This window comes from Aplidium turbinatum, chromosome 1 (genome assembly GCF_918807975.1).
Source record: "Aplidium turbinatum chromosome 1, kaAplTurb1.1, whole genome shotgun sequence".
In the NCBI taxonomy this organism is placed as follows: domain Eukaryota; kingdom Metazoa; phylum Chordata; class Ascidiacea; order Aplousobranchia; family Polyclinidae; genus Aplidium; species Aplidium turbinatum.
This window is the reverse complement of record NC_137472.1, coordinates 47,798,032-47,870,120: the sequence shown is the minus strand read 5'-3', so window position 1 is coordinate 47,870,120 and position 72,089 is coordinate 47,798,032. Positions and strand designations below refer to the sequence as shown.

Below are 72,089 nucleotides of genomic sequence, written 5' to 3'. Positions count from 1 at the left end.
GACGAATGGTATAATCTGCATACGACTGTACAATAGACCCACAACTGTCTCCAGCTTTCCATAGCACTCGATGCAACAAGAACCCCCCCATCAAGAACGTAGTGATCGGTTTTCGGGGCAGATTTTTTTCACAGACTTATCGGCTTCTCGGAAAAAATGTCTAGCTTCAAACAAGGCAGGTTGGCATGACTGAGCTCGTGCTTCATCACTTCCTGCGTGGAGAGATCATCTGTTTGATTAAGGATCTTGGAAACAAAGCTATGGCCGTTATGTTTGCCAACGATGACAGTAGTAACCTGGAAACACAGCGCTGCAATACATTGGTCAAGAAAATTACAACATCCAAGTCCTTTGTTCACCCTGAACATTTGCCACCTACACCATCCTCTACCAAATTCCACTGCCTCAGAGTTTACTACCAGATTATGGTCTGGATGGGTAGGCTACTGACGATGGTATGGATGCTCTAGACTGGGGATGGAAAGTAGACAATAATCAGATGGTTCCAATCATGACGGACATGAAAGCTGCCCCGGACAACCTACTGAAAATGATACACTGCAATTGCGAATCGTGTCCACCTCACTGCAGTTGCCGGAGGTATGGGCTACCATGTCATGCTGATTGTGGACCATGCCAAACTGGTTCATGTGTCAACCCATACAGCAATCACATAATTAAAGACGATGACATGGAGAGTGACAGCGATGAGATTTAGTAATACTTGATCCATGTGCTTTCTTTACGCTGATTATGTCAAGAGTCTACTGATGTACATAACCACATCGTATGAACTCTTTATGCCTGCTTAGTTTACCCAAATATACTGTATATAGAAATTCACCGGGTTTTTAATAACCAATACATTGCCATTGTTCATTTTTAATTGTTTTGGCAGCCATCTTGGATTGCCATATTGAATTTATAGGCTATCAGATAATTCAACAATTCTGAGAATGATCGCATTGACTTCACAGGGTATAAAAACTTAGATATAGACACCAAAACTACATGTTTTGGTCATATGATGACCGAGTTATGGTCAATTTACTGTTATTTTAACGGTTTGGCGGCCATCTTGGATTGCCATATATTGAATTTATAGGCTCTCAGATAATTCAACAATTCTGAGAATGGTCTCATTGACTTCACAGGGTATAAAAACCTACATATTGATACCAAAACTACGTGCTAGTCCGGGTCCAATGTCCGGGTCCAATGTCACTTCTTACTCGCCTATAATCAGCGCTTCCCGTTTTGAATTTACTTTGGAGGTTTCGCACTAAGCCAGGGGTGTGCAACCTTTTTTACAGGAGGGCCAGATATAAATAACTGGGTGAAACCGCGGGCCGCATGTTTATTTAACATATGATTTCTAGTAGTTGCAGGCACAAAAAAGTAGTTTTTTGTTATTCAATATTCATAATATGGTATTATGAGGGGATCTCCTTGCAGAAATAATAAGTTAAGACAGGGGTGTGCAACGTGCGGCCCGCGGGCCAAATGCGGCCCGCAAAGAAAAATTGTGCGGCCCGCGAAGATGTGCTAGTTTTGAATTGTGTGCGGCCCGCGAAACGTGTTTATAATTCAGTTTAGTCTGGTACATGTGAACAACTCATTGTGGAGTGGATTATTGTAATTTCGCACCTTCTGTTAACCATTTTATAAATTTCCCACCGGCCACCGCTAATCCGTTGTATTTAATTATTTGGAACGTCAGAAGATCAGAGGCGGAGCCCTGCTCTCGTCTCTGGCTTTATCGATTTTTTATTTGATCTCTTGCTTTAGACCTTTTGTAGAGCCGGCTTGCGTCAAATTTAGCAGTTGCCTAATGTAGGCCTAGCCTATACAAGCAGTTGGATCAGAACAACTTCAGCCTAGCGGCCCATTCCTTGCCAAATTTGTTGAACCAGTCAAAATAGCAAATTTGTTAAAATTAAAAGAAGTAGAGGTATTGGAAGAAAAAAAAAATTTGAAAAAGTGGCAATTGAAAAGGGCAAAAAAAAACAATTGAATGAACTCAATACAAGACTGCAGCAAAAAAACAGTATGGTATGCGAATGAGATGTATGGTCATATAAAAGGCTTTATGAACAAATTACGACTTTGGAAAGCCACATACAAACAGGAAATCTTTTCCACTTTCCAACTTTGAGAGACCATGGAATGCATCCTCAGAAGAAAACTGAATCTGAAGACCAACTTGAAAAATTGTTGTATGAATTTTTAGCTCATTTCAAGGACTTCAAATCTCATGAACATTTGTTTGATATTTTTTTTTCGCCATTCAACACAGACATTGACAAAGCACCAGGTGATAACTTGAACTGATTGATCTTCAAGAGAAAACGAATTTGAAAGCAAAATATTTAGAAATGAATCTTGGCGATTTGTACCGAAAACATCTCAACCAAGATGACTTTCCTCATTTGAAAAAATTGATGGCTTCAAAAATGGCTCTTTTTGGCTCAACGTATTTGTGCGAACAATTTTTTTCTAAAATGGGCGTCATAAAATCTCCCTATCGATCGGTTCTGACAGACGAACACTTGGAAAATGGTCTTCGAATTGCTAGCACTTCCATTGAAGTAAATTTGGAAAAATCCTTGGGGAAAAGAAGCCAGCTGCAAACTTCTCACTGAACTCGTTTAAAGACTGTGTGACAATAGATTTAAATAGCAGTTTTTTTCAGCAATTTATACGTCTTAACTTAGGGGTGTGCAACCTTTTTTACAGGAGGGCCAGATGTAAATAACTGGGTGAAACCGCGGGCCGCATGTTTATTTAACATATGATTTCTAGTAGTTGCAGGCACAAAAAAGTAGTTTTTTGTTATTCAATATTCATAATATGGTATTATGAGGGGATCTCCTTGCAGAAATAATAAGTTAAGACGTATAAATTTCTGAAAACAACTGCTATTTAAATCTATTGTCACACAGTCTTTAAACAAGTTCAGTGAGAAATCGATAAAGCCAGAGACGAGAGCAGGGCTCCGCCTCTGATCTCCTGACGCTCCAAATAATTAAATACAACGGATTAGCGGTGGCCGGTGGGAAATTTATAAAATGGTTAACAGAAGGTGCGAAATTACAATAATCCACTCCACAATGAGTTGTTCACATGTACCAGACTAAACTGAATTATAAACACGTTTCGCGGGCCGCACACAATTCAAAACTAGCACATCTTCGCGGGCCGCACAATTTTTCTTTGCGGGCCGCATTTGGCCCGCGGGCCGCACGTTGCACACCCCTGTCTTAACTTATTATTTCTGCAAGGAGATTCCCTCATAATACCATATTATGAATATTGAATAACAAAAAACTACTTTTTTGTGCCTGCAACTACTAGAAATCATATGTTAAATAAACATGCGGCCCGCGGTTTCACCCAGTTATTTATATCTGGCCTTCCTGTAAAAAAGGTTGCACACCCCTGGCTTAGTGCGAAACCTCCAAAGTAAATTCAAAACGGGAAGCGCTGATTATAGGCGAGTAAGAAGTGACATTGGACCCGGACATTTTTTATCACAACCATTTTTTGGTTGCAAGAGGCTTGTCTGGTATTCAGACCAACGATTCCAAAATTCGGCAATAATCGGACCTGAGGAACTGCCCTAAAACCGCATTTTAAATTTGCATAACGCGTCATCTAGCGGTTGTAAATATTTGCTCTGAATAAAATGCAACTTATGACGCATTATACACACGTAATTAACAGTCACAAGAAGATAAGTGTATTAAAACTATTTAAAAAGGTTGTGATCATAGGTGTCGGCAGAGAAGGGGCACTTAACCCCCTTTCCTCGGATTATGATTTTACATGTAATTTGCTCGCAACAATGCAATTTTCCAAAATCGGATTCGCCTTCCAGGCAAACACTTTTCATTAGGTTTTCAACCAACTCTATTTTATTTTTTTGATTCTCCAAATATTTTTCCGCCGTAGGCGCAACAACCACTTACATCAGACGTTAACAGTAGTTTTTTCACAATTCTCGCAACTCACCGCTCAAATGTTACTTTAAATTTATAACTTTTCTTACCTATGTTGCAGCTTACAAGATGAATTTGGCTTGAAAAATTGTGTCTTTGCAACCCCCGCCTCTCCTCCACCCCACCTCATTTATTACAGTTTAATGATTTTCACGCAATTATAATCGCCTACGTTAAATTGTAATTCAATGTAGGCTATATGACACTTCAAGAACATTAGCAACTGAAACAAATGGTGATACAAGGTTGGCAGATGTAGAATCAACGTATAATACAACGATGAACATCAGCGATTTGAGCGATTAATGTTTATGTGAAGATAATTTAATGTCGTTTATTCAGTACTACTTCTTTGCTTCAACAGAAAAAAGACAGTGTATATTTAATATATTATATGTTCACTCTCATTTACAAATCATTCATTGCAAAAATATTTTACTTGCAAAAACTACCACATCAGCTACAATTTGAGGTCCCGTTCTAGAGATACAACTATTTTTATTAAAGTAAATATACTTATACACTTACAGCTCTTGGGTATATAACACTCTAAAAGTGACGAATTTTTACACTGAGCTTCATAAGCACAGTGAATACTGCATTTAAAGCCTTTCTTGAACCAACCACAAGATGTGCATAAACGTTTAGCGCTCCTGCAATTGCACCTACTGTAATTTCTTTCAGAAAGGTTTTGGGTGCACATTCATTATCTGTCATTATTGGGACCAGACCAGAAGCTGTTTCCTTGTATCCATAAAAAGTAGGATTCAGCACAGTTTTTAAATGACGCCATGTTGACACTTGATGGTGCACACGAAGGCTGTGAAAGTAGCATGCTCTACTTGTTGGAGGCATTCTTACAACTGATATTTATTTTGGGGATACAGCGTAATTGTAGCGTAATAAATTCAAAGTATTTGTGGAAAACCCTTGCTTGTACAAAATTTGGGCAAGTTCTTCTCCAATTCTGGAAATGTCTTCTTTTCAAGCTTCCTTGTTTTCGAAGGCGGCACATTTACGTTGCACTTTGTCCAAACCTTTTAAGATTTTAAAAACTTTTACTTTTCCCATTCCATGAAAACAGGATGTTGTATCGCATCCAAAGAACGCGTGGCAAAATAGCAACGATCGGCACATATTTTCTCCGAGAGCAAGCTGAGCTCGACGAATGGAAATTTCCGCGTTAAACGTTTTCATATAAATGCTGTTTCTGCATGGTGCGTAATAAAGCAAAAGGATGAGTATATCAGTATCGTCAGCCATCACAGTTACTTGACCATAGGTTTCATGCTCTTCCAGCACCTTACGGACGATAACAACATCAGCGTCTTCTTCTTCTTCGGCCTTGTCCACAGTAATGCCATTACTACTAAGATTATCCGAAAGTAAGTGATAAAAACGCCGAATTATTTGCCGGGATGGGTGTGTCTAAGCGAATTGCTACGTCGGGACAAGATGTGTTCAGCTTTCTGCGCTTTTGCTCTGCTCCTTTGGTTGTTTCAATATCATAATTGTCAAAAACAACTCTAATATTGGTATTTTCCCCACGTAGAAGATATTGAATGAAGATTTCAAGCAAATGTTTCATATTCCCAACTTTTGGCCAGGAAAGTAGGTGAATGAGAGCACAGCTACCAAATACAAGCGAAATACAAGATAATCGAGCATTAGTGCACAAAATATCCTCACTTTGCGAGATTATGTATTTGAACAATCCAGATTTCTGAGATTTCCGCATACTTCCGTCATCTGTGGAAAGTGATGGTGGAACATTGGCAAGTTCATACGAAATTATGTCCAGTTCCAGCGGCCCCTGAAAATAAGATATAGCCTAGACCAGTGTTTCTCAAACTATTTTGCTCGCGACCCCTTTTATTCTCCTAAAATTTTTCGCGACCCCTTACGATTGAAATAACGATCAGTGCGAAATTTACATTTGTGATAGCCTACTTATTGAAAAGCTTAGATCAAACGAAAACCAAAAACAATTTACCGGCACTCAGTTCAGTTTGTTTTTATTTATTTCTGACCATCACAACGAAGCCTATGGGCAAGCTACGGGAAACCAAACAAAAAAGCAAACACATTTATTCAGTGTGATGGGTGTGACTGATTTCTGCCACAAAGCAAGTCCTATCGTGGCTCAGTATTTATTAATGCAGGTCTCAAAGCGGTTTTGATGTTGCTAAGGCTGGAACGGTAGGCAAAGTGAGAACATTTCAGATAAACCATTTTGAAATTTTGATTTCCAGATGTTCAATTTTTTGATGAACGCATCACTTTTTGATTTCAATTCAAAATATTGATGTTTTTTCCTATAAGGGACAAATTAAATTCGTTCAGTTTTTCAAGCAAATCTAACATTTGGCATTTATAATTTCAAAAGCTAGATGGGAAAATGGTGGACCAAGACTGAACTTTATTTTGTTGGAAAAATCACAATTTCAGTTTTTAACATTAATTGGCAAGCCATTTTAAACCGTTGACTTTTGAAAGCCACCTTACTTCACAATGCAGTACCGGTAAAAGAGTTTTTAACCCCGATTCCATTCACCTCATACTTTTTTTAAAAATATAAGCAGCCTATTGAGTGCGCGACTCTAAATAAAGTTAATAACTGTCACAGCATCTCGCACAGAAGTGTACGCAGTACCTTGTGCAAATTGGTATACTTTCTGCAACCCCTGAAGTTCGTTACGCGACCCTTTCGTGGGTCGCGACCCCCAGTTTGGAAAGCCCTGACCTAGACAGTAGGCTAATTTGTGAAAGATTTCGTTGGATGACATATGTATCTCTTCATCTCCACATTTTAAGGCTTTTCACATAACGGCAAAGGTAGGCCTACTTGCTTGGTCAGATCTTTTTAGCGAAATCTCTTTCAGCTTCTTTCCACATATTTTGCGAATACTGTAATACATAGCCGTACGAGACCAAACCATTTTGGGGGGCAGAACGTAAATTTGCCCAAATCTGCACGCTTTTATAGAAATTGCCCTAATATAATGTATGCGGTGCATGATAACAGTGAAAAATCTAACATAACAAGATCACCAGCTATTGCTAGAATTTCTTATCAAAGTAATCAAGATAGAACAACTGAATTCATCTTTGAATATAGGCTACCTTGCTTCATTGCTTGTGCATTGCTCGATGCTTCTGCACTTTGGCATGGAATGTATAGGTAGGAGTAACATTTAGGAGTATTATATATTTCAGCAGTAGCATTTTAAATGTTGGTGTAATTACTGTAACATGACACAGTTGCATATACAAACTAAATATTTATTTTTTATTTTGGGGCACAACTGCATCATTTAAATTTGGGTAATTTTATAAAAGTAACCAAACAAAGCTAAGCAACACCACAATATTAACATTACATTTAACAGGTAGGTACAGTATAACATTTTTTTGTTAAATGTTGTGGTGTTGCTTAGCTATGTCCGTTTATGGTTGAAAAAGTACTGTAACCTCTCCACCCGAACTGTTTTACAAAAGTATTCACCAGATTTATATAAATTCATATTTTATAGTTGCCCAAATCAAGATGATGCATTTATGGATATTATGAAAAAAATTAAAGACTTTGTAAATTTTGATGCCGAGGCAACTGCATCATGCCAATTTGGGCAGTTTTATAAATAGACTATGATCAGATAATTTCATATTTTTTTGTTGCCCAAATCTAAACGATACAGTTATGTAAATGGGAAAAATTAATGACTTTGTTCATTTTGGGGAAACTGCCTCACGCTAATTTGGGCAGTTGCATGAACAGACTAATCAGTTTTATCAGATAATGTCATGTTTTCAACTGCCCAAATCAACACGATGCATTTGTGAAAATTAATAAAATTAGCTATATAACAAATTTTGTGTTTTGATTTGGGCAGTTTCACAAAAGTATTAGAGACATATTTTGGTGGCTGCCCAAATTGGCATGATGCCGTTGGTTAAATGCATTTCGTACTACAGTTTGATCGCCATACAATACATCAATACGGGTGGGCCAAATAAAAATTTTGCGGCACATTTCTGGTGCAAATAAGAGGCTGCACCGTAAGTTACTTAGTTTGATGGGTAAAATACATTGATTTGTAGTTTTTCTTAATTCATGCAATTTTGAAGCTTTTCATATAGCAATTTTTGCCCTAATAATTGCAAGATTTTGCCCAAATTCACGACGTTTTGAAACAACAGGGGGGCAGCTGCCCCCCCTGCCCCCTGGCTCGTACGGCTATGCTGTAATATCGTTAGGCGTTATCCAAATTTACACGAGTATCAGCGATAAAGCCTGTTGAAATGTTGTAAAATCTTCTCTCTTTGTATGAAATCTCTCTCTGGTTGTGACTAGGGATGGGCAATATAGAATAGGGTGGTCCTTATTTTTTGACTTTTGAAATTTTTAGGTCTCACCTTCCCAAAAGGTTCCATTTTGGATAAAAACACCCTGTGTGAAATATTTTTAAAAAATATTAATGTTTAGAGGTTCCTTAAGGCCCTAAAAATTTCCCCATACACTATGTATAGGGGGTGTGATGCGGTATGAAATAAACTTTTTGAAACCCCTCTAAACAACTTTGTGCAGACATGAAAACACCTGAAAGCACTCTTAATCACAGTATTTTAACAGCAATCACAAGACACAATTGTTCCACTCTAAGACACAAATTTGTATTGCTTAATTCTCAAAAGACATAATTGTTCCACTCTACGACATAAATGTGTAATTGTGTATTGCACAATTCTCACAAAACACAGATGTATTATTAGAAGACACAATAGCAGGCGTCGAAATGCATGGCGGACATGTCCGCCGTCACAGCATGTGATGTTCGCGGAAAGTACCATCTAGATCGGTCATATTCAACGAGCAGTAGGGGTACATAGCTCAAGAGAATTATGAAGATTCTTCCACTGATGAAGAAGCTGCAGCGGGTGTTAAACATATTAAGGATGACCTTATTCAGTTCATTCATGTAGTATTGGCCAAGGAAAAGCAACCTCGAGATGATTATCGTAAACTAATGGAAATCTTATTGCTTTTTCTCGGAGATACTACACTGGGGCAAGCTAATTTTAAAGCACCTGGTGCAAGCCATCATGCACGGTAGATGATGAAAGTGATATACACCTTTGAGGTGTGATTATTTCGAAGTCAGTTTCACCTGACGGGCCCTGAGCAAACGGTCTCCATGACCTATGTGTATTTTTTACACGTATCTATGGCGTGGATAACAGCTCCTTTGGCTATAAAAGCTCCCAACAATGGTTTGTCCTTATATAAAGAATTGGAAGCTTATAAAACTGTTAACAAAGGTATCTCCGAAGCAACAACTGAAAAGATGGGTGGTGATCTGTGGTATCTTTCGGAAGAGCTTGTTGCCCTTTCTCTGTTTGATGATGATGTTGCAGCAAACATCAAAGAAGAAATAGTGGAAGTGATGAGAATTGGAGAAGAAAATTTGGAAGCACCCAATAAAAGAGTCACCATGACACCAAACAGCTTAAAAACTAAGACACTATCTTCATTTGCCAGTACAAACATAAAGTTGTTGTTCAAAAAATTAAGCCTTCCAGATTCTTTTCTCCATCTTCCTGCGTCAGAGTGGGAAGAAAACAGTGCTTATCAGACTGCTCGAGAACTATGTAAATCTCTAGCTGGGACCGATGATCATGCAGAAAGAGCTATAGCACTTATCCAAAACTTTTCTGGGCGACTCACTAAAGATGAGAAACAGTTGCAGTACCTTCTTCAAGTAGTTTCACAACATCAAAAATGCATTTCTGAACCACTTAAAAAGGCTTTGATGTGACATTTTACCATTTTTGACGCGTTGACCATTATAACCATTAACCAATGACTACTAATTTGCATTTAGCAAGTTTGTTTTAACAGGACCGCAATATCGCATGAATCCCAATTTTTCTAAATTACACATCCAATATATATCTATTCAGCGTATATTGTTATTTTTATTGCAACTAAAGGCTCACTTAAAGCTATTGCTTTACACTGTTTGTAGCGCAATATTTCGAAGCAATTGAATTTGCTTCATCACTTTTAAACATGTGAACATTAGCATTTTTTTTATGAATAATATTTATCATCAAGATCACAAAAAAGAACTTTTGTCTTAGGTATACCAAACTGGGTTATTATTTAATGCCATGCTGATGAAAACAAGCCATAACACTTGTGCATTTTAAATCCGCATGGCAAAACCAAGCTTACAGAGGTATGACATACATGCATAAAAACGTGAAATTTTCAGAGGCCTCGAGGAACCTCTAAACGTTAATATTTTTCAAAAAAATTTTCACACAGGGTTTTTTGTGGTAAATGGAACCTTTTTAGGGGGTGAGACTTGAAAAATTATAAAAAAAAAATTTTATCCCCAAATAAGGACCGCCCTAATATAGAATTTCGAATAGTTGCAATCCGAATATCTAATTATTCGAATTGAAATGACATTTGGAATCGAATTTTCCAAACCGAAATGAAAATATCTGCTTTTCCGACTACCAAAATTTTTTATTGATTTTTCGCCGACTAGTTACGTTCGGTTCAGCTATAGCTATTCGCTCTAGCGAAAACAGCTAGTCAGCTCTCTTTACCAGTGCGGTTTGTAGACGTCGGAAAACCGTTGTGCAGTGGAGTGTGGATTTGCATCGTAGGTTACTAAACATGGAACACAATTCAACTCTGGGTGAGGCTACCGCTACACCTAGTGTCATAAGTTCCGCAACAATGCAGCAATCTAATGAAATGGATGATCTATTGAGCTTCGGTGTTGAAGCGACAAATACTTCAGCATCAAGTAACAATGACAACGAACAGCTTTTAGCTGCCGAAGGAAGCCAATCGTCCCTTAAGGCAAAAGTGCCAAGCATTGATGCAATTGAATAATGGAACAAAAATAAAGAAAAGTTCCCTCTGTTGTTTGATCTTGCGAGGAAGTATTTAGTCACTCATGCATCCTCAGAAAGATCCTTTTCGAGTGCTGGATTAACAGCATCAAAACTGCGATTGCAACCCACTGGCGAGCAATTAAAAGCTTTAAACATTCTTCACTGGAACAAAGACTTGCTCTCCATGGCAGTTACTGCTTTTTTTCGTTTCGTTGCCACTTTTCCATTATGTGTCTTTAATAAAACCAGAGTAAAAACAAAGCTTTTTGACATCTTCTGAAATTGAAATAACTTATTCTAGAATAGGTATTCGAAATTCTAAAAATTATTCTAGAATAGCTTATTCTTCTATTTTGCCCATCCCTAGTTGTGACTTTGCAAAAATGACAAAAACTTATTTAAAGGTAAACAGTTAAGCTTAATATTTCCATCTCGAAGATCTCGATGTTGGTGGGAACATGTGCCAGAAAATTTCATTGTGAGAAATCGGAGTGCTTCGGTGTACTGCGACAGGATGTGCGCAGTCAAAAGCCATTTTGTGGTTATATATTATTTAGGTTATATTTAAGTATAAGAATGGTTTGTTTATAAGTTGAATTAAGATGAAGGCTGTCTAACTGCCTGATGAAAGTTCTATTTATCAATTTAGCTATCTGACTCCGTGAACTAATTTCCACACAATTGTTATTCGAATTATAATTTTAAGTTATCAGAAGGTGTTCATATAATATTGTAGGTCTCTAACACAATTTGAATTTAAACAGTACAGAATAATGAAATTACAGGATAGTGAAACATTATCACGAGTTATTACATTTTAATTAAACAATCAATTTAATGTTTTTCTGAGAGCTGAACTGGTCTAACTGGGCTGGCTTGATGTGAGCTAGTCCGATTTGATAGAGCTCGTCCGATTTGATAGAGCTGGTCCGATTTGATAGAGCTCTCGTCAAAGGACGAACAAACCATTTTATTGTGTGCGCCCTTTTTTCTATTTTCTTTGGGAGCAGTTGCATGGAAAATTACAGAAACTTTAGTAAAAGGCAGGAAAACTTATATGTTGAAATAATGGATCGCTACAGAGGCCCCCCCAAATTTGGGCTAAATTGGAACCAAGGGTACCAAGTTTAGTTCAAATTTAAGGAGTTAAAAACGTTAACACAATTGTAACAGACAGTATGAAATAAGTATGTTTAGTGTTTATGATAATAATGTGGTGTTGTGTTTGTGATATCGTGTCGCGAAGTGATTCTGCGTGATTCCACCGCCTTCCGCAAAGGAATGTCTGAGTTTGTGCCGTATAAGAAGAGTCCACCGCATAAAAGAATTGGTTGTTTTGTTTGTGAGCGCCGTTGCAAACCGTAGCAGGCATTCATTGTTTGTCTGACTTTTTCTGTTGAAAAGCAGACCATGCCGATTGACTTGATACAAATGAAAGCCTTGTCTTGCTTTTTGCTTGCTAGAGATCATCGCAGCTGGAAATCATTGACGTCGTCATAGCATTTAATTGTTGGCATTTGGCTTTTTGTATTCTTTGAGAGGCGCTAGAGAGTCGAGTGCAGGTGGCTCTGGAGCAATTTTTTTTTGTTTCAGGCGGCAGTACGCATAATCACGTCCTTCTGTAGTTCAAGAATATGATGCAAGATTTCTGAAAATAGCAAAGCAAATTGATTACAAGTTCAACTTTGAAATATTTAGCGACTTGGTTTATAAGTCGAGCTGTACAAAATGTAAAGATACGATTTGAAAGGCAAACAAAACTAATTAAAACAAAAGAACATAGGCATCGACAGGTCTAAATACCATTCACAAAATCGTAAATGTTCATAAGTCTGAACAGTCGTTCAGCAACTGCAAACAAAACACAGAAATAAAAAAAGATACAGTAGGCTACATGATTCAAAACCATGCGGTTGTTTCATGCAGTAAGAAAAGTAATGTTTCGTGGACATATGCATGCTTGCCCAACATAGGTTAAATAGGTTAGTAACATGCCATGCCAACCGTTAGATGCGCGCATTTGCATGCCACTCGCAGTCATATTCAACCATACACAATAAACAAAAACGCTTAGCAGACAACCTATAAAGAAAGGTTGAAATAGACAACCACTGGATCTGCATTGGAAAAGATGCAGACAGTGGAGAAAAAGACAACGATTTCGTATTAATGCAATATTTGCATATTTCCTGCGATGAAGCTATATAACCTACAGTGTATAGGCAAGAGCTTTTGAAAAGCAGGTTGGCCAGCTTGTAGCCTACAAGAGACTTGAAAAAGAATTTCCAATTGGCTGAGATGCATCTCTTTCCGAAGTAGGCGTACTTGAGATGGCTATAGGGAGGATGAGGTAAGTTGAGCCACTTTTTACTTAAACGCTTCTGCTGAGAAAACCGCTTGGTTTACAATAAAAGTGAAAGTAGCAGCGTAATGGTTGATGATTTGGACTCAATTTAAAAAAAAAAAATTTTCATAACTCATAAGAATATTGAAAAAAAACATCATTCAAACACTATGTCATTTTGGCTCAACTTACCTACTGTACAAGGTAAGTTGAGCCGGGGTGTGAGGTAAGTTGAGCTACTCGTTTAAGTTTAATAACAAAAGCTGTAGCGATGGTATATATAAAATGCTATGCAATACATGTGTTCACGAAATTATTGCGCAGCTATTTGTCCCCGAATTGTAACATAGACTGTGACGCAATGGTGACATCATCATTTCGATGCACTGTCACGCTTGAGCGACAAGCTCTCATTATTTTTTCTCTATTTACTAACTCGTGCTTTCGCTAGTTGGCGAAAAGGTTGTTCGGCCTTTTACGATGTGCGAATCTATCGGACGGACGTCCCGTATTAGAGTCTGCAGTGACTATTCCACATCACAATTGAACCCGTCTCTTGTTGACAATATGTAATCTTCACTCAACATAATTATGTGAAACTTGAGTCAAACGTTAGGAAGAAGACAGGTTGTGTAGCAGTTAATACACAGCTGCTACCAGGAAGACAGAACAACATGTGAAAAGATACATTTATTTTGTTGTGACTGTTCGACTGTGAAATTGAGAACTTCCCAGCCGACAAATCCGCCACTTTTTCGTTGATTAAACGTCAACAGACGTTGAATCAATGTAGAACTAGCAGATTGTGTTAACTGAGCTGCTGAACAGAAAATAAAACGATGAATTAATACAGCACAATCCTGATTATGTGAATTTGCTAAATCAATGTCCATTGTCTGTCAGGTCTTAGTTATTCAATATGCCACTGATCAAGAGAGCATGGAAACCGGAATTTCTGCTGACGGCGGAAAGTTCCTCCATTTTTTGTCGGGTGAGGAAGCTTCTTCACGACATCTTCTTTAAGAAAAGCACACTCATCGTCTTCTTTAAAGACAAAGGACAACTTTTCCTCGGACTTTCAAGGCACTTTTCTTAAAAACTTGGCCTCAATTTCTCCATCTTCATTGAAGCATTCGATTTGACCAATGTAATGCACAGGTCGAGTTTTCCCTACAAACTGGACAAGAACAAAATCTCCTTCGTTGTAAATTTCCTCGCCATCATTTTCAGCAGTGTTTTTGGTATTATGATTTGTAGGCTCATCGTCAGCCACGCTCAGAGACTCTTCTGAATCTTGAATTGAAAATGCAGTTTCTTCTTCTGTGTTTATGAAATTCAAATTTTTTTTCTAGGCTTCTTAGCAAGTCTCCCTTTCTCTTTGTTAGCTTGCGCTTTGGCAATTTTTTCTTGCCGTTCATTAAACTTCTGTTCTATGAGACGTTTTTCCGGGGTGTCAGTTAAAATGGTTGTTCTTCCTCGCTTTCGACTCCGCTTTTCCTTTCGAGGAGGTGCTTTGGGAAATGGAATTAAGACAACAGGAGGTGTATAATTAGTTGCGTTGGAAGAGCAACTTGGCGCCTGTGTTTGTAAAGCATGAGGCGAGTCACAGTTATGTGCAGCTGCAGCAAGAGAGTGGCGGTTCGAAGGGGCAGGTGAATTAATGTTGCTCGATTCAGGAGCACTCAAATCTGTGGCAGGCCTGGTAGCAGGAAAAGCATTAACTTCCACATGTGAAGCAGCCAATGAAGATGCATGTGCTTCCTTCAAATTAGCAAGCATGGCGCGATTTGTCAGCTCACTGGAATCAAATTCGTCTTCAACAAATATGTCTATGTTTAAAGGGCATATTCCTGTGCTCCTAAATCCTGACAAAATGTTGCTTGGGGACGTTGCAGACAAATATGCCGAGTTGACCAAAGCTGGCAGGCTATGGTGCTTTAACCTCTGCGCTGGATGGTTTCGCATCCAGCAATCTATTGCCCTGCTGAAATAGGACTTGAATGGTCCGTAGACTGTCTTGTCCAATGGCTGCAGACGATGGGAAGTATGGGGAGGAATCGTTAACATCACAATTCCATGATCCCGAGCAATGGTGACAGCTTGGAACGAAACATGGGACTCATGATTGTCCAAAATTAAAAGAACCTTTTTTTCCCTTGAACACCTAACATTCTCAACAAAATGCTGCAAATATATGGCAAACAAGTCCTCATTAATCCAACCAGATGGAGACGATAATCCTTTGGATCCCGTGGGAGCTCCAGCGAGGAAGTAATCATGATAGTTTTTTCTGGGAAAAATAAAAACCGGTGGAACAGTATTTCCAGATGCACAAATAGTGCACACAACAGTCACAAGTTCACCGCGTTCAGCTGATGTGACAGAGCCTACTTGCTTCTGCCCCGTTTCGTACAACACATTTCGTGGCACTTGGACCGTCGTCACGCCTGTTTCGTCGACATTGTAAATATCTGATGGACAAAATTGATACCTGAAAATATAAGCAATGCCTTAGTTCAAATGTCATGTTTTTATTGAGTTTGTTAGTCATGAGCAAAAGACAAAATCAATGGATTGACCTACCTGTCTAGAACGCTGGTCAAATTTGTGAAAAACTCCGAAACGGTGTGCTTATTAAAAGCGGTTGCACGTGCCAATGAAGTTGCTTCTGGCCTTCTGTTGGAGAGGTGATGTCGTTTGTTGAAAGCCACCATCCATTCTCTTCCTAGATCAAAAATAAAGCAAATTATTAGAGTAATGTAGACTATAAGGATGAAATTTGAGGTTTTTGATTAAGAAAATGGGAAATCACACTGTAGGCCTAGGTGTGTAGACCAGGTAGACCTATTAAATTCTTCAACATAACAGCACACAAAACTCACCGGCCTCTTTATTTTCTGTCCAGCTACGAGGCATCTCCACATTATTTGCCACAGCGAAGTCATATGCCAGCTTTCGAAACTTCGCCGAGGATAAACCATGAAATCGTTTGGCTAAATTCTTCGCATGCTTGGCTAAATCTTCTTCATGGCTTTTCGAGAATACGCGTTGTGCATCGGAAACATTGCTATAACCATAACATGAACCAGCATTCTCCTTCCTTCTGGCAATGTAATGCTGAAGCGTCATTCTATTGATTCCAAATTCTTCTGCACTTGCACGTATAGACATTCCGTTATCTTGAACAGTATGCTTTGCAGCATTTTCCATAATTTTTGGATCAGTTTGACCACGCTCTGTTGTACGCTTGCGATTGCGAGGCATGTTGCTAGTAGGCTAGGCTACAGGTTATAAATAAATTCAAACTTCAATAGACTAATGGACAAATTATTTTTCCAAAGAGTTAGACTATTAAAGAGTAAAATACACTTTGTTAGCTATTTAATGACTACATATATCATCACTTAACACTGGAAGCTGAAGTGAGGTAAGTTGAGCCACCGGCTCAACTTACCCCAAGGTCGCCATTAAAAGTTAAACTAAAATTTCTCCAGACCTACATAAGCTAGCAACCTCACTTTAATAGTTTCTGAATAAGCTAACATTAGCGATTACTGTTATACATATCAACACTGGTGTATGCCACAGACATTTTGTACAACTCAAAAAAACTTTTTTATCAAAAAGTTCAAAAAACTACCCAAAATCACTCAAAACTGTTTTTCTGTCTTTCTACAAGACAAAGACCTATAATCTTTACAGAACAGCTCTAAATAAGGTAAACGGTCAGGTAGGTGGCAGTAGAAAGTTGATGAGCTTTATATTTTTCGAGTTACGGGGGGTGGCTCAACTTACCCACTGGCACAACTTACCTCACCTTCCCCTACTGGAAGACGCTGTACTGTCCTGCAAAGAACTACATAGGATGATTAAACAGTCACATGTATTTAAAACAAACAAAAATAACCTAAATTGCTGCGAGTCTGCAGACTTCAAAATAAACAATGCTGGAGTGGACAATCCTTAAGACCATTCGTCTCAGCACAACAGCTTGGCGCTGTTAAAAATACACAAACACTACAGTAAAAAGTTACGTAATTACAATATTAAAATACAACGTAAACGCAAGGTTTTGCAGCTTTTAATCACATGAGCTGCCCGTCGACTGTTCGGCGGATGACGTCACTGATTGATTGTGTTGTTGTTTAGCAACATTTCCGGGTTCGAAGGTCCATCACTGTTGTTCACAGCGTGTGACATCATTTGTGGGGATAATAGCACTGTTGACAAAAAAAAAACGTTATATAGCAACATAACTAAAACATCGAAAACTGTTCACCCAACGTGAACACTAAGATTTGCCACGTCAACCCTATGGGTTGTCTTGAAGATTTTCAGCGATATGCTACAAAACGGTTATCCAACGTTGATCAGCCATATTGCGATACAAAATTACAAATGGAAGAAATTATATAGTGTCAGTTGAGTCGATGCGAGTGATGTCATCAATGGATGGTTTTGCTGAGTAAAAGTTAAGTGTGATGGATAGTGCTGTTTTGTCGATCTCAGCACCAGCACACGTGACAGCGATTTTGCCTTCTCAAGAGACAAAAGAAAATATATGTCCAAATGCCAAGCAAGCTTACACAAAAAGTTCCATTACAGAGTAAAAAAAAACTGTGCATCTACAGTAGTGCAATGCAAACAAAAAGCAGAAACAACGTTTCTTAAATCATGTTAGCTCCTAGTAATATTAAAAAAAATTGCGGCACACGAAAACTACAACCTCTTTGGGTGGCTTCGCATAATTTCCCCTGTCTTTGCGCCACAGAGTTATACTAACTGATGCTTCAGCTGAAAACATAAGGGTGGCAAAGTTGTGAAGCAAAGTCTTCACAATGATTTCTCCTATTTGGAGATCTCCTTGTCGGAGTAAAAAAACGCACAAACTCACGGATGGTTGCTTGGAAGCGACACCATAACGCTTTGCAGAGCTGTGCCTGCACGTGTACGTCTGTATAAAAAGTGAGATTGGGGCTCGAACCTCGTAATCTCGCATGCTAGTTGCATGCTTAGGTTAAGGCAAAAATAAAAAAAGTTATATATATTAAAATGAGCTAAGTATTTAAGTTACATTTGAGACTGCGATTATTCTACAAAAAATTACATGATTATATTTCCCTGCAAAGGCAACTTGTTGGCAATCAGCTTATCTAAGCAACGTTTAAAAAACATTAACTTTGGCAAATGGCGCTTCGGCATAAAATTAAATTGTCGACATCGGCTGCTGAAATGAGTAGTCTGCCGTTGAACAATTCGCTTTATTGAGCGAACAACAACAAAAATCAGTTACGTTTAACAAGCAATAAATTGCCGGCATGTTGCTTTAAAAAGTAGGCTACAATACGCTACAGAAAAATTGTTAGAAAATCGACGCGTGAAATCATAAAAGGTGACATGTTTTTACAAAATAATTGTGAGCTTGTGTTTTTTGTTTTTTTTTTATTGACGCAGAAATAAAAGTTTTGTAGCATAATGTACTTACCAGAGTCTCCATATTTTGGTTATCTTGTTAAACTTACTTTTATTTTTAAAAACCTACTTACGTGCAGGGTAACCAATGTTGTTATATATTATTTAGGTTATATTTAAGTATAAGAATGGTTTGTTTATAAGTCGAATTAAGATGAAGGCTGTCTAACTGCCTGATGAAAGTTCTATTTATCAATTTAGCTATCTGACTCCATGAACTAATTTCCACACAATTGTTATTCGAATTATAATTTTAAGTTATCAGAAGGTGTTCATATAATATTGTAGGTCTCTAACACAATTTGAATTTAAACAGTACAGAATAATGAAATTACAGGATAGTGAAACATTATCACGAGTTATTACATTTTAATTAAACAATCAATTTAATGTTTTTCTGAGAGCTGAACTGGTCTAACTGGGCTGGTTTGATGTGAGCTAGTCCGATTTGATGTAAGCTCGTCCGATTTGATAGAGCTCGTCCGATTTGATAGAGCTGGTCCGATTTGATAGAGCTCTCGTCAAAGGACGAACAAACCATTTTATTGTGTGCGCCCTTTTTTCTATTTTCTTTGGGAGCAGTTGCATGGAAAATTACAGAAACTTTAGTAAAAGGCAGGAAAACTTATATGTTGAAATAATGGATCGCTACAATTTCACCTTTGCAGATTCCCTGTGAGTTATGTTAATTACTCCACCAGATGCTTTCCCTGATATCATCAACGTTTGCTCAATCGTCATATCACTCCATGTTCCGCTCCAGTATAAACTTTTGTTTCTCCTGATAGTGAATAGACCGTTCCCCATTGTAGATTGAAGACAATGGCACATGTTTTCATTATCTTGAAGATACAAAATACAGGATTTCCAATAATGGTTGTGTCCAGCAGCTGTAAAATAGGGAAGCATGTCATTGGCAGCCTTTAAATGCAGGGCTCAATCTCCGCTGCGTTCAGATCTCACATACATTCGAATAATAGACACAAATTTCATAAAGATCATCCACAGTTTTCCGGTTATCGACTTTTTCTTCTCCTGTTTTAGTTTGGTTATTTGAGATTGCAAATTAATTAAAACTTGATTGTCAGTAATTTTATCTAATCCAATCTCGTCTGATGAGACATCTTTGTGCAATTTCTCCAACTGCTTCCATCGTAAATCACTCGCAAAAGCATCTCCCTGTTTAATAAGCACAATGGTGCATAAATAACGGAATCTTAGGATACCATTCGAAAGAGCTTCTACGTGGTTTTGTACATAACAACTAGAACATTTTTTCTGGGCATTTTCTGAAATCTTTCATTGTGAAAGTTCAAGGTATAAATCATTACCAAATTTTATGTGCCCGTGATTTTCATGTTTGTCAGATACGTTGTAACAGACGAAATTACATTTTCCGAAATCAGTCTTAGTTAATAAGCATTTTGCAGAATTTTACAACCACTGCACTATCATTGCAGCCTAGTTTCTGTTACATGAGGCACTCAGCAAACAAAATATGTTATTTTACGTCGATTCAACGTCGCCAGACGTTGAATCAACGTAAAATGGCAAATTCTGCTGAAGGGTAATTCTAGATACTATGTTAATGGGAATATCAACGAAAACCAGTCAATTAAATGGTCGAATAGTTCTACTATTGAGATGATAAATGAAAATTCTTGAAGGACTTTAACGAATGGCTCAACAATTCCAACAAGTAATCAAAGTAACAGTGAACAGCAATAGATTCCAACGTTTGTAACTCTTATAATCGACTTTAAGTACTCACAGCTTCTTATACAACATATAATCTCGATCACAATTTATAACAGCACCAAATCTCATCTACACGTATTCAATAACTTCAACTTCAACCCAACTCTCAGTCGACAATAATCTCAGTATAATCTCTACCTCTATATTACCACCTGCAACTACAATAATTTACCAAATTACGCCACTATTTATGGGAGGTTTGTTTAGTCTACTTACTTCGAGAAGGTACGATAATGTTACATCATAAGAACTCATTGTTCTGGTCAAAACATCTTTGTGACGTCACAACAACCCACACCTGACAAGTCAAACAAAAGAATATTCCAGACTTGCACGTACACAGAAGCTTCCAGAATTACGTCACATATAAGGATTCGCAATCAAAGGTCAATATAGGACAGTAACCGATAATAACCTATCGTATAAGAATTTTACAATGAAAACAGTACGCTCAGTCAAGACATAATGTGGCATGTCGTGAGACTTCGCATATTGATCGTGACACTGTGTTATAAACTTGTTTTCTTTTTTAGTACAACATTTCATGGCATTGAAGTAAAGGAAAATGAGCTTTTGAGGAAGCGTTCATATACTTTCATGTATTATGTACAGTGTGATCATAGTCAAGCATCAATAAAAATGTTTAAAACATTATCAACAACCTAAAGCTACCGGTAATATGAAAATGGGAAAAGTAGTAAGTCTGTGACCCAATTTAAATGGCTGAGCAGCTAATTTAAGCTAATATACGACAGTGACCAGCAGTGGCGTAGCAACGCAATATGGCGCCCTTGGATTTTTGCACGAAACGCCGCCCCTACCCCCTCCCTGACACCGTCGTAAAAGCTGATTAAAATTCCACACAACAGAAGAATTAAAGCAGTTAGGCTATGTTTAATTTTATTGAAAGTTTAAAATAAAACCACTTCTCACTCAGACAGCTGAATGATTCTTTGTCTCCTATATTTACTCTAACCCCTGGCTTGAATGGCCCTTCTTTATTCTGAAACTTTTCGGGCCCTAGTTTGATTATCTCAACTCTCATGTTATGAGTTAATGTTTCTGACCAAGTAACCGTATCGTTATGAGAATAATAGATAGCATCTGTTTTATCTTTATCTGACAGTGTTTCATTCACAGGTTTCAAAATTTTGAGCACGATTTATCATCATCAAAAACGGCAAAAATGTCATCGACATAACGTAAATACAGTTTCGGATAAAAATCACCATCAAATTCAAATATTTTGGTTTCAATGTGTGCTTAGAAAAGGTTTGCCAGTGTTGGGCTTAATGGGGAACCCATGGTGACGCCATCTAGCTGTTGAAACAAACTATTGTTGTACTGTACAGGAACATGCCTTCTGTGGCTAAATGTAATAATTTTATGAAGTATTTTTTCGCAATGGGCGGTCGATTAGGTTGGTTTTCACTAAAAATATGGTCAGCAAATATAGTAATAGTTTCTTTCAGAGGCACGTTAGTAAACGTAGACACAACATCAAAACTCACCATGCGACTATTGGGTGGACACTTAAAATCTTTCAACCTTTCCATAAATTGATTAGTTGAACTAAGCATGTAGTTATTAAATATGCATGGTTTTATAATTTTGTCTAAAAATTTAGCCAGTTTGTATTCCAAAGTGCCAATCATGGAAACGACTGGTCTTGCGGGATTGCCTGGCCTGTGCACTTTTATTAATCCATATAATTTGTCAGGACAGCTTCCGGTTGGAATAAGACATTTTACCACATCTTAATTAAATTCTTTTAAATACTTTCGAATGTAGTATTGAATTTACCTTTTTTTAGAAATAATTGGGTGCACTTTTTTATTGTCGTCAATTTTGATAAATTTGTATTGTCATCAAAAATTTTGTCCAGTTTTTCAAAATAATTTTCAGTGTTCAGTATTGCTGTGCCCTCACCATAACTACTGTATTGCGTATCTATGTTAACCAATATTATTCTTATGCTGTTGCTTATTGCCTCCAATATACTTCTTGTTTGTTTATACGATAAAAAGCGGTGGTCAAGCTTTGTTTCTTTTACCAACCACAAGCAACTGTAAGAATGCATTTCAATTATCGTGTTTTTTGCCATTGATCGATGCTTTTTCAAATTTTCAATCAAGTAAATTATGGTTAGTTTAGTGGAATAATAAAGCGAATAATGAAGGAAGTAGGCTGCAGTAGTAGAAAATTTATGATACAAGCACTAAGTTGTTTCAAGTTTACTTTGTTGTCTTGTGTTGAATTTTACTTGATATAGGTAAAAACAATGTGAAAATTAATTGATATGCATGGGAAATAATAGAGTAACAAGGATGTCAACAAAATAGTGTTTTTTCAGACTTTCGTAACATGCAAAACAGGCAAGCTAGTGTTGTTAACTTCATCACTTACATGTTTGACAATTTTTGCCACTGTAACTATTCGGACAAGTACATGTGTAGTCATCGACACAATCTCCAATCGCCGTACAAATTCCACCATGTTGACATTGATTGGGTGAACACGGTTTTGCAAGACCTGGAAATGACAATTTGATAGAACAAACTGTTGAACAAATTGTTCAACAGTTTGTAATAACCCACGCCTTCACATCTCAAAATGAACAAGGTACAAAACAGAAAAAAAACTTTTCTGGACCTAACTGCAACTTTGTTGCAATGTTCTTGTAATTTCACCTTCAAATACATTTCTGTACATCGTCGAGGCACGAAAAATAAAACCAAAGGTATGTTTTTATAACAACTGTACAAACAACGCATGTCAATCACACACTTACAATAGATTAAATCAGATAACCACATGTTACCAAACTATTAGCATTGTGCAAAAACAGTACAACAAACCTATTTATCTGACGATTGGCAATTTCTAATATGGTCTTTAATTGCACTGTTTTTATTAAAATTAGCCAAATTCACGCGACATTTGGTGACAAGAGTGGGAGAGCATTTGAATTTGGCTAATTTTAATAAAAAACAGTGCAGTTAAAGACCATATTAGAAACTGCCAATCGTGCTCAAACAATAAACCGTCATTGCAGTCTTTCAAAATTGTTCGTAAGTGTTTGTCCGAATTCGACACCAAGATTCATGAGGCATTGATCATCAAATCTTTAAACCCAGGGCTCAACAGGCAATTATTTGCTTGCGGAGCTTCTTACCTTTTAACAGTTTTTTGATTGAATTATCACGGCTTGTTTTGTGCCACTATCTCTTGTGCTTCTGTCTTTCTTGCGTAATATGCCTGAGTCCTTGTCTGAACAATCAATTAATTTTACCTCTGAAATACTTGACCCGTTGTGCTGTGTAATTCTCAGTTATCATTTTGTGTGAGCGAGGCAGTTTCTCAAATGTTTAGATTTGACCATATTTTCGCTGTGATACTATATGATTCTTTAGTATTTCTTTTAATAATGTATTTTTTCTTATAGGCTTGAAAAGGGCTATATGACTAGCCGAAAACGTTCGCTTTTTTGTTTTTTGTTTTTATAATGTTAAATGTAGTGTTGTTGCTGAGTTATGTCTGTTATGGTTTAAAAGAGTTATCCCTCTACCCAAATTGTATTATAACAAAAGCATGAGGATAAATACAAAGCAAAAGAGAAGGCCTGAAGAGAACGAAAATAAAGTACATATTTTCAAAGCAAATAAATCAAAATACATAACAAAAACTATCACGAGACTTACTCAAGACAACGAAATTTCGTCGCTCTAAGAATCTAATTTTTGGCTATTAACTCACTCACGCAATGAGTTAAAACTCAGTGTCATTGAGAGTTATTAAATACACAGTGTTATTAGAAGACACCTCATCTGCTGTAATATTATATAGGGTACAATTCGTCAAGCAGCTGAACGATCAAATCACTACGAAACCGAGACGGGTGCCAATATACGACTAAGCTAACACAATTACTGTTCTTTACAGTTACTTGCTTGCCTTGTTTAAAATTGTGTTCTTGAATGTTGTCATGCGTAAACTTTTCTATAGAAAAGGAATTGTTTCATTCTAAAGAATATTGCTATACGCAATACGAATAAAAATGCCAAACGTTTTTTTTTTTTTGCCTAATTATCACATGTTATTTTCATGTAACCTATCCCTTGCAACATAAAATACAGTTAATAAAACTTCAGATTGCAGAAAAGACATTTTCGGAATTGGCAGCAGATTGTTTGTGCTGTCCGATAATACAACGGATGCAAATACAGCTCGAAAAACCTGCTTATTATCGGGAGGAAAACTACTTGAAGTTCGAGATCAAAGGCTAAAGAATGAACTTATTGAAATGATGAAACAAAAGTACACATCAAGTAAATCAGCTTATAATGATTTTATAATGAATTTTCTACAAAGTAACGTTTTTTGAGCATTTTTTCTAATCTAAAAGTCACTGGAGTGCTGCTTCTGCATGCGATGATGTTAATTGGGCTACACATAACCGTACAAGAACAAAGTAAAACTCTTGTAAACAACATTTGAATTTATTTGTGGTTAGCTTGTTGTTCAACTGTTTTATTCGTATCAACAATGCACGGGTACAAAAGATTGACTCGGCGAGAAGAGCACAATAAACGTAGCTAAGTCGAAGACTTGAAGAAGCCGGCATGCCACATCCCCCGGCAGCGGCGTGATTTGGGAGTGGCGATGCACCCAGGTGAAGGGTCCGTCGCGAGGCGAGGCTGGGGAGTCGAGGTACCTGTGGAGGGAAAGGGTGGATCGAAAACTCTACATGATCTGTCCGAAAATTTAGAGTGTCAGAGTGGGCCAGGGAGACAGCGACAGGCTCTTAATGCGTGATGCAGAAAGTCGGCCTGTAACGGGCCTGGGGCTCCTTTCATTGTGGTGGCTCGCTCAGAATTAACAAATTAATTTCGATTCGTAAATCTAACCTTGGGTTTTTGTATTTGTCGAACTCATCTGATGTTTTTTTCATAATATTTAAGTTAAAAGCAAAAGAAAAGTTTAGTATTGAATGTATCGCGAGGTGTAATACAGCACATTTGCTATCTTGTTTCTTTTTTCAGATTTAGCCACTGTTGAGATTTTCATTAATCCTACTGAACCAGCCCTTACCAAATATAGATCATCGGCTGGTAACAATGATCGTGAACTTGTAACAGAATGGAACCGACCAAGTTTTGGAACTTTATCTCGATTTATGATCCAAGCGAGGTGCTCTTTATGTCATTTTTTGATAAACAACAGCAATTTTAATTGTATGCAATAATGTTGATTTGATGTTTAACTGACTATTTTTGTCTGAAAAAGCACAAAGTAAACTCTTTGACTTTATATATATATATTTTTAACTGCATTTGGACGACTCACAGAAACCGGCTTCCGGAGTTTAACTATGTTTTTATTTGAGATAAAAATGTCACAATGCGACTAACGTTAGGCTACCAATGAAATGAAGCTTGGAGCAATATTTGAGTACTGTTGCACGAAATCCCTGACGTCGAACTATCTCTTTACAAACCATCATAAGCAAACTGATAGCTGTATTGAATCTCAACCTGCGCTCAGACGTCAACAAAAACTAGCAATGTAAACTCCCACATGGCGGAGGTAATAAAACGATTAAACTTAGTATTGGAATGCCGCAAAGCTGTCAAGAAGCTGCATTTAATAGCGGCCAATTATAAAGTCATGGAAAACGCGTAAAGCAAAATGCAAAACACAGGTACAAACTTAAAGGACAGTTTCTTACAACAATTAAAATCTTAAAAGTATGTTTCCAATATTACAATTTAGATCAGAATCGACGCTTCCTCGTGGTGAGACACTTCCACAAAACCACTCCTGACTAAAGTTGTGTTTTAATTTCATATTGTCGTTTTATAGATTTGGATCTAAATATTTTCATCTTTCATTGAGACAGCTTGATAAACATTCTTTTTAATTAGCTACATAAAACAGAAGCAGTTCAGTTCGCTTTATTTTGTTTTGTTGGCAAATATACAAAAATAGTGTATACAAAAAACACAATAAACGAATTGTTACCTCCGCTGCTCACCCACCTAATTTTAGTGGATAGTCTGGTAGATCAAACTTCAACCTGTTCCTATCATTCCTGACCTGACAGCCACAATGTCTAAGATACCACACTCAGAGAGAGACTGTTCACCAGGCATTTTATAATAAAAGTAATTTGCGTTCTTCTGGTGACTATTTACTAGGTTACCTCCTGATGTTAAAGATGATAACTAGCTTTTGTATTTCCGACGTTTCGTCAGTCAGCACGACTGACTTTATCAAGGTGGCTAAAACAGGTTAACACAACCTGTTCAGCAACGATGGCACAACACAAAAACGTACTGATAAAATGAATAAAGTAAGCAGCAAGAATCAGAATTTCTGATTCTTGCTGCTTACTTTATTCATTTTATCAGTACGTTTTTGTGTTGTGCCATCGTTGCTGAACAGGTTGTGTTAACCTGTTTTAGCCACCTTGATAAAGTCAGTCGTGCTGACTGACGAAACGTCGGAAATACAAAAGCTAGTTATCATCTTTAACATCAGGAGGTAACCTAGTAAATAGTCACCAGAAGAACGCAAATTACTTTTATTATACCACACTCAGTTAATTCACCAAAGATGGGTAATATCTACGTACAATAGAATTGTGGCTCAAACCTACGATGCAAAACACTAAAAGAAATGTTAATAACCAACGAAAGATAGTTGATTGCAGAGATGAGATTGATATTAGGATCAACAAGTAGGCCTATTTTAATTTAACCAACCACTGTCTCGTAATTAAGAGGCAGCCAAATACGTCTTCTCTCTAAGGATGTCAATCCAAAAAGGCAGTTTTGAAGCAACCCCGAGATGACGTCACGGAATTAAATGATTGATATAATCCAGGGGTTTCCAACCTGGAGGGCATGAGCCTTTTTCAAGTGGGCCATGGAAAAATTTGAAAAATAATAATTTTTTTAATTTATCATCTCTAAGTCCACTCCAACACTATATAATATAAAAAATAAATTAAAATTTAATAAAAATACTAGTAGCCTACATTTTGCCTATTTATCTGACCGTGTTTACGGAGTTAAATCATTTCAATTTATCATTACAAGGAAGAGATAGCACAATCATAGACTTCAAGAACATTAATAAAGGATTCATCAGAAAACTTGGCAATTGGCAGAAAAAAATAGAATTGGGAATAGAATTTTGCAATGTTTCCAAAATTATCAGAAGTATTGCATGACAGGGATGTGGATATGTCCGCTGACCTGAAACAATTAATTAGTGCCCACTTGGGAGATTTGATGATAGAACCAGCAAGTATTTCCCTGACATACCAGATTAAGCTGCTACACTTGTAAAAGATCCTTTGCATTGTCCTGTAACTAATGTTCCAGACCAGTGGTTCTCAAACTGGGGTCCGCGGTCCTTTTGGGGTCCGCGAGACAATTTTCTGGGACCGCGAAGCACCTTCCAAAAAAGTTAGCACAATCCCGATGAAAAAAATTTTGTGGAAAGTAAAAATTTTCAGGCAACTTATTTTCCAAACCAAAGTTAAAAGATTAAATTATTTTAGTAAGCTGACTTGGCATCCATTCACACAGGCAGCAGTGGCCGAGTGGTTAGAGCGTTGGGCTCGCAGACGAGAGCCTGTATGTTCGACTCCAACCACCCGCACTTGCTGTTGTTTCTCTAGGCAAGAAACTTTACGATAATTGCCTCTACCCAGTGATCGATTTCGAGTAATGGGTAGTACCAAATTTAAGTCATAAGTAGACTAGACAACCGGAAACAGACATTGCAGTCGGTTGCAGCGTGGGTCAGGTGTACGTCGGAAAGCGTACACCAATGTAGCTTTCCGACTTCAAGTTTATAGACTTCAAGTCCGCTTTCCCGCAATGCAGGATAAAGATATGAAAACCAAAACAAACAAAAGCCTGGCCTTTTGTTTCATTGTGATAGCGTTTGTTTCGTTTCTATCGCCTTTGTGACACCAAGGAGTGCATAGTGGTATTCCTACAATACTCGTGTTTACCAGATCAAGAACAGAATTACAAAATATACTTGACTAAAAAAGAGTTAGGCGAAGTTGATTAAGGCTGGTTACTTTTACTGATTTAAGTTTTGAATTGAATGCCTTTCCAAACTTTTAGCTTTTTTAGCCTTAGTCAAATTAGCTAAAAATTAATAACTTTTTAACTTTACCAATTGAATTTCTAACTTAAATTTGAGTACAAAGAGTGAAAATGGCTCAGTCTCGAAAAAAAATAAGATTCAATGATTCGTATGTTCAATTTGGTTTCACTGTGATATATTCTGGAGGAGAAGAAAAGCCGCAGTGCGTGCCTATGCTGTAAAGTTTTAGCAAGTTCTGCTCTAAAACCTATAGCAAACTGAAAATACATTTGGTAACACATCATCCAGATTATCAAAACAAGGACACAGATTTTTAAAGATTTGATAGCACTAGTGATCAATGTAAGGAAAATACTGCAGGGTTGAGGGCCTCCTACAAAGTTGCAAGAAAAATAGTTATCGCTAAGAAGCCTCACACCACCGGAGAACAACTGATCTTGCCTTGTTGACAAGTTATTGTATCAAACGTTTTGGGAGAATCTGAAGCTCATAAGCTGAAGCAAGTGTCTCTGTCAAACGACACTGTGAGTAGGAAAATATCTGAGCTATCGGAAAACATTTTGTCGCAGTCACTCGCAGGTGATGTCAAAGATACAGAAGTCAATGTCACATGGATACCTATAGCTCAAAACATGTTTGATGTAATGCATAACAATGATAATATAAAGATCATATTGAACCAAACAGAACCTAACATAGAACTGATAACACCCAAGCAAGTGCACCCATTTCACTGACGTGTGCATTTTTAATTGCATGTAACAAATAAATTATTATTTACCGTTTTTGCTTTAATTTGCCTTAAGTTTTTGGTGGACCGTGAGTCGTTGAAGAAATCGCAAGGGGACCGTTCAACAAATTTTTTGAAAAAGTTTGAGAACCACTGTTCCAGACACAAATGATGGTGCCCAAAGCGAACTCTTGAAGCTGCAAGAAGAGACGGCAACCTGAATGAGCTTTGAGAAAGATAGTTTGACCACATATTGGGCAAAACTAAGCAAATCGTACCCTAAGATTAATGAAATTGTCATGTCATTGCTGTTGCCTTTCCCATCAACATATCGTTGTGAATGTGGGTTTTCAACAATGTTACTTCTAAAGATAAAGCAGTGCAGTGTCTTGGATATTCAATATCACATGCGGCTTGCTCTTTCCACCACCAAACCAGGTATTAAGACATTGTCAGAGCAAAAACAAGCTCAACCATCACATTAAGTGCATATAACTAATTAATGTACTATCATGTTTATTGTGTGTTGTATTTATATCATTTTATCATTCTAACTACCGGTTACTGTATAAACAGGGTTGCCATACCGTCTTTATTTCTAAGATTTGTCCTTATTTTGAAGAACTCTATCTTAAAAAATATTACTGTCCTTATTGCTAGGAAATGTCCTTCTTTTTGATTTGAGTCCTTATTTTGTCTTATTTTCAACAATTAGTGAATAAACTTTGTGGAATGACAGCCAAATCCCTACTATAGTAAAAGTAAACCCAGACCTGAGTTGTCGTGAGATGCACAAAGTATTTTTTTACGAACAATGAGTTGCTGGAACACACTGTTTCTGGCAAACAATATGGCATATGATATATAATAGCTCGTAAAAATGCTGAGATTTGTTCAAAAACGTTAGTTTTACTTTGTATGAAAATTTAATTTTTCTGTTGTCCTTATTTTGGGGTCCATGTCGATGGCAACTCTGTGTATAAACAAGTTTTTTAATTAAAATGACGTTTCCTAATTCTTACAAAAGGAAAAAAATAGGGGACCATTGATTGTTCAAAAATTTCAAAGGGGCCACGGTGTAAAAAAGGTTGGTAACCCCTGATATAATCGATAAAAAAAATTAACGGTTACAAATAACGATTAGAATTGAAGGGGGTGCGTAACACAAAGAGTGGCAGCGAAAGACCAAAAGGTCACCAAAGTCAGCTGCCACCCAAATATCTAAAACAAACCACCGAAACTGAGAAACATTAATAATAATACCGGTAGATAACACAGGAGTAGTATAAAAAGCATGAATGGACTTATAAATGTAATAACCCTTGGTACTAACCGGTAATCACCTACCACAAACACATTTGATTTTATACCACAAGCACGTTTGATTTTTTACCACAAAAGAATATAAAAAATTGTTTAGTTGTTAAACCAATGCATTTTAAATGCATATTTTCCGTTGAAACTTTATATGAAACTTATAAACATTTTCATAACGCAAAGAAGTGTTGATGCAATGTAATTACAAGTGAAAACAAATTTTACAAAAAAATGTTATGATTTAATAAAACTTTAGTAAGAATACTGGCGAGTTTCAATATTAAAATATGATAAACTTCTTTTCTGAATTAAACAGTAAAGAGGTTTTGTAAAGAAATGGGCGTTTTTCTCTGCTATCAGCACAAGGCTGTGCGCTCACTTGTATAGCAAGCACTTGCGATTCGCTAACCATAACGGTGTACCTTCCACGCTAGCCATTCAGACCAGCCAATCAACTATATGTTTCTTGGCAGCCGATTGTAGCAAGAATTAACAGCGATAGACACCGTGTTTCGCCCATGAGGCTGGGCTCGTCAGTATCGCACCGTATTCTTGCCACACAAGCGGCGGTCTAATACCCTCGTCGCAAGAATACGGTGCGATACTGACGAGTCCAGCCTCATGGGTGAAACACGGTGTCTATCGCTGTTAATTCTTGCTACAATCGGCTGCCAAGAAAGAGTAAAGAAGTTTATTTGATGCTCAATTTTCAAAGAACTGAGTTGATCATGTAAAGTTGTTGAAGTTTATACTGTTGACCAGAGTTCGTTTGTAGTGTCTATTGGTTTTTAAACAACGCAACAGTACATGATTTGCAAAGAATAGTAATGAAAAGAATCCCCAACAAACAAACTTGACACCAACTTTATTTTCAGCCCGACCAAGACTTTCACTTCAATGTTGCAGTTTTGTTGGTATTCGGGACGAGATTACATACAGAGCAGATGCACTGATTCGCCTGCATGGCAACTAAATTTCAACGTTTACAATGGCACAGATGGCGCAGCTGCAGTGAAGATACTTTTTATAAAAGCATTTGCAATTAGTTCCGGCGTATGGTCAGCTCGACTTGTTCTTAATCCTGATGAGTTTCCTGTAAAGCTGAAAAAATACGCAGCATTCGATAACTATGCAACCATGGTGGTTCCAGGTAAATGAAAACTTGTCGCATTTGTCAAGAATTAGTTTTGTCATAAAAAAAATTCTCATAAAATTTTACGTAGAATCGACGTTTAATAATATTCTTGTTAATATATTTTGCTCAACATTAAGATTACCAAGGTGTCCTATGGGACACTTGTCATTGTTATTTTTGCTGAAATTCTTTCAGTGTTTTTAATTGCGACTTCACACTTCTTGAGTTTCCGTAAAATTTATTTTAGATGCTTTATCATAAAAAAAATTTAAATACTTTTTCATTTTTTAATTATTAACCCGTTTTGACCATGTACTGCTATTTTTACGAATGTGTCCTCTATTGGATACATATGGTTTCAGCTGTCTAGCAAGGATGATTGTGAATTGTGCCATTCTCGAAGGAATAGTGTCAGGCAATTGTCTTGTCCAAAATTTGCGCTTTTCTATTTATAAATTGTTGTGTCGATCAGATGAAACCTATCAAGGTACGTGAAGCTACAAGCAGTGGAATTGAGTGCAACATAATAAAACTTTGAGAAATGTAAATAAATAAAAGTTTAACCGTATCTGTTACTGGCGTAGACCTTATGGTCTCGCCCTCTGCTAATTCAGCAATTTCACATAGAAGCAGTGACGCTAGAAACCTGAGATTTCTTGACTTTTACTTTTTTTTCTTGCCCCAACTTTTAATCCCGATTATGTTGGTATCGGATAATTGTAAAGTTCACAATAAACCTTTTGTCACAGCCAGTTATGAAATGCAAGAAATTTCCTGATATTCAATAGCTGGATTGACAGTTTACTATTAGCGTGCGGTTTCATTTTGTTTTTGTCATTCATAATGATTGAGTTTATTTCCTTAGCTTGCGGAAAACGCTTTCAGCCATGCAAGACAATGAAGAGGTTACGTTGATTTAACATCTACTAATTAATGTCAAATTTACTTAAGATGAGATTTTTGACTAAAGAATTTCGCTATCGCCTATCCAAGACGAAAATAATTGCTGCAGGGTTATGTACAATTATTCGACATTACTTGACGTGGAATCGACGTAAATATGGACACCAACCCATTAGTTACTTTCACATATGGCATTTCACGACAGTTCAGATGTTCACGCTGACGAGAGACCGCGCTTCGAATGAGTCATTCTTTGCTGGCAGACAATCAATCAATCATTTTATTTTAGGAAGGTAGGTAATTTGGAAGGTAATTAGGAAGGTAATTTGTTGTTCGCGCAAATTGCTTTGTAGTGCAAAAGTGCATGGAATACTGTTCGCACAGAAACGGAAAAACAAAATTGATGAAATTCTGTATTCAATGCAAGAAGACTTTCAAAATAAAATGTGAACTGAGAAATTTGACCAAGAAATGGCGAAAATTGGTCAAAAACCGAGTCTTTATCACCTTTTCAATCACGAATATATTTTGCGAAATAAATTGATTGAAGTGATAGATAAGGCTTTTGACCAACGGCATACTTTTTCCCGGTGTTATTTGATATAAGCCGATGGAGTAATTAGCAATAAGAGAGACGTAGACCTGATGGTCTCGGCCAGTAACTCTTGCCGCCAAAAGGAAGCAGTGACAGATACGGTTAAAAGTATAATTGCTTTATAGAACAACAGTTTTCAACCAGGAAGCCGCTGACCCCAAGGGATTGACGAAGAATGTTTCCGAATTTGTAGCATAATTAAAAGATTACAACTTTTAGAAACTGGTTAAGTATTATTTGTCTATTACAATGATTTTCAGTCTGTGCGTCGCGACGCCCTGGTCCATCGTTTGAAATCTCAAGAAGCGTCGCACAAAATTTCAAAATTCATTTAAAGTACCTAAATTGTTTATAACGCTATCTTCAACTTAATTATTTTGAAACAGCAGATTGTTGATTCATGCTTAATTTAGAAATTATGCAAACGTTAGTCTGCAACCTATTAGCACTCGTAGTTTCGCAGTGATTGTGATTACAATGAAATATTGATTACAAACGAAAAAGGGAGAAATTATCTGTAAAGGTCCAAAAATTCATTAATTTTCAATACAATTTAACCGTATCTTTTGTGCGACGTTAACCCTATCTCAGTACGAGCCGTTTTCATACGAGGAAAGTACGTCACGGGCTATCTTAGCTCCGTGCTGATCAATCGCTAATAACGGGAGCTATGAATATCACAGAGCCAAAAGATTTTACAAGATAATTGTCATGTGTATTGTGCGTATAGAAATTAAATTTTTACTCAACAAATTGATTGAAATAAAGTGTTTGAGATGAAAGAACGTCAGAAGTCGGTTTTTATTTCCATTTCTTGAAAATACAGTAGCTTCAAAAGTGAAATTCTTTAATTATAACAAAGAGTAATGCTAAATTAAATAAAACATTACTTTTGCTCATAAATATAAGGCATTTTTGAGCGTTTTTGCATTTCAAAGTAATTGCACTAACATTTATATTGCACTAACATTAACATATATATAACTAGCATTGCACGAAAATGTCTAGCCACCTGAGACAAAATGCTTACTGTGAAGGGCAGGAAGGTAGAAAAATGACCAGTGTAGGTGTAGAAAATTAGCAAAGAATAAAAACTGAAAGTCAAGAAATTTCACAATTTTAGCATATTTCATTCTGTGAAGTATTTCACTACTAGAGTGGGCGTCCTCATAAACCCGTGTCGCTACAGATAGGGTTAAAGAAAAACATTAAATCAGCAAATTCTTCTAAGTGTTTCCAATATGAGACGCGATTTTAAAAATTTAGATAACTTTTTTGGGTCCCCGACCGTTTCGAGGACAATAAAGGGGTTGCAGGTGATGTAATATCATTGATTTGAATTTATTTCCAGGTAACATTACGTACTTCTGTAAAAATACTTTAATTTCTCTATTTGTAATGTTTGCTTTACTTATACAAATAGAAAGACCCAAACTTATTTTGCAACTGATTGAATGTCTACGCAGTCAGGTGCATATTGTGGTGATGGCGCATGCAAATGAAACAAAACTCAGAATTTATCATATCACCCATTGCAAATGATGCTACTGTCTTTATTTTTTTGTATTATCAAAATCCAACATGTGAAAAGTGCTCTAAAGAAAATTTAAACATTAATTTATGTTAAGTAGATTCAGTGCAGATGTAAACGTTTAAATGAATCCACATTTACTTAAAAAGGACATTTGTGCAAGGTTTGTAAAATGTTGAGTAACGTAATAATCTGATTGTGATGAAAAGCAAAAATCAGAACAAAAGTGGAGTTGTTCTATAGGACACCGCGGTCAAAATCGAATAAAAACCTGGTAATCCTAGCATTGGTGTTAGTTGTTACTTCGAAGCCATCCTGAAATAGTCTATCGCACAATGCCATAATTAAGTCTGTGACAGAGAACAACAATTAAGAGATGTTATATAAATGTATCACCCAATCGATTACAAGAGAGACAAAACAAAGTAATCATACGTGCACTGTCATCCAATATCCTAGACAGCAGAATCAGTCATTTTTGCATAGATTCAACGTCTGCAGACGCTGAATCAATATACAAAAGTCAGATTGTGGTATCCAGGATATCTGTTATCGTCATTCGATCTTTGTTTCTACATAGTGAAAGACATTGAAGCTTTCAAATATAGACTGGATTTCACATTTTCAGATATATCTGTGTACACTGGAGCTAGATCAGAAGCAAGTGAAGAATCGTGGCATTGGAACAACGGTACAATGTTGAGTGACAACAACTATCCAAAATCGGATAGTTCAGTTTGTCAACAAATGGCATGGCCATTAACGTACGACTACGGGATCAACTTATCACCAAAAGCATGTACATCTGATAAAGCATTCTATGCATGCCAGTTTGAATGTAAGTTCATGGTGCAATGCAATAGATACAAAAATAAACTGCAAATACTCAAAAAATAAATTCAGCAGCTTAAAAAATTGCAATCGGTTTGAATAACAAGAAACAAGAAAATAAAAGCAACAAGCAGTTTCTTCTGGCAAACACCAGTTTCGTTATCTCACGCAAGCAAAATATCTTGCTCATAACGAAGATGGTAAATTATCATTTTTTGCAACAAAATAACTTGGTGTTGTTATTTATATTACTTTATTATATTGAAAATGAACAAAAATTATTTTTTGAAGTTGCTATCAATTTGGAGGCTGATGATTGTGATGGGACGTCTCTTCGATTTTCATGGAAATCCAACAATTTGAACCGAATTACAGAAACTTTTCCAAACCTAGTTGTGCAAGTAAAATATTTTTCTGTTATGTTTGCTGATAATCGTTATTATAATGAGTGATTTGTTGATGTAATAAATAGGTCTAATTTGAACGTAGGCTAAAACCATATGATGGTCTACATACATGCCAAAGAATTTTACGAATTGAAGACCTGAGTTGAAGACCTAAGACACTTAGAAGCCAAACGGTTGGAATGCCTAGTTAACCTAATCAAACAATATAGAGCCCAAAATGTAGATACTAAACTCATGTTCAGCAAACGTTTCGAAAACCTCACTGTCCTTATTTTCAGATGAAGATGAAGACAGTTTAGTTTTCTAAACGTTTAGTTTAGTTTAAGTTTGGTTTCTATATTTTGAGCTTTTTAGTTTGTAATTACTTAATGTAAGTCTCATTTTGCGAAAATAAATCTTTCAGCAAAAATGTGTTGTAAGCTATAAAGGTCAATACATGTCCCCGCACAAAAATTTGATAAACTTAATTTCGTTTTAACATACCCAGGTGATTGCACGGAAATAAAAGATTTGAATAAATCAACTATGAAAGTCCACTCGAATGTCCAATCACAGTGCAGGGAATATTGCTGATTAAAACTGCTGATCTACAAGAAGAGTTACCAAATTGACTACTTTAAAGTCAAATTTTCATAATTATTTTTTGTAAGTTATTTGGCCACAAATATTTGATTTCGCTTTTTGGCCATTTTTTGACTTTTTTCAAATTTTATTTTTTGTTTCCAATTTAGTTCAGTTCCTGTAGTATTATTAAAAAGTTGCTGATTGCCACAACATAACAAGATTACTGTATTTCTGGTTTTGAGTGGTGTTTTTTTTTTGGCATTTGTTTGGTTTAGGGCTTGGTTTTTATTTTCCAATTTTGTTTGGCGCTTTGGTAGCCTATTAGTTTTTCTGATGACTTGGCGTTGTTTTCAATTTAAAATATGGCAACTTTGGCTACAAGATTTGCTGCTTTGAAAGCTAGACAGTGTTAGTTTCATTAATGTTTACTTTAGTGAATAATTCCTGTAAACACGCCGTGAAATTCGTTTCATTGCACTGTTTCAAGTTACGTTGACTGAAGTCGTGAAAGGACATCTTGTCTCCACTTACAGTATGTATAATTTCTCACTGCAGCAGCCTAGATAAAAAAAGATATAAGCTATACTTTTTTTCCACATATTCTAAATATATTTCTCGTAGTTGCTGTTGGAAATAAAAATATTTGTAGCAATTTAAACAGAAAGTTTAACAAAGAGACAAGCAAAACAAAGTAACCTTAGCAGGTTTAACATAATGTATTACACACAAAACAAAATATCTAACATAATAACTCAAACGTTTTCGACACGTACGTGTCATTTGAGTCATTATATTAAATATTTTGTTTTGTGTGTAATACATTATGTTAAACCCGCTAAAGTTACCCTGTTTTACTTGCCTGTGTGGTCCAAAAATGCAAACTCGCTAGCAAAGCTTTATCAAGTTTAACAAATTAAACAAACACTGGACTGCGTTAGTTCTTTTGCTTAAACCGCTGGACTTGGTAGTTTTTTAGAACTTTTCACCAACTTAGTTTTTAAATTTTATATACTGGTATCGTAAAAATTTTCAGCTTAAAATCCATAAATATCTTTGGATTAGCAAAAGAACAGCTAAACGGTGGAATTGGGCCAATATTGTTTGAAACATGGCTTACAACCTGGGTTGTTTTTTTTTCGGTCATTTTACTTTCATAGACCGATTTTTTAGCAAAATTCCCCAAAAAAAATATAGTCAATTCGGTCAAAATGTCCGAAAAAATATAGTCAATTCGTTATTTTTGAACTTGTGTTAGTGTGCAATAAAAAATGTCTGCGGCCGGGTGTTGCAAGGTTGAGTTTCGCTGATGAACGTTGAATAAACGTTTGTCTGTTCTAACTTTTTCAGATAAAACACGACAACGTTTCTCAGCGAAACTGTTGTAGCTAGTCAGGTAGTGCAAATCTTGGTTTGTATCAGCTACTTGAAAGGAAATATTTTCATCAGAAAAAAAATGACCTAAATAAATAAAAAATGACCTAATTTTTTCAAGTCATTTCGGACAAATGACCGAAAAGTCTCAGCGAAAAAAAAAACAGCTTACAACAGCTTTGAAAAAACATCAACTTGCACTTTTTCAAAAATTGTATTTTTGACTTACCGAAAGTGGCCTACTGTAATTCTTCAACTCTGGTCTTCAATTAGGAAATATTAATTACCTTCAAGAAAGCAATTTTGCGCAGTATTTTCCAATTTTTCAATCTTAGTTTTACTTTTGTTAATAAACAGCTTTATTTATAGCCTTACTCATTCTTTTACTTACCTTTAAATTCCCATAGTAAAACAATTTGATATTTTGCTATCGTCACAACAGATCCAGGAACTACAAACAGCTACATTTATGGAAATTCCTTTTGGTAAAACAGGAATGATTTCTGGATTGAAAAAACGAACTGAATATAAGATAATGGTAACTTTTAAAAATTGAATTAGTTTAAAATAACAAACAAATATATTAATCCAACAAAACAACAAAAGAACTGCTAAATATGATTTGTTGCTAAGAAGCATAAATAGTGCGCGTATGTCTTTCACCTATACCGCCATAGCTTATGCGGGTAAGCCAGTAGGTGTACCAGGACCACACGATCTGACTTACTATGGAATATGTGGAAACGTTGGTAGGCCTCGCTTCATGGACGAAACATATCCCTTGATCGCTTTTACACTTCACTTGATTAGGCAGAATGACTTTGGAACAAAAACATAACTTTAGTTGGAAAATGGCAAAGCAATTGAAAAGGAGTTAGCGAGTTAAAATCTCTCACTGATTGGGAAGCCATCAGTACCAAAATTTACTGGGAGGAGTCGAAAAACCACATTACCGTTACGTCGTACGCAGTCAAACCAAAATCTACCTGTAAACGCAATGTTCTGGTCTTATCAACTATGCAGCCAATCCTTGGAGTAACCAAAGATGACGGAAAGAAAAATCCTGCAATAAGCAAGCTCTACGATTTTACCAAGGGTGGGACTGATGTCGTCGACCAGAAGATGGCATATTATAGCGTCAAGCCGAAGTCAGCAAAATGGACTGTGTCTGCATTTTCTTATATTTTAGACGTTGCGCGGGTCAATGCGATGACCATTAGTTACTTGAACCGCAAGTTGTCCTTTTCACAAGCCAAGGGAGACGAAAGTTTTGTGGAGGGGTGGCAGCTAGCCATGTCATTAGTCAAACCACACATGTCAAGACGATTGGATGATGTACCTATTCTACGTGGGTCACTCCGCCATACAATGTCAACATTTTTGGGATGAAACCATAGATTAACAGCAAACTCAAACTTGCTATTACCAGTGGTTTTCATAATGAAATAGCGGGCTATCGTAAGATTTGTTCTTATCATGTTATCGTTGATTATGGGATTAGATATTTTAATCACAGTATTTGGTCATCACCGTTTTATTCAAAAGCGGGGTATTTTTCTATCTATAAATTGATCGAAATATTACTTATAAAGCTGCGGTTCAATTTCATTACCATTATACTTGACGATGCTAATTTACTACACTTGCAATACGGTCTGTTTGTACAATATTTCGCACAAGTCATATTTTTTTGTGACTGGAATTTTTTGTCTTCGAAGAATTTTGATAAGTCAGTTTTTCTCAATGTAATGACGAGCTGCATGTCTTCATTTTCAATAAACAGTGCCTGGATGACATTATGTGCTTCCATTTTCGCTGAATGGCATTACTTTCACAGATCAAATGTTTGTACTGTTTCAACGTCTGACGACAGTGAACCGCTGTAAAGAGGCCGATATTTCCTGCGAAAGTTTTGCGTAACAAAAAAGCATTCATTCAAGAGGAATGCAATTTGAAACAAACGCATGACTTTCTTAGGTTGTATCGCAACACCGCTGAACGTTGTATCGACATAAGCAAAGTATCTATAAGCTGTTAGCACTCGCAATGACACTATAGGACATATCAAGCTGTGCTTATTTCTCTACGATGAGAATCGGGTCAGGGCAAGAGCGGTAAACCAGAGTTGACCTTTCGCTGCTTGATATTTGAGCAAACAAATTATATGGTAGATTATAAATATTAGTGCAATTTCTTTGTAATGTAAAAACGCCCAAAAATGCCTTATATTTATGAGAAAAAATAAAATTTTTGTTTAGTTTAGCATTACTCCATGTTATAATTCAAAAATATGCGTTCGAACGGTCAATTTTGAAGCTATTTTCGGGAAATTAGAATAAAAACCGACTTTCTATCGTTTTTTCATCTCAAACACTTTATTTCAATAATTTTGTGAGGTAAAATTTTAATTTCTATACGCACAATACACATGGCTATTATCTTGCAAAATATTTTGACTCTGTGATTTTCATAACTCCCGTTATTAGCGATTAATTAGCACGGGGCTAAAATAGCCCGTGTCGAACTTTCCTCGTACGAAAATAGCTCGTATTAAGATAGGGTTAAAGAGTAGCCTATTGTCAGAATTTAGCAATTTACTTTATTAGGTAGGCTTATTGTAACTTGTGAAAAAAAAAATAACAGGAATATCAATATAAAGTAAACAAGCTTCTTGATATGTGCAGGCTACTCTCAAAAGTGACGATTGTCCAAATTTGAGCTTGTCTACAAAAGCAAGTCAAACAACAGGATATGGCTTACCTGACCCAGTTGTTGGAGCTCATGTTGACAACGCTACATCAGAAATCCAGGATTGCGTTATTGTGTGGAAACATGATTCTTCCAATCAGCATGTTTTGGCTTATGTGGTACAGATTTGTCATGGAATTATTTTTCTTAAGAAAAATATAAAATTCTTTCTTCGAAAATGCCTAACATTGGACTTCATTTTTGAAAACTATAGCTGTGCTGCATATTCACGTTGTTGTCGATGACTAAATGAACTACAGTAAATAATACTGCACTAGTTGATTGATTGATTGATTGATTGATTGATTGAATCTTTATCCTCGGACTGGGAAAGCTTCTTGCAGAGCTTAATCCTGGCAGTTTTGCATACTTGTAGAGGCTTTGAATCACTGACGCAGGCCCGGTCACCGAGATTGACAGAGTGAAGTTTTCGATTGTTGAAGTCTTGTTGCTTGGGAACTATTCCATCCATTAGATGCCGCTGAATGGAGAGCAGTCCTTAACGTGCGTTGCTCAAGCGCACACCCCAAGAGTCGAACCAGCGCCGCTTGATCTTGAAGCTTCTTCGTTCCAGAAGTGACGCGCTAACCAATTGAGCTATCGGGCTACTGCAATTGTTTGAAAATGTTGTATGGAACATACTATACTGTAAAGACCGGAGTTACTTGGAAGAAATTTTAGTAAAAGTTAACCCTTTGCTTTTCAACCTTTTTTTGGAAGTTAACTGCTCAAGGGGGGGCCGTTTTTGGATCAAATTCAATCAGTTGTTACGTCTTATCCGCTGGTGCTATTTCAACAGAAGTTGCACTGGTATGAAAATAAATCATTTGTCTATAAGTTTGAAAAATCTTTATTTCAAAATTTTATATGTTAAACTTGATATTTCATTTTTTGCAAAGGTACCCAAAAACGACAATTTTGATTTATCTTGCCGCTGCTTAATTACCATGCTAATCCGATTTCATGCAAAGTTCTGAATAACAAAGAGCTCGATCAACCGCACGAAGTGTGTGTGCGGTGTGCCGAATCATTGCATTGATAAAGATTTACGCCTTGCAAGCAAATCTTATTGTAGGCTACTCATTGATTCTAAAATAGTTACAATCAGAGTAATACTGTTACACGAATTTGAAAAAAAAAAACTGCGTTTGTTCTTTTACATTTTTGTCCTAAACTAATGCTTTCCAAAACTCATGGCTAGCTTCTAGTTTTAGGGAACAAAACTTCTCATAAGTAACACCTTAGCCTGCTTGAATAGCTGTTTACATCTTCGTTTGTGTATTTTAGGTCTACAATTGAGTTTGTGGTATGAATATTTTTAGTAGAGAGAAGACAATTGAACAAGTTGTTGACCTTATCTGAAATTTCTAAGTTCAAATTAGGTGCTTTTGAAATTGTGGATTTGTGTCAAGTCGCATCACAAATATCATGCAGGCTGCATCATAAGTCATTTCGCTTACGGTTGTTTACAAACATGACTCATAAATTACATCCACAAAAAATACAGCATTTACATCAACAAAGCTAAGTTCGAAGCTCACTTTTTATTGAAGATTCTGTCAATCAATTTGAAAATACATTTTTAGTCCGCCAGCGTCGAAACAATGCAACAGCGAATTGAGGATCATGCGTAAACAAAAGAAATGTGAAATAACCCACAGTCAGCAAATCTACATAAATTTAACGTTTACAAATATTGAATCAATGTAAAAGGACTGGATTGCTGACTGGGTCCTTATTGTTTGAAGCACAAAAAATACGCCTAAAGCCGACAACATCAGCAAAGCAGCGAATATGTTTCTGGCCAAAAAAAAATTCACTTTTGACTTCAAAGATAAAAATGATTATAACGAAGCTTCAAAGTTTGTCGTAAAAAATATTGCAGAGATACAATAAACATAATCATTTTGTGCCAGATTGTGAGAAGACTTCCTAGATTCTTTCCAAACATTTGCATGATTGCAAATTATTTTCTATAACTTTATATTTCCCAAAAATGGCTTCTCTGTTGAAACAACGTGGCTACAATTCTATAAAAAATTCATAGGCCTACTACATTGAAGTAATGAAATGTTTTATAGTGATTTTGCTGATGACGTTTTACAACGTTCGAGAAGTAAAAAATAATAATAATGAATTATTTTACAAAACCGTGGTTTGCAAGCGCTTCACAAAAATTGTTGGGAAAAATTTATTATTAGACGTAAAACGTTTGTAAAAGAAATTGTCGGTCTATGTATTTATAATGTTTATTACGCTGTTATCGAATTATAAACTGCCTGTATTGTCTACCTTTGTAGTCACCGGCCAGCTTAGAGCAGCATGCAAACTACGCGTTTATGGTATTGGCATCGTGTTATGATTCTCGAAAATTTCCCACAAGGTCTTTATTTTTATCGTGATATTTTTGTGCTTTTTCTGTCCTAAACTTGAAGTCGTTGTGCAGCACAATCCACATCTGTTTTTAGACTCAGTCTTCATTGAAAATCTTTTGTGTGGTGCATCACTTCAAGTAGTGTCTTCCCCTAAACTGTTACACAAACCGCCCAGAACCAGGTTGATTATGTATCTTACAGCCGTTGAGAGCCCGTTATTGTATGTGTGGAATTATTAGATGTCTGACTAAATTCATGCCAAAGTCGAGCAAATTCTGTTTTCGGGTCCTTGCCGTTATTTACTGTATTTTTTGTTGATAAGTTTAGGCAGCATTTTTCCAAGATAAATGAAGACATCGGTATTGTTCGTCACTTAGATTTAGTTTTCTCAGCATTATTTATTCATTCTTTGATCCACTAGTTTGTCTCACTTTTGGTATAATCGGATCGTTTATAAATGACGGGTTTTCACAATAGCCGGCCTCTTATACATTGGCGTAACGTATTCAGATGTTGAATCAATGATCAAGAAAGCTGATTCGTTGTTTGTCTTATGTGACGCCTAGCTTTATGCCTCGTCTACATTACAAAATATTTTGTAATGTATATTTTGTAATGTAAGACAAGGCATTATCATGTTTATTTTGCGCTCTTTGGAACAACACACAGTGCACTGTGAAACAAAAATGCAAGACATAAGAACAAGTAGGCAACATAAAGCAGGGAAGGGACATGTAGCCATCGAGTTAGCTGCTACGTGTAGCCTAAATGGAGCCTATCTCATAATTTTGAGTATATCTTACAATTACTGTTTGCGAAAACGCTATTTCTCCGGCTTCTCCCAAAAGCATTTGCAGTGATACATTTCCTCAATTGCAAATTTTGCCAATGAGAGCATTTCCATAGAACGTTTATTTCGAAACCAGGTTTTTCGTGTCTTTATCCAAGGGAAGATTTCTTATTGCAACGTTTTTTATTCGTCAATGAATATTATCTGCTTGAAACATCTGTTTTGAATAGTTTGTGGCCTACATTGCCTACTATTTTGATCATGGATTGCTATTGTTCGTAGAGCTGATAACGCAAAAAAACGTTTGCTATTATTGTTTCTAATTAACAGCTTTGTGATCACTGGCTTTTCTTTTGTGGCATAAGAAATAACGCGCTTTGTATTATTGAGGTCAAACCAAACAAAGGAAAACAAGAGGACGTTTCTCTCTGCTCGCGCATATCGATGCACGAAGCAATTATGAGCTTATGGCTTGTAATCGCAATGTAATCCATTTCACGCTTTGCTGGAAGTTAGCTAGAAATAGCAAAAATTCACCAAAATCTTGAATTTACAAGAAAACTACACAACTTTTAGCATCAAATTTAATATCATCAGATCCGCCTGGCGATTTTAGGAAAAGTCAAGAAAAAGCAAGTGCATGGCGTTACTGTGCTTCAAGCAATCAAAGGAAATATGAGGGGGGGGCCAAATCTGGCCTCCCTTTGAGGAGCAAAGTGTTAAACCACAAAAAATCAGAATGAGTTTCAAAAACTTTATTTAGTGTGGCATTAGACCACTATTGTACAACAACTTATGACAAACTACGTCGGCTGCATAGCCGAGTGGTGAGAGCGCATAGCCGAGTGGTGAGAGCAATGCAACGGCAAGCGAAAGGGCAGTAGTTCGACACCGCTCATGAGCATGCAGCTGTGTTTTTGGCAGGACACTCAAAGGCATACCTGAAGGTGGACATGAAGATTGGCTTCCTTGCCTTCCCGTCTACTTAATCTAAATCTTCAATCACCAGGTGTAAGCCTGGATATAACAAACGATTGATCAGAAATTTTTACAGGTTTTTACAGAAATTTAACTATTTCATACATACATCAGATGTTTCAACAAACCCCATATAAGCGGTTTTTTTGAAAACAGAGACACATCAAGGCGTCTCTGGGGTGGTAAAAGAATAAACCCTCGGCCACAGAGAACAAAGAAAGGCCATCATACACCTGGCTCACCGGGCGGGGGATCCTAACCACTTGCTTCATGCAAAACTCAACATCCCACCTCAGGAATGTCCCCGGCAACTAAAGTCAAGACACCCCTTTGTGCCTGCTGCTGTTGAATTACTACATCCATTTAGCGATCATGCCATCAGCGCAGCACTCTTCATGGAAGATACTTGGAATGCAGCGTGGTGCGCCACCGACACCAAACTACATGGCTTTATACTCCACCCGGTGGCGCGCCCCCCTGATATTAACCTGCCTCGGCCGACTTGGGTCAAGCTCAACAGAATCCGAACCGGAGTTGGTCGCTTCCATTCCAACATGCACAAGTGGGGTCTGGCTCCCTCATCGGCCTGCGAATGCGGCGCGGAGGAACAAACTGCTGACCATGTCGTTCTCGAATGTCTCATCTACAAGGCACCAAATGGAACGCATGGAATAGCAACGCTGGACGAAGCTACACTCACCTGGCTCTCCACCACCTGCCCTAAAATTTGATCTCGTCTCAAACAAAAGAGAAAGCGGGGTTTGTTGAAGCACCGCACGGGTTTAGTTGAAACATGCATTAACTTTATTTATATGTAGCCTACAGGATTTAAATATGTCTGTCAATCGATATCTACAATCAATGGTGTTCAATGTCAATGAATCTATTGTGGATTGTGGCTTGACAAGTTAATAGGAAAGACATGCAGCGATTTATTTTATGCAGCATTTAAAAATGGATGTGAATCAATGTCAACAATCAACGTTTTCCATGTCAATCAATCAATGATGTTCAATGTCAATGAATCTGTTGTAGATTGTGGCTTGCCAAGTTAACAGAAAAGACATAACCTGCAGAGATTTAACATAATATATACAGCAATGTAAAAAGTGTTTATCAACTCATTGTGACCAATCAAACATGTACCAACTACAACCATTCAAAATGTTTCAAACAACCCCATATGTTTTTGAAAGTGGAAAGGTGCTGTCATGTGGTCCCTAAACTAAGTAATTTCACTTTTTCTGCTTTTTTGTATTATAGAACTTGCATCATTATAGATCAAAGGACTTTTACTTAACGTTCTAAGTCATGATGTTAGAAGATATTATCCAATAGGCTCAAATTTTAGTTCAAAGCGTAAAAATCAGAAAGCCTGTAGTCTATTATTTTAACACATCTGCTCCGAACCCAATGAAAGTAATGCGGCTGATAGATGCCATCGTCGTCAACCGCTAAGAGGCACTAAAGATTTTAAAATATGTTAAGGGAGTGAAAAAAAGCAATGCTTTAACTAACCCGGTGTCCTTTGCGTACAATTTCAAATACAATTTAGAAACATCAGTTCAGTAGGCTACCTTGTTGAAACCTTTTTACACGTTTGTAAAAAAAATATGGTGGAAAACGAAATTTAATGTGTTTAGCCTATGCCCTACTGGCTTCGTCTTACGTAGTTTTTTTTCTATTTGAACAGATTTATCACATTTTTCATAACCAAACTAATATTTTTCAAAGGTAACAGGGAAGAGCAATAATTTGACATTGACAACCACTGTGAACGTAACAAATGAAAATGGCTTGAATTCTAAAGCGCACTTGATGAAAAGTGTTTTCAATCATTCGTCTTTTGGTTTCAGTGAGCTGATTTACTTTCATGTCAGTAAATTATCACTTGATGTTTGTTCTGTGATAATCGGTTTTACTACAGCTACCTAATTAAAAAATTGTTTTAGCGATAAATTGCAGTACTGCATAATGCTGCATTTAGACATTTTCGGAACTAGATTTGTAGTTTGCTGAACATTGCGTTATATAATTCTAAAGGGTTAGAATTCCCTACTTCTGTTAAATTATAATTGATGATAAGTTTCACACAATATCTAGCAAAATTTGTAGAAAAAAAATAAACACAGCCATTGTGTTCATTTAGATACAAGCTGTATCATGTGGAGGAACGAGTAATGTTGGTCAAGTGGCAGGAAGTTGTCAAACCCCAATTGAAATATTACAACCAAGTACAGCAGAAACATGGATCGCTGTCGGTATTGGGGGATTGTGTGCTTGCTTATTGTTGTTGTTTGGAGGATACTTTTTCAGGAAACGCAGGTGAATGCTTTAGTTTCAGACTTTTCTCGTACTACCATACCATAAAAATATATTAATTTAAAGCGTAGACCGTTATTCAGTCATTTATTTGTGTTCGGATGCGCAACAAAACTTGCGGCACAAACAAAAAACAAAAAACAACGAAAACATAGCCACAGTGTGCAATAATAATGAGAGAGTATGAAGAATTGTAGCCCTGTCGGTCGTTGAGTCTCTCAAAGTAAAAGCGCAAAGTAAAAACGCGAATGCGGACGTAAGAAACACAGAAACAAAATACTGGCAATGGAAACATGACATCAAGCTAACGTTACATTATTTACCAACATGTTTTTTGATTTTTATATTATGAAATATTACTTGTATGTTTCAGAAAACCTCCAGATAGCACACCTCCTTCAGTTTCAAGTACAGTATTTACGACTGAAGATTTAAATGAATGCATAGGCTAAGAATTGGTTTTGTTTTTTGTATAAGGCATAGAGATATTTTAATCATGTTTGTCTAAAATCTAGATCATTCTTTTTTTTCTTGAAAGCTTGACGTTTGTAGCTTGATGTATTTGAATTTATTCTCAACGAATTTGATTATCCGAAAAATGTCTTTGGGCGCATCATGCATCACAAGTCTTAAATTTGTGAATATTGACGTTTCAGAAACCTGCCCTCAATCAACTGAAAGAAATGAAGCTACACCAACGCCACTACTGAACCATGTAAAGCCTTAGATTGATGGCTGAGTAGATTGCATCTTGCATGTTGCAAGAGGCTACCACTATACCTATGCACAAAGTTAAAACCGTCAATAGCCTACCTTTTCAAACAAATTTATGATTTGTTGCAATATCGCTAAACCTGTGCAGAGAGTTGAAACTATCAATAGCCTACTTTATGGAAATCAATGATTTGTTGTTCCTGGTTACACTAAAGCACTGTTGATGCGAGTATGTAACAGCTTATGTTTAGGAAATAGCCTTTAAACGTAATAGATTTTTTATAACAGGAAAATAATTTTCACAAACCAGTGTCGTACTTAACTGACATAATATGTTAAATAAAGACGTATGTTTAATTTACGTTTCAAACAAAGTTTTTGTTTTATGATTGAGAATGGATGATGAGAGTTTATTGAAACCATTTTAAACAACAGTTTCAGTGTACTATTCTTATATTTGCTTTGCAACATTTTAGGTAAACCTGCAAGAGGAATCCAATCCATACGTCAATGAAATGGAAAGCGTTGTTTACGGTGATTTACCAGTTTCAACATAAAATTTCTGTCAATAATATTAGTAGTAAATAGCTACTAATGAAACATATATGACATAACCAAATGTGGTCCTAAAGACTTTTTTTGTAAACTTTTTTTCCGGGAACAATCCCATTTTATAAATTATTCCAGTAGCCTATGTTACATATCTACAGTATACTAGTTTTATTTGCCATTAGTTACATTGTCTGCTGACATGGAAAACATCGTTAATTGTACAGTGGTAACAAACTTCATTGTGATATTTTAAATTTATTTGAAGTTTACTAATTAAGTTGAGAATTAAAATAAAGTTCAACCAGCCTCATGTTTAAAAAGAATATATATTTCGCTATATAATCAAATGTAGTTATTACTATCTGAAGCCTTTACAAATTGTTTCACCTAACGGATCATCAGAAGGTCTTATATTCGCTCTGCTTTGCCTTTTTGCTTGGCATTGAGCACTTTTTGTAGTATTAATAGTTTTCATTGTTTTATTTCGCTATATAGTAATGAGCATCTTCAGTTCTTATTCAAATAGACATTCACTTTATCAAGTTTACTAATTTTAACGTGTTTATTATAACTTTCAGAAAACCTTTGAATGCCACACCGGCTTCTCATACAAGTAAGCTGTAAGCAAACATTGTTTAGCTATTAAAAAATTAAAATTGATAACCCATTGAGACTAAGTAGCTTTGGTGGCCTGCGACGCAATATCAAGTTTCTGACTGGAACACACCATGTAAAGATGATTATTGTTAAATGAAAATTCTCTTTTACGAAAGGATGTAGGGCCTATATAGTCTATTTAACATTCTATCTTCACACGTTTCCATACTGTGATAAAGGAAAAATATTTGTACTTTTTGAATCGTCTTAAAGCCTAAATTGCTGTTCTCAATAAAGCACAATAATGTTAAAACTAAACGAGGCCCCACTATTTTGTCTCTACTTTAGTGTAGCAAGTTTGTAGTCACTTGGTAACTTCCTTTCAGGTAGGCCTAGATCTATTCAATATGTTCGCACATAATTGATAATTAGTATTTTAACTTAGGCATGGTAATCTACTGTAGGCCTACATGCGCCATCAGATGAGAAAGTTATTAACTTGATATTTTTTTCTTGTTAGATTGACGCTTCAGACAGAAAACTTTCTCTTGAACTGTGACAACAGAAGTTACACCAAGACCGTTGCTAAAAATGCTTGTGCTTTGTGAAAAAATTTGTATTTACTATAAGGGAACGTTCAAATATTACGTAACGCCTTCGAGGGGGAGGGGGGTTTATGCAAAGCGTTACGATAGCGTCACATCGGAGGGGAGGGGGTTCAAGCAAAACGTTACGTAACGCTTTCGAGTACGGAATGGTAGTTTTTTGTGCTGAATTCGTAGTGAAAAAGCGTTACATGGGGGAGGGGGGGGGTCAAAAATTCGGAAAAAAAGCGTTACGTAATATTTGAACGTTCCCTAACAGATTAATTAACGAACTGTTTATGCATGATTTCTAACATTTACTTGTGATTAATTTTTGCGTTGTAAATCCAACTTTTTTTTAGCAAGGTTTGAAATTTTTGAAGAATCAAAAAATGTGTTGATTTAGGCTACTCAAATCGCCTTCTGCTATTAAGCCACGTCCGTCCAGTTAACTCTAAGTTAGTAAGAGCGTATGGTATTTTGGAACAACGAATTGTTTCCAGCAACGTTGTGCTGCTGGTCCACATTTGTCTGATTGAGAGCTGACTGCAATCAGCTTTGACAAGCTTGAAATTTTGAATGATTAATTAATAAGTGTATTTATGCGCTGTCAACTGTGATAAAAATTGCGTAATAACTCATACGCACAACCAAATTTAGAGCTGTTTGAAATAAAAACATATCGGAATTTCAAAATACATGTAGGCCTACGGTAGCCTACTTCGTTTCGAAATTCTTTTGTACGTTGGTGGTCTCTGCAGGCTTGATAAAGGACTATAAACTGGTTGGAAACCATTGCTTGAAAGATTACGGGATAACCAAGTTTCGAATTTTTGCTCATAGGCCTATTATGACAACACCGCGCATGAAAACTGCAGGCTAGGTACCTGCAGTCCGTTTATCACATGCTTTGATGAACCAACAAAATGCCCTTTTTATGAGAGATCTCAATGAGCACGACTGCTTTTGCTTCTCCCACAGTTATTGGGGTCAAATCTGATTCCAAGGAAAGAACATTAGGCCTAATAATAACTTGGGGATTCTTAAAATTTGGAGCAACAAGTCTAGGAATTCTTCCATCATTGTGTTTTCAGGAAAATAAGAAGAAATATTTTTTGATCGTTCCGATGTGTTTATTCACAAGTTTGAAAAAATACACCCTAAACTGCAATTGGGGTCAAATTTGACCCCATAGTAGAAAACTGCTGAATACCTGCATTATAAAGGCTTTAGTAGTGCAATTTTTTTTTTGGTAAGGGTTCAGTGTTGTTCTTTATAATATTTGTAAATAGTTTACTTAGTTCAGGCCCTTAGGGGAATCTTTAGGCTAAACGTGTTACACGTTGTTTTTTTGCATATTTTTGCAGTTGATCAACCCAACTTTGATTTTAGTGGGTGCCGCAACTTTTTGGGTCACGTGATCACCCCCAAATCGGGGATTTCCCCAGAAATCACGTTTCAGCTCTTTTTACGTCATTTTTGTGCAATTACATATTTGATTTTTGTATATTTTAACTTAAAAAGCACATACAAATAAGTGAGACAAAATAAACACAAAATAATTTTACTGATGACGTCATTGTGACGTCATCACATATATTTTTTTGCTTTTTTAACCTATTTTGGTCGTTTGCTGTTGGTTTTAGTTGGAGTACCGGTTACTAAAACCATTTCACAATTCCTAAAAGTAGTTTCGTCATGATTGCATCTTTTATGACGTCATCATTACATTATTAAAACTAGACAAGTTCAAATTCAGGAACCAAAGGTAAGTTTATTCCGAAAAAAGCGATCAAATACTCTCATTATAAGTTTTGCACATGCTTAAAATTTTACAATTGCAAGCAATAACAATAATTCCAGTACAGTATGACGCAATAACGACGTCATCAAGGGAATAACCAGAAGAGCAGCTACCAGGGGTGAATTTCCCTTTTGGTCATGCCACTTTAAAATTTAAAATAATATGTAGGCCTAATTATGATCTACAAATCAAATTAATACACGACCCCAGATGATGCAATGTCAGAGTCTTAACCCTGTCAATTCAAGATGAAAAAACTAGCGGTTTTGGATGTTAAACTCCTACCATACGTAATTTGATGTTAAAAAAATTCGTGTACGACAAGTTTTTTCAAGTTACAAGATAGAGTTTAGAAAGTCAAAAGCATTTCTTGAATGATCAGTGTGGATTGGAGATGAAACGTCAATGTGGATTGAAGATGAAACATCAGAGAGGATTGGATATTTTGTGGTCGAATTGCATGTTTCGTACTCGCATGAACAAAGATTTGTGCATTTTATGGATTTTTTCTTACAGGAACATCGAGAGCCACAAGTAGACTGACAAAACGGAACAAGCCGATTTGCATCAATATGTTTCCAACCCCAAGCTAAAGGAGAAGGTAGTTGCTGAACATTTACGAGGCTTGATTTCCGTATTTCAGCTTGATGGATCGCTCTGCGTGTATGTTGCATCAGAGCAGCTGACGTTGGTGGCAGCTCTTCAATAGTGCAACCATTGGTAAACATCATATAACGGCATTCGTCCACATCCATGATAGTAGGACCATTGCCATAAAGAGCTATGACATACTTTTGTATGTCATTTATAGAACTAGGTGAGCTTGAGAAATTCAGAGAGTTAAATAAGCCACACATTGCGGTAAGATTAAGCATCCAACAATCCCGAGCCTTTTTTTCCAAAGACGAAACAGTATCACAGATTGTGATAGCATAAAACAAAGGTAAAGAAGCGCAAATCATCGGAGATTGAGGTAAAGATGAAACAATATCATGGATTGGAATGAAGCGAGTTTTTTCTCCAACTCCAAATTCAACCCATAGTTTACAGATTTCTAACTTGTCAAAACACGAAATTGCAATAATTACCACATTAGTATCTACTGTTTTGACTATGGCATCGGATTTTCCATGTTTCACATGGAGAAACATACGGGTGTCTGCCTCTTCGTGATCACACGGGGAAACCTCAGACATGTCCAATGTTTGATTGTTAAGAGCTGTATCTAACGATGTTACAACGATCGTAAACAAGTTTGGATCGACTGAAGTTATCACAGCTTGTTGAACCAGTTGATATAACGCAGTTTTGTTGCTGTCATTTTCCAAAAACTCAGACCAGTTGAGAAGAAGACGAGTATTACTTGTGACAGCCACGTAACATCCAGACCCTGTTTCTTGCAGAGGGTAAGCCTCAAATAGCTACTGCCATCACAGAACATGCCAGCAGTGTGATGTCAGCCGATTATGAAGTAGTGAAAGAATCTGCCCCGAAAACCGATCACTACGTCATTGATGGAGGGTTCTTGTTGCATCGAGTGCCATTGAAACTGGAGACAGTTATGGGTCTATTGCACAGTCGTATGCAGATTTTACCATTCGTCATTATCGCTTAGCAACGGTGGTCTTTGATGGATATGGTGGTCCGTCTATCAAAGACAATACCCATCAAAGACGCGGCATGAACGTCCACCCGGTTGTTCACTTTACTGTAGACACCAAGTTCATTGGAAAGAAGGAGCAGTTCATGCCTCGAGCTTCCAACAAGGAAGGATTAATTTCTGCTCAACTGAGGAATAGAAGCTGCAATGTGATGAACGCTCCAGGTGATGCAGATGTTGACATCGTCAAGACGGCAGATGGACAGCCCTCATCGACATAGTACGACTTTAATTGGTGAAGACACAGACCTTTTAATATTGATACTACGCTATGCTGACACTGACCCAGACATTAAAGAGCTCTTTTCGCATGTGCTGATGATGCAAAATAAAAGAACTTCTTCTTCTTCTACTTCCGCTCCGAAAAGGCTTACGCAACCAAGATACACGACATCAACAAACTTAAAGCAATCATCGGACCAGACATAATTATGCTCACAGCTTCTCTTCATTCATGCATTCACCGGTTGTGATTCAACGTCAAGGATATTTGGTATCGGGAAGAAGACGCTTTCAAGAAACTAGTGAAAAGTCAACCAATAATCAAAGAATGTGCAAATTGCTTTATTCTCCCAAATCAGACAGGCCACATCATTAAGGATCTTGGAAACAAAGCTATGACCGTTATGTTTGGCAACGATGGCAGTAGTAATCTAGAAACACAGCGATACAATACATTGGTCAAGAAAATTAAAACAGCCAAATCCTTTGTTCACCCTGAACGTTTGCCACCTACATTATCCTTTACCACATTCCACTGCCTCAGAGTTTACTACCAGATTATGGTCAGGATGGGTAGGCTACTGACAATGGTATGGATGCTCTAGACTGGGGATGGAAAGTAGAATATAATCAGATGGTTCCAATCATGACGGACATGAAAGCTGCCCCGGACAACCTACTGAAAATGATCACTGCAATTGCGAATCGTGTTCACCTCACTGTAGTTGCCGGAGATATGTGCTACCATACCATGCTGGATGTGGACCATGCCAAACTGGTTCATGTGTCCATACAGCAATCACATAATCACAGACGATGACATCGAGAGTGACAGCGATGAGCATTAGTAATACTTGATCCATTTGCTTTCTTTACGCTGATTATGTCAAGAGTCTACATGACCACATCGTATGAGCTCTTTATGCCTGCTCAGTTAACCCAAATATATATAGAAATCCCTGTGATAGAAATTTACCGGTTTTTTTAATAAACAATACATTGTTATTGTACATTTTTAATTGTTTTGGCAGCCATCTTGGATTGCCATATTGAATTTATAGGCTATCAGATAATTTAACAATTCTGAGAATGGTCTCATTGACTTCACAAGGTATAAAAACCTAGATATAGACACCAAAACTACACGTTTTGGTCATATGATAACCTAGTTATGGTCAATTTACTGTTATTTTAATGGTTTGGCGGCCATCTTGGTTTGCCATATTGAATTTATAGGCTATCAGATAATTCAACAATTCTGAGAATAGTCTCATTGACTTCACAGGGTATAAAAACCTAGATATAGACATCAAAACTACATGTTTTGGTCATATGATGACCTAGTTATTTCAATTTACTATGTTATTTTAATGGTTTAGCGGCCATCTTGGAAGCTATCTTGAAAATAACCACTTTCCGGAAGTTGGATTCCTTAAGATTTTGAATATGTTAGTACTGACACTCAATACTAATCAAATCAGTTGAAAAACCATTGGTAACTTATTGTAACCAAAAAAGTAACACCAACAACAAACAAGCGACTACAATAAGAAAAAAACAAGCAAAAAATTAATACATGACGTCACAATGACGTCATTAATAACATAATTTTGTGTCATTTTTATCTCGTGTATTTTGTAGTGGCAGTCAGTCCAAATGTAAAAAAATAACGTATCTAATTGCATAAAAATGCCGTGAAAAGGGCTCAAAATTGACTTGGGGGGAATCCCCGATTTGGGGGTGATCACGTGACCCAAAAAGTTGCGGCACCCACTAAAATTGAAGTTAGATTCATCAACTACAAAAAAATGCAAAAAAACAACGTGTAACACGTTTAGCCTAAAGATGCTCATTTTTGCCCCTAAGGGCCTGCACTAACTGTCTTGAATGCATGACTAAACTGAGTTAAATGTTAATTTTTTTTTTGTTTTTTTAACGTGATTTGAATTCAATTTTGACACCACTGTGTTCTTCAAGCAAAGGCTTGGCATAGTTCACACTTGCTTCTGCGATGAATTGCCTTCTCTTTGCCAACGACTAAACCATAAAATAGCCTACTGCCAAACCTGGCCATTTGTGTGACAAGCACAGTGAGGTCAAAATTGATCCCAAACACTGTTCAGATAACAAAATTGGATAACCACATGAGGGTGAAGTAAGAATAATAGGTTATGTAAGTTACCAAAATAATTTTTATACGATTCATGCCTAATTGAGCACACTTGGAAACGATGTAATTTCGTCTCGGATATTCTGTTTGACTCCAGTGCTTCGACTTTATGTTCAATGTTGAAAGTTTTACTTCGTCAAACGTGGAAAGTTACTGGTCACACATCATTTGGTCAACCTTTAAAATCACTTTTTTTTTTCTCTTGCTTTCAACCGCATTGCAGCAGGCTATATAACTTTGTAAATTTTATTTTGTGTGTTTATTCGCTCTTCTTCGTCGTATGAGCTGTTCTTCTGGACTATATGTTTGGGCATGATGTCATCAGCCACTCGACACTCTCGTCATCCAGGGCCTTCAGTCCGCTCTGAAAAGACGCATTGTCATGGTGTGCGAAACGTCAGGAAAGCAATAAATCAACTTGTTTGTGTTTGGTTTCATCAGATGGACGTTGCAACTAGAGCTACAAACGATAATTTTCCTGATGAACACCCAAACTTTTCAGTGCCAAGTGTAGGACGACCACAAGTAAACTAATGGCTTTGTCAGATGCTTGCGACTTCCAATACTTTATAACTCACAAAAATACAATTTTGTGAGAGTAGTGAATGATGTAGCTGAACGGGACGTGAAGCTTGGATGCGACTATCTTTCATCGGCAAAGTCTGAACAGAGATTCCAGACTGTTGATGGCAGCTATCGACACTCGACAGTGACCGAATTTACCGATGAAGGAAATGAACAACAATGTTCAATGAATACTGCATATGTAGTTAAACAATGAACAGGAAATTGTGTTTTTTCTAATTGTGTTATTTCAATTCGAAAAATACAGATATTTGCAAATTCGGCATAACAATGTGCATTTATTTCTTGAAGCTATCTTGAAAACAAAGCATACAGTATACGAAGAGCAAGTACAAATTTTCTTGGTCTGCTTTATTATCGACATAAAAGTGTTTCAACAACGAATCATAAAATCAGATGTCGACGTTAAGGAAATAAGTGCGGGGGACAGCTGTATCGCCTTTCATAAATACAACGTCGATTCCACTTAGTGTAGCCTAAAGCAAATTTGGATATTTGCTCAATCTTTTACTGGGTCCAATATCACTACTGAAGTTGCTATCTCGCCCAGTCAACAAGGTAGCTTGATGAAAATTCGAAAAAATATCGACAGCGAGCAACCTGCAACAATGACGTGTTGACACGTGATTAAATATAAAGAATAACTTAAAGCACAAAGAAAACACAATCGTTGCTACAAGATATAGGTAAAGGAATTACCGAATAGTCAATGATGTTAATTGCATTGTAGGCAACAGCAGTTACAAACGCACAATCGCCGCACATGGCCTCACTTTTTAAGTACAATACCGTTAATAAAAACGATCAAAAAACGGATCTGACATGAACACATAGTTTTGTTTACTTTCCCCGAAAAAAAAATCAACACACCTAGACTGCAGAACAGGCAAAGGATTTATTTTACCGAGTTAACGACAAGACGCGTCGATCGTCACCAATGTAACAGTTAATATTAGAAAAGTAAGAGAAAAAGGGCTGAAACAACTCAAATTTGCATTTTCAAGACAACCAGGCAATGATTGTAAAAAAAGCGATGTGCTAGTTGGATAATATGACAAGTATAGTATATGTCTTCGTTTTCTATGCGAAAAATATTACGTTTAAAATTTTTAAATCTAACTGATAAAGTTGATTTAATATCAGCTGACGTTACATAGACATAAGTCCGATTAAAGTGTTTGAAAATATCTTGCACTCCATAACAGAAGCTAAGACAAGAACACGCGTGAAACAAAAGGCATGCTTTGAAAGAAACATAAAATTCATACAATATCAACATAGTTTTGAGTTATAAAAGTCATCATCTCTTGGGCAGCAACTGAAACAGAAATACGCAAATCAAAGTTGATTTGGCATGAGACAAAGTTGAAGCAATAAAAGAGTCATTTGCGAAAGAGCAACTGCGAATCCTCAAACCGGTCCCAATCAAAAGTGAAATACAGTAATAAAAACATGTTAAAGACTGTGATACCCTTTGAAGACATTTCAGAAAAGATAGTGAACCGTTATGCTTTCAGTACAGCAACAAGATAAAGTTTGAACTGCAAGAAATACTGTACTTTATACCATGCCAACCTGAAGATATACCAACGTATAGACTGCATTACAATAATTAGTTTTCAAAGATTGCAAACATGCACAAGTATCTAGCTGTTAGTGACATTCCTTTACCTCCATGGAGAAAGTCAGCTATGTTTTTAGGAACATGATCTAAATGTCCGCTTTGACACCATCGAGAAAACGTTGGCAAAGTGACGCTTACCGCTTTTACTGCTGATTGCATTCAAATCAGGTTTTAAATTTCAAACTGAAACTTTCCACGGGCCGCTGTATCAAGAGAAAGTTTTGGTCTTGTATACTGACGTTTATGTTAAGCATCCTGGCATTTAAAACGATTAAAAACCATAACTTTGTGCGATGATTCTCACTGGACAATATAAATCATAAATCGAAAAGTTCTAAATCACACGAATATTGAATCGATAAGTTTGTGTAAGAAATACTTCGTTTTAAAAAGTCTCGACGCACCTTTAGCATGGACTGTATAACAAATTTTCAATGCACCAAATTTTTCACTGGAAAATTAATTAAATGTTAAAATGTACAAGCAGAAAAGATCGTTGAACGGACATCAAGTTGCAAATACTTTCCAATAAAATAGAAAAAAAATATCCACGATGTCATATGGAAAACTAACGTAAATGGAAATTAACGTAAATTTGAAACGTAACGTAAACGTAAATTTGAAATTCAAACTAACTAGCCGTAAAGTCTTTTACAGTTGCTGTAAGAAGGCTACTCCTTTTTGATGAACTGACAACAAGTCAAGTTGTGCATGAGAGTAAACGCATCGTTTGATTTGAAAATGAGTTTGCTGCTGTGCAGCAGCAAAGTACAAATTAAATCATAAAAAGTAGTACAATGAATTGCACTACAGTTCGTCATAGGAATGACTTGGTTTAACAGAAAAAGAATGCTGCACGTTTTCGTCGGGTGAACAAAATCTTCTTCCGCGGATGAGCCGTCTGCATTGTTTGGGATGCGCGCAACCCGTGCGTAGCTTTTCGAAACAATTCTAGATTTAAAGAATCGTACAGCAGCCACCAGAAGTTTCTTTTCTCGGTTTATGATCCTTCGGAACACTCTGTTGTCTGCAAATAAGCAAATAGGAAAGATGTTTGTTATTTTGAAGGGAGCAAGTCTTTTAGGCGCATGTCAAATAGGCGCGCACACTGTGGCGTCTGGATATTTAGGTGCGGAGCACTGTAGAGTAGGGTGGAGTGAAAAAAGAAAATTTTGATTTTTGCTCTGTAATAGCGATTAAAAGTTGTAGTGTGGCTTGACTATTAAGCTTTGAAAATTTCAGCGTTTTAAAATAAAGTTTTCGTCTGCCGCAAGCAAGTTCAAGATTACAAGGGATGTGCTGACTAAATATCACAATTTGCTTCAGATTTTTTTCCGCAACAAAACCATCGCATGTGACGTCATAGAGGATATTTCTTACGATTCAATTAGTCCATTTAAGCAACATAATCGGAAATATGCAATTCTTAAAAAGGGCCTGAAAAAGCCATTGCAGCGGTTTGTATGTCTGTTGCATTTTAATGAATTACCACTGAGACACTTGATGCATTATCTTGATGGAGTTACATCTGGTCCACTAAGTTTTTCTGGCTCCATTGGTAAAAAACTTGAAGACTGTGACAGTTTACCAGTCACAGAGTTTGAGGCTGTTGATATTCAACTGCCTTCAATTGACGTGAGCTTAAGCACAGACCAGCAGTAGCCTACTGTACTTGTATGGCATCTGTAAAGCAATTAGCTCAGGGCGTTGTGATGCCAAGCTTGCCTATTGTAATCCAAGAAAGATGAATCACTCCAGATGGCTGACAACAACCAATCGCATTTTGAAGCTTTATGTTTCACGAAACAATCCCTGTAAAATCTGAGAGCGTTGGTCTTCTTCATCGTGTATCACACGGCCGTAGCCCAGAGCATCACGCAGGCTCTTGCTCTATCGTTGAACTCGGCCAAATCCTGTGCAGAGCACCTTGCTTTTAGGTCAGGGCATTCGAGTAGATGTTGCATCGTTTGCTCCTGTCCGCATTTGCAACTTGTGCTCCCCATGGAATACCCCCAGTGTCTCATCAAGGTTTTACACCTGCCAATACCAGTTCTTAAGCGGTTGAGGCATCGCCAATACTTCCACGGTTCACGTTTTCTGGGAGGAAGGCTCTCCATGGGTGTGAGCTCCATATTGGCCAATGTCGGTCCGGCTGCCAGTCTCTCCTGCCATAGTTGAACCCGCACATTGGCGGCGACATCGTCATGACCTAATGGGACAACTGAAGCAAGGAAACTTTTGGTGGAGTAGCCTACATTGCCAAGTTATACGCTCCAACGTGGTTTGCAGTGAAAACGCAACCTTCCTGTACTACTTACTGTAAAGGAGCTAAACACTTTGTTTCACGTAGTTAAAAAGTCGCGCTGTCTTAGCGCTGAACTAAAAGCAATAGTTGTCCCTGGTATCAACCGAAATGCCTTTTTTGCTCACCAAGAGAACCTATTGCTGTGGATGTTGGTAGATGAACGTCTGTACAACAGAAAATTAGCACTGAGAAGGATACTTTCCAGAAAACAAGGTCATGGAGATTCCATTCGTCTCTTTAAAGTTCCACTCTTGATCTTTGAAGCAAACGAATACTTTGAACTGATTGATTGGCAGCATACAGAGAGATATGAACTACCGCTAACTCGAGACATACGGGAGAGTCAGTTAATGTCCTTCATTCAAGATGCTGCAGCTCCAGAGCTTGAATTTCCTAGCTATCCGTATCACACGCAAGCCATGGAAAGGGCCGTGCGCCTCGTTACTGAAGCAGCATCTGCGGAGTGTGGTCAGAAACAACGGGACGGATTCATTCGAAGTAGACTGCAGTCAAAATTAGAAATGCCTGTATTCACTACAAAACGAGAGTTTTTGGCAAATGGAGTGCTTAATGAGATTTAAACTCATGGGAGTCGGCAGAGAGGGGCACTTGTCCCCCTGGATTTGGGTTTTATAAACGTTTCTTTCCTTATGAAAACGATACTTTCAAAAATGTTTCTTACCTTTGGGCGATAATATCTTTTTCATCCAATTTTCTTCGAAGTAAACCAACATTTTTCCAGGACTATTTTTTCGCGCTTTCGGAAACTATCGCTAAGTATGCCTTGGAAATATCTTTAATTGTAACGTTTTCGCTCGTGCCGTCCAAATTTACGTTACATTTCATCAATACACTTAGCTACGTTGCACTCGTTGTAGCTCACAAGATGAAATTTGGCTTAAAAGATGTTTGCCCCCTCCCCCTGCAATATTTCTGCCAACGCCCATGTACTGTATAAGCTGATGATTTAAAAAGCGTTTACAATATTTATATGGGATCAAAAGTAAACAGGCAACCGAAATCTCAATATTGTCATATTAAGAAAAACACTTTTCTACTGTAGTTTGCTTTACCTTCATTGCACATACTTGCTTAAACTGTGGTGATGAACTTGTGAAAGGAACAGAAATTTGAAGAAAATAGCTTAAAATCCGTGTTTTTTCTTATCAGTTGATCATATACATGCAACAAGCGTTCTAAAAGACGTATTTTCCACTGCATTGCAACGATTTATGTGTAATTTACAACTCTGATATTGTTAGATAGAAGTACCGAAGGTAGAAGTTAGATAAAAGTGACGATCTGCTAATTGTGATGACGTCATAGCTCCAAAATACCAGTGAAAACTTCAATGGACTTGCGGCAGACGTAAACGTTGATCAAAATCAAAAATATTTCAGCATGTGAATACATTTACCACATCACAACTTTTAGTAACTATTACAGATTGATTCTATCAACTTTCATTTTTAACCTATGTTTCACTCCACCCTACTGTAGAGCCCGTTCATTTAGGTGCTATTCTTGGTAAAGTCTGCAGATTGTATCAGCTTGGCAGGTAGGGCAATGCTTTTCACACAAAATATTATATTGTACAGAAAAATATAGTGTTTTTTTAATGGGCGTGTTCGGCATTTATTTGTCGTTAGTCCAGGTTTGCGTCGGCGAAAGCTTTATCAATAAATTATTCAAGTTTCCGAACATAACTGAGTTCACTTTAAGTTATATAAGTCAAATAATAACTACCCTAAACATCAGTAAAAAATATACCGTAGTCTATATTCACATCGACTTGTACAAAAATGTGTTGTTGAAACCACGCACGTGGTCAATGTTTTGCAAATAATCCGTGAATTTAAGCTGTGGGTCGTTCATTATGCAAGTAATATTCTACTTTCTGTATATATTTAACTCAAGTCTTACGTGGCTTTGTGAAGAATCGCACTGGTTGACAGTTCATTCATTATAATATTGAATTGATACAATCGAGTTGTTACTGCGTCAAATCGAATTTAAACCATTTAAAGTTTCTTAATCAACCGCCAGTACAAAGAGGTTTCATGATCATTTATTAAGTCCAATTATTTGAGTACACTTTTTCACTCCCAGTTTGACTCCAGCTAGAGGAGAGTGCACGATGTTTGCAACGAATTTAGATAAATGTAATATGACTTGCGTCTTTTTGTTTCGATTATGCAACAAAATCAGTCAATGGTCCAGCCAATCTAACGCAGCGCCTCATTCATAACTATTGGAAAAATTTCTATGGACTAGGAAGACATACTTTTTAACTTTCTGAAGAACTTCAAATCTACCTAAGAGCGAGCAGAAAGAAACTTCTCTGCATGACAGAGTCACTAATTAATGGAACACATCGTGATTTCTGAAGCAGCACTTGTTGCTGCAGAGAACCAGTGCCTTGTTAATCTGCTAATTAGACTTGCTAATATTTTTTTAGGTTTTGCAGTTGAGTGAAAATGGAGAGTTTCATTTATCAATCAAAGTGAGACTTTTAGAAATACTGAAATCTCAGTCTTCACGATGGGTTGTCAAATCGAAAAACTGGACTGGCTAACACCTCAATGATCGTAAGTTAAGAAAGGTTTTCATAACCTTAATGTGAAAGCAAATAAACATATTCCTTTGAACTTTGCTTACCGTATAATTCGGACTACGTCTTGGAACGCCTTGTCTACATTTTGGGGTGGGTCTTTGGCACTTGTTTCTATGTAGGGAATCTATAATAAATCATAATGGTCATAGTTTTGCACGTCCAATACGCTTTCGTGAAAAACGACTAAAATTATCCCCTAAATCAGTGGTCCCGTACCGGAGTGCCACTTACAATACTCTGGGGACCGCGAGCTATTTCTCATATATTCATCTTTTATCTGTTCTTAAATATTTAGCTTACATCATTGTTGCTGATAAAATTTTCATGCATTATTGTTTTTGTGACATAATTTACGGGTACTTTTCTGTTATACCGCATACGATGTTTCGTGGTTACAAATTCTTAGTGTGGCACGGTTGTACTGTTGTGGCTTTGAAATGCAACAATCAATATCTGCAGGCTAAGTTGTGCTGAATGTCTTGTAGTTCAGTAGGTGAATGCTATCAGCTGTGCACGGAAAGGTTTTTGCCCATTTTGACTGCTTAGAGAAGAGCAGTAACATAAACTAAATTTCACACTGACTTTGAAATAAGTAAACTTTACTTTTTTTTTATCAAATATCGTTTCATAGTGGCATTCAATCTCCGAGTAAAACAGAAGTTTTACTATTACTATGTTGATTTCTGAATGAGGTATTATCAAAAACCTTTCCCAAGGGCACGCACAACAAGCAAACTTGTCTATTTTTTCACACTGCATCAAAGCTGAAAGTTAAGTAGAGAAACTACAAACACCATTTTTTAACACCATTTTTTAAAGTTTTTCGTATGAAACGGTTAAGGTTTGTTCCAACAACCTGCTGCATTCAAGGTGAAAAATTGTTGGTATGCCACAAAATATTTTTCTCTTCTGTAGGGTGCCGTAAACCTAAAAAGGTCGGGAACCACTGCCTTAAATGCTAAAATTTTGTCCAAAACAGTTCAGGGCAATGTTATCTTAAGAATGAATAGTCAAGCCGTACACCAAATTGTTTCGCCATTTCTTTTCCTTCTTCTTCCTGCACAACTCGTTGATGAATCAAGTCGACTTTATTTGCAACCAGCAACGCAGGAAACGCAGTTCTGCAAATTAAAACATGTTAAAAAGGATTCTGCATTTAATTCGAAAAAAAACAAATATATATAAAAAAAACATTTAGAATATCAATCTACTCAAAACAAGGCACAAAATATAGCAATTGTAATATATACATAATAAAAAAAAAAAGTCATTTCCAAGCATAAATGAAATTAATAGCCTACCATAAATTAGTTGTGCTAATCATGGCTACGTACATTTAAAAATACGGAATGACCCGTTTCGGCGAGTCCGATTCGGCGAGTCCAATTCGGCTAGTCCGATTTGGCGAGTGCCCTATTCGGCGAGTTCCTTATTCAGCGATTTTTTGAATTTTCTTTTTAAATTATCGGGTACCGTAGCCTAATTATCATTGCCGTTTTAGGGTTAGGGGTAAGGTGTTAGGGCTAGAGGTTGGGGTTAGGGGTCTTATTTTAACGTTTAGCGTTGTTAAATCGATGTAAAAGCGGCAATGATAATAAGGCTACGGTACCCGATAATTTAAAAAAAATTGCCAAATAGGGAACTCGCTGAAAAGGGCTCTCGCCAAATAGGGCACTCGCCGAATTGGACTAGCCGAATTGGACTAGCCGAATTGGACTCGCCGAATCGGACTCGCCGAATCGGACTCGCCGAATCGGACTCGCCGAATAATAGCAGACCCTTAAAAATATGCTGTTAATAATAGCAAAATTTTGAAATTCTACTTACTCATCTTTTACCCTTAAAATGAGGTCATGGAATTCAGGAACATGATCAAAGCTTGCTCTATCAGTGACACTGTAAACTATAAGAAAACCATCTCCTGGAATGAAACAAAAATGTCAACACGAAGAAAATAGCAAGGATGGCTACAGAAGAGCTATATATATTGAATTGCTTTCTAATCAGCTTAAAAGAATTCTTCTAAACGCAACATATATATATATATCTAAATTATTTCCATGGCTATAGCAATTTGCTAACATTATTGCCACATGGAATCATTTTCATTTCCTAGCGAGATGTTTGAAAATTTTTGTAATGATTTTCAGATAGTGTCAAACGCTACAAACAGCATAATAAAAGACTATAATATATCCAACATATTATATAATACTATCTAATCTAAACCATTCTCTCATGTTATGTGGTGTAAAAGCGATTCAGTGAATGTTTGGCAACAAAATGTTCATGAAAAAACAAAAATGAAAGACAAGGGTATGTATATTTGTATTGTCCACTTAAAACAATATTGCAAACCATCAACATTTTCAACTTATTCTATGTTTGTATTGTGTACAAATTGCATTACCAAAAGAAATGCTTTTAAAAAGAAATGAGAAACACAAGCCAGTAATGTTTATATATATATAACTTCTGAAACATTATGAAAATATACCTGTTCTCATATACTGTTCTCTCATTGCACTAAACTCTTCTTGACCTGCAGTATCTAAAACTGAAAAACAAATGCAAAAGTTAGATTGAAATTCAAATGGTCTGTATTTAAGTACTGTACAATCATAAGTAAATACTGTTCAGTATTGGTAGTTCAGTGTTTAGTACTAGGTAGCTGAAAAAAATGTCATTCTTCAATAAAAAATTACCCATATGCTGTTGGTGAGCACACACAGTATGTGATGTAAAAAGTTCTTGTAGCAAAAACCTATTGTAGGCTATATATTATAAACAATTAAACATATTTTCCATCTTTATGTATATATATCTCACAAAAGTTTATCTGAGTTTCATTTTTGCACACTTCTAGACACAAAAAAATAGATATTCTGCAACAGAAACTGCACATTATTGTTTAAAATGATTTGACAATAGCATTTTAATTGTCTATTTGCTAAAGAAACAATACTGCAAGTCTTGAATTTGTAAACTGATAACAACTTTATACTACTGACTACTGAGGCATGCATTCGTTAAGTTTAAAAATATGGCACTTAAAACTGTCAAATAAAAAAGCTTGATACATGCTTCTAAAGGCCAACAACAGATAATAGGTACGTATCATGATACTTAAAATACCCAGAAACATAATATATACTATTTGTTAAGCATTGACCTCTTAGCATCGCCCTACCAGTTTGCCATATGTGACTTCACCACAACTTACCATCTAAAATACACCACTGGCCATCGATATCTGTATGTTGAATATAAGAATCTTCTATTGTTGGATCATATTCTTCAACAAACATTTTTTGAAAAAATTGTATTGTCAATGCACTCTTTCCAACACCACCATCTCCAACTACGACAAGCTTATAAGTCATTAAATTTTCATTTTGATTTGGAACAGCAGCCATTGCACAGGCAGTTAGTTTTAAATTCAGTTCGAAAACCTACGCATGAATTTAAAAATCCTATAGAAGTCAATATGGAAAAAAATCTTCTTCAATCCAAACTCTGTGAGACAGTAAATCCATGACAGGAAAATTATTGCAAATCTGTTATAGGCCTATCTACTGTCTATAATTTTAAAACAAATAATGTTTTAACATCCAAAGATTAAACTAAACCATTTAAAGTACCGTACCGTATATAAACTGTAAAAATTAGAAGTTTTGTATCAGAAATCAAAGAAAGATAAAACAAGCATTTTTTACAACATTAGCCTACCGGTATCTAAACAAACTGCAATCAAAGAAAACTGATAATTTCCTGAAGTTAGAAAATGTTGATTGATAATATTGTACTAAAATGTATTCCCAAAAAAACTAAACTGCATATTCTGACCTGCAAAAGATATTGAATTTCGAACCTACTCATGCAGCTGAATGGCTAGTAATATATATATAAAGCTTTACCCAAGCCTTAAAGCAGCCGGCGGCCATGGCCGCTAAGTAGTGCTTGACTGACCGCCGGTGCTACCTCCTCCGTCCGCCAAGTTTGGCCGCCGGTTTCTTCTAGCCAATTATTTAATTTCGCAATAGAATGATCGTGGATTAAATGTTGAAAATAATATGTAGTATCAAAGAGTGACGCAGAATTAGGTCAGCGCATCATAGTCACTACTGTTATATTGAATATGTCCAGCTGCGATCACCAGCGCTGTAAGTCTTGTTTGCAATACCCGATGTTTATTAGGGTGGATCAAAAAAAACTAATTTTTGAGTTCAGCTTAGTGCATCTGCCAAAAGATGCAGTTTGGGCTATCTTTTACATTGGTACTTAAAAAAACATTTTTTGACCCCGTTTGACCCCTATCCAAGAGCGCTCTAGTGGCCGCCGAGCCAAAATTCCTTAAATTGGCCATATACTTTTTCTAGTGGGTGTAGGCTAATGATTTTGGTGTCTAACCCCACTAAACCAAGTCTTAGGAAGTTACTTCTGCAGTCTAAAATGATGCATGGGCAGCAAAAATTGCATAATGACATTTTTGCTCTAAAAAAGGCATTTTATGGAAAAGAAATGGCATTTTTTGATATTTCGGGCAGTTTTATGGATGAAATACTAAAAAAAGTGTAACCTAGGTAAAACACACTAGGGTGTGACCATTTGTGTGCAAACTGGCCTCTAGTCCAATGAGGTGGTGAGGTGATATGAGGTTCGATAGACTACAGAAGCATACGATAGTGCAGCTGCATGCCGCATATATATTTATTTGATAGTGTAAACTTAACTATTGCATTTATTACAGCTTTAGATATTGTTTATTTCAATGTTTGTAAATATCTGATCACACTTAACTTAACTGAGTTTATATGATGTTTAATAGAGGCAAAACTTGCATTTGGCTTCTGAATAAGCATCCCATTGAACACATCCTGGGTAGTGTGCACACAACCCCCTTTTTTTTACTTTTTTTTTTACTATTGACTTGTAGATTTGTGAGATTGTTCCACTAGCCAAGAATCTTTGCTGGTCCAAAAATCAGTAAAATTGGGGCACGTTTATGTGGGCCACCATCCCATTCAAATTTTCAGGTTTGCCATTAAGTAAATATTGAATTACCGGTATTTTCACGCTTCTCAACAGAATTTGTATGTTTCAACAAAATAATATGCATAAAACTTTTGCCTGTTCGACTATTTATCGTACAGGGAATTAAAAGAATATGCTTGTCTATACAAGTTGTCTGTGAATTCACATTTTTTACATGTTGGAATAGGTAAAAATACAACTCCAGTGAGCGGAAGTGGTCTAAAATTCTAATTTCGCACTGAAAATAGATCAAATACACATAGAAAGTTACCAATAGGCTAGTAAGTTTGCTACATGAAAGCCTGGTATTGAATCTGTATGTACACAGTAACTGTAAACTTTTACTAACACATTTTGTCACAGAAGGCAATGTGATCGACTAGTCTAATCTGTGCAAGAGGATATTAGTTTTTTCTCTTTCTCAAATTAGGTGTGTCTTTTCTGTTAGCTTCCACTATTTGTAAATGTTTTGATAGTGTTCCTCGTTTCTGGCACAATGTAGGTAATCAGTGCTCAGTTTAACTCCATGTTCAGCCACATTGTAAACAGCTTTCTGGTACGACTCTGATTCAGACCATTTCTCTAGTACTGATAAAGGAAGAAAATCATCATTTATCTCTAAAACAGAGAAAAAGAACCGAGAGTCCTTTGTGATAAAATCTGTCAGTTTTGATTCCAGATTGATTTCTGATGGAAAACGTGGTCCGTAGCTAGGCAGTGCCAAACCGATCTGCTGGTGTAAAAACAGGATCTGTAGGTTTTACATGTATAAGTTCATCAGCCATCTGATGTTTCCTCTTCCTGAACTTCAGAGCTGAACAGTGCCAGTCCAGTGGGTCTGCTACTATTCGGTGAGTCTGATTCGGTGAGTTACTAACTTCTAACCCCTAACCCAAACCCTTAACCCCTAACCCTAAAACGGCAATGATAATTAGGCTATGGTACCCGATAATTTAAAAAAAATTGAAAAAATCCCCCGTTAAGGGATCGGACTCACCGAATCGGACTAACCGAATCGGACTCACCGAATCGGACTCACCGAAACGGGCCATTCCGCAGTCCAGTGGTACCATCTCAGCAGAGAGATACCAAAATTGACGTTTGAAGCTACGTTCAGCAGCATTTAATATCAACTTATGCACTGCTCCATATCTGAGAATGTTCTTGTACATAGTCAAACAGTTCCAAGGAGCATCTGCAGCAACACTGCACCGAAACCAATATATACAGTAGACGAGTGAAATAAAATTCATGAGATCTTTCAATTTAGCCACTTGTGAAACTGATATGATAGTTCCCTTAGGTAACTTAGCTATTTGATTTTCCAGTAGCACCAATTAATAGGAATGAATCAATTTGGCCATCCATCTGGCCTTGTGTGTGGCCCCAGAACGGTAGAATTTCACATTTTGTTGACCAGGACTGATATAAGCAATGCACAAGTTCATAAGTTATTTATAGTCGCCTCAAATGAACTTGTATTTGCTTTGTGCAAGTTGAACAACGTCATCTTTGAGGTTCTGAATGAGATCGTGTGTTGTTACTGAAAAGCTGTTGATATCCAGTGTACTTAGCAGTTGGCCACTGTGGAATAGAATCCCAGTTATTGCGGAGTTTCATGAAGATGCTTATTTCTGGTTATTTTGAAGCCTCTAGCTTCAAATCTTCAAAGATACATGACACAACGATTTCACCGATGTGATGTAAACAACCTGACCAGAGAAGTTCCTTATCTTAAGAGCTACAGTAGAAGCAGTTTTTGCGTTTCTTTTTTAGAGTGTTTTTGTCGTTTTTCTGCACTAAGAATCCTACTTTCTTTCCTTCTGACTCGTGCGAATAAAATAGAGTCAAATCCGGCTATTGTGGCTGTCCTGTCTGTCATCATTCCTTTTAAGAAAGATATGTCTGCAGGATTTGATATAAGCTCCTCAACAAAACACTGACATACTGATTTCGCCTGAACCCGTTGTCATGCATTTTGTGTCCATTACTGTAATGCTATGGATAATTGGATGCACAAATTAAAGGCAGCATTTTTACTATTAACTTCATACGGTAATTGTTTGCTTTTATATGTTTGCTTCAGTGTATTAACAGCAATACCTTTAGAAGCATTATGAATTTGTTTTTCTTTGCCCTTTTTTAAAAAAAAACAATAAATTTCCAACTTTTTCAAGCATTTTTGCTGAATAAAGGCTCTGATGTCATTTTGCTAGCCCATAGATGATTTTAAACTGCAGAAATGACTTCCCAAGACTTGATTTAGTGGGGATAGACATCAAAACCACTAGCCTGCACCCACTAGAAAAAAAATTATAGTCAATTTAAGGAATTTTGCCTCGGCGGTCACTAGAGAGCTCTTGGATAGGGGTCAAACGGGGTCAAAAAATATTTTTTCAAGTACCAATGTAAAAGATAGCCCAAACTGCATCTTTTGGCAGATGCACTAAGCTGAACCTAAAAATTCGTTTTTTTTGATCCACCCTAATGTTTATTTTAACGAAGTGTTAATCCAAAGTGCTAATTTACATCGGCTGGCAATATTGTCGTTTTTATATCAATGCAATGTTGTCGGATATTGAATCGTTGTGAAAAAGGAGAACTACCGGTAGGTTAGTTGACATCCGTGGGTAAAACATGTGTTTTCATAGTTGAGAACGCTGTGGGTTAGTTAGTGACTTCACACCCTCAATGGTGACATCATAACGGAATAAATGGTCAGGTTTTATGAAAGGCGGTATGCAGTTGAAACAATTTACTGAGCTGCGAGCAGTTAAAACAATTTAGGGTCGTTAGATGGTCCCGCAATACCGGATTACAATCCCGATAAAGCATTTAATGCGTGGTACAACGATTCTATTGCAGGACGTCGCCCAGACTTCAACAACGCTAAGTGATCATTTTAACATTGTTGCAAGTTTAATGCTATTTACTTGTGCTATCGTTATTGTATTTTGGCCTCCAAGCACGCAGATTTGGCCGCCGAGAAGCTCTCAGTAGGCCACGATGGCTGCCGGAAAAAAACACGACTTTTAAGGCCTGTTTACCCATCACAGATACGCATTGCTCACAGTGCTTGACTTCAGCAGTGATCAGTATTATCATATAGAGACACAACCGAGTACGGTACATTATTACTACAAAGTCATGCCAAATATTAGCCTAGTCAATGTAGTCATTAACTTTATATTATAGAGCATGTCTTTTAGGTGCAGGTTTCAAAACTTGATTAATGTATAAATATTTAAAGATGGCAAGAAGGTGGTTTACAATTCGACAACATGCTTCAGAAGAGTCAGCAAAGTGCACTTAAATGAACTACCGTACCATCAAGTTATTTTTTTTATTTTTCTTTGTTGTGACAAGTCCGATAACATACAACTAGCAGGCCAATAGATGTAGCCTTTTTAAGACAAAGGTCAATTGGTAAAAATACAAAATCATTGCAAACTCTCATATTCCCAATTGCCACATACCGTACCGGTACTGATGTGAAATTTGGACATGCTAAAAATGTGTCACAGGAAACTACGCTATAACACATTAACTGGACGAAAAAGAAAACACATGAATTTGTTTTCCAACAAATGGTCAATCACTGGAATCTAGTAAATAAGATCAACTTGATGTGCCCCGTTAGCTCAGTGGTGAAGTGCCGGACTCAAGATCAAGTAGTGCTGGTTCCGCTCTTGGGTAACTTTGGTTTGATTGCCTTGGTAACTTGGTTGCCTTTGAGTAACACATTTCAGGACTGCTCTCCATTCAGCAGCACATAGTGAATAGAATAATTCTTTGACAACAACAATTTAACTATCAGAAACTCTACTTTGTCATCTTGGTAACTGGCCATGCTTTTGTTAGTGGTTCAAAGCATCTAGTCTACAAGTATGCAAAACAGCCAGGTAAATCCTATCAAAGGCATTGTTAGTCCGTCCAAGGATAAAGATTTAAACTAGAGGTCTCAAATTGCTTTGAGAACCAAACGAACACCGCATACTGCCACAGGACAGGACATAATGCAGTAGGCTATCTAACTAGCCTGTACTACTTCTATTCAAGGGCATTCTTTTGTGAAAGCATATTTCTATGGGAACAAAAACGTAGACAAAGCTCACATTACCAACATCACTTTTGCAATGCATTTCGCTCAGACAATTACCTGATTCTTCGGACGTTGTTGTAACCATTATAACTCCAACAACACCACAAAACCAACAGCGACCTGAGCGGCGCCGTGAAATTTGAAACGCGCTGGTTCTTATATATGTCAAGACCAGTGATTCCAAAAATAACGAACCAATCACCGCATTTCCAACTTTCATTTTTGCAACAAGGCCCCACCCTTGCATTTGCTTTCTGTAAATAATACAATTGTGAAAAAAAAGATTAAAATATGAAAAGGGTTATTCATTAGTT

At 36.7% G+C, this 72,089-nt stretch overlaps 2 protein-coding genes across 3 annotated transcripts; one reads left to right on the top strand and one right to left on the bottom strand.

Annotated features, from left to right (window-relative positions):
* The first annotated feature begins 35,464 nt into the window (after nucleotides 1–35,464).
* LOC145783051 (uncharacterized) lies at nucleotides 35,465–49,688 on the top strand. 2 transcript variants are annotated; one of them, XM_082594822.1, is made up of 11 exons: nucleotides 35,465–35,660; nucleotides 35,945–36,054; nucleotides 38,438–38,533; nucleotides 40,680–40,862; nucleotides 46,621–46,761; nucleotides 47,036–47,211; nucleotides 47,582–47,616; nucleotides 47,865–47,923; nucleotides 48,399–48,456; nucleotides 49,053–49,087; nucleotides 49,592–49,688. In XM_082594822.1, exons 1-10 carry the CDS (start codon nucleotides 35,519–35,521, stop codon nucleotides 49,061–49,063), a joined length of 1,011 nt encoding a protein of 336 aa, XP_082450948.1. In that variant the 5' UTR covers nucleotides 35,465–35,518; the 3' UTR covers nucleotides 49,064–49,087; nucleotides 49,592–49,688. The 2 variants fall into 2 exon arrangements, with proteins under 2 accessions (XP_082450948.1, XP_082450956.1); XM_082594830.1 differs by lacking the exon at nucleotides 38,438–38,533.
* Nucleotides 49,689–56,362: 6,674 nt separating this feature from the next.
* Nucleotides 56,363–66,085, bottom strand: LOC145770497 (ras-related protein M-Ras-like). Its single transcript, XM_082582164.1, has 6 exons — nucleotides 65,863–66,085; nucleotides 65,137–65,196; nucleotides 64,467–64,560; nucleotides 63,661–63,760; nucleotides 62,684–62,763; nucleotides 56,363–58,747 (listed from the first exon to the last, which is right to left on the bottom strand). Exons 1-6 carry the CDS (start codon nucleotides 66,053–66,055, stop codon nucleotides 58,678–58,680), a joined length of 597 nt encoding a protein of 198 aa, XP_082438290.1. The 5' UTR covers nucleotides 66,056–66,085; the 3' UTR covers nucleotides 56,363–58,677.
* Nucleotides 66,086–72,089: the final 6,004 nt, after the last annotated feature.

Excerpts from the sequence above, each read along its gene's own strand:
- LOC145783051 (XM_082594822.1), top strand. The coding sequence starts at position 35,519 with ATGTTGAGTGACAACAACTATCCAAAATCGGATAGTTCAGTTTGTCAA. Across the intron at positions 40,863-46,620 it reads AGCATGTTTTGGCTTATGTG|GTAACAGGGAAGAGCAATAA; the intron begins GTACAGATTTGT and ends TATTTTTCAAAG. Across the intron at positions 47,924-48,398 it reads CAACGCCACTACTGAACCAT|GTAAACCTGCAAGAGGAATC; the intron begins GTAAAGCCTTAG and ends GCAACATTTTAG.
- LOC145770497 (XM_082582164.1), bottom strand. The coding sequence starts at position 66,055 with ATGGCTGCTGTTCCAAATCAAAATGAAAATTTAATGACTTATAAGCTT. Across the intron at positions 65,197-65,862 it reads CCAGTGGTGTATTTTAGATG|TTTTAGATACTGCAGGTCAA; the intron begins GTAAGTTGTGGT and ends TTTGTTTTTCAG. Across the intron at positions 64,561-65,136 it reads AGAACAGTATATGAGAACAG|GAGATGGTTTTCTTATAGTT; the intron begins GTATATTTTCAT and ends GTTTCATTCCAG.